This window comes from Papaver somniferum, chromosome 5 (assembly GCF_003573695.1).
Source record: "Papaver somniferum cultivar HN1 chromosome 5, ASM357369v1, whole genome shotgun sequence".
NCBI classification, from domain to species: domain Eukaryota; kingdom Viridiplantae; phylum Streptophyta; class Magnoliopsida; order Ranunculales; family Papaveraceae; genus Papaver; species Papaver somniferum.
The window spans coordinates 488,484-560,572 of NC_039362.1; the positions used below are offsets into that span (position 1 = coordinate 488,484).

The following is a 72,089-nucleotide window of genomic DNA, read 5'->3' on the forward strand; positions in this document are numbered from 1 at the left end:
AAAATTAACCACGATATAATTGTACAAAAAAATAAAAAAGGTGCTAATCAAACACCTCATGACTCCTCCAGATATTGCTCTTGTTCAAAGTCAACTCCTTGAACAACGGTTTAGTACTGCAGCATCTAAGTATCGTTTCAAACAAATTCCCCAAAAGGACAATCTTTCGCTACTAGGAATATCTCTCTAGAGGAAACACATATCCCATCTCAATTAATGGTAGGAGTCCCTAAACGATACTATAATCATGATGTTTAAGGAAGAAAGACCAGTTGTATTTTGATGATTGCTCTTTCGCTGTATTTTGAATTTTTGGCGTGTTTCAATAGATAAAGGTACTTCTATGGAGCAATAGATGCAGTATCCAGACCTTTTGACCTGAACCTCTTGTTCACCACTTGAAGAAGCCGCAGGAGGGCGAATGTAGAGCACGAGAAGTTATCTTTGCAAAGTCTTCGCATCTGATCTCGTGAAACCAGCGGGCTTCTGAAAATAGTCAGTCACTTGTAAAAACTTAGATTTTTGGATGTCAAACTTTTGAGTTTCCATAGATTCAATTGCAGGTCAGTGATTTGATATGAATTGAGATTCCATGCACAAATTTGATCTTGGGTTTGTTGGTTCCAAATTGCTTTTAAATTATCTTTTAGTCACACCTTCAATATAGGTGTTGTAAAAGAAATTTTCTAGTTACTCTTTAACAGAACTACAAATATTTCAAGCACTGGCATTTGCAATGAAAAATGAAGGCTAAATTTAGAGATCTTGAGGATACAATGCAGATAATGAGAATCAAATCATTGCAGTAAAACATGATACGAAGTTTCATCTCCAAGATACAACCATTTATCTATCTATTCCCCTTGATTCCATTTTTCAAAAACAGTGTGGATGAGGCTTCTCGAAGGTATGTTGTACTGAATCCGTAGTTGGTGTGGATAATGTGGTGGAAAATAATCGCTTTACTTCTGCCTGAAATTACACAGATTTAGTTCTTCTTCTTTATCCGCTTCATTGTAACAACAGATTTTACAACTCTGAGAGGAAAATTCATATTGCAAAGACAGTCTTCATGTTGATGATTGATGATACTATTAGAGAAGGGCAATAGTGTAATACTTATATGCGTTAAAGATCTACCCAAAACATTTAGGGTTAAATTTCGTACCTTTGGATCCATTGATCTAATGGCTCAATTTTTTTCTGCTAGGTAAAGTTTTATCCGAAAAAGATCTACAACGCCGCAGGGCAACTGACAAGGGTCATTGCTGCAACTCAGTACATTAGATTATCACTTATAGTTCTCAACGCATCACAGTAGTTCTTACATCTCTTAAATCTCGTATCTATCTGGGTAATACTGGTCAGAGGAAGTTATGGATGACACACCACTAGATGTATTTAATGATCTTTCAGGTCTTTTTTACATACTAATAATTTTACATCAAAAGAATAAGGTCCTGTTTGGTATAGTTTTCAAAAACAGTTTTCTGTTTTTAAAAACAGAGAAAACAAAAAACAGGAGAAAACGCGTTTGGTAGGGACATTTTCAGAAAATGTTTTTCTATCTGTTTTCTGTTTTTAAAAACAAAAAATTGAAAACAACAAATTATTGTTTTCTGTGTTTTTTCTTTTTTTCTTTTCTTTTTTTCTTTTCTTCTTTTCAGAACAAAGTAAGAGATGGGGGAATGACTGCAAGTGAGTCATGGCTAATGTCACTATCTCTTAGACGAATCTTTACATTTGATCCAATTTAGTTGGTTTTCCTTGTTTTCAAAAACAGTTTACCAAATAATTTTTAGAAAATGAAAACAAGGAAAAAAGGTATGTTTTTAAAACAGTGGAAAACTATTTTTGAAAACTGTTTTTCAAAACCGTACCAAACAGGCCCTAAGAATTTCTGACCCAAACAATGAGATGATAGTGCTGGTGGAGGGTTATTTTATTTCTCAGAGCTGAATCTAAAATGGGGCTTGTTTGATTTCTCCAATTTCATTTAAAAGTTTGATCTTTTTGATTTAGCATCATTTGATTTTAAATTTCTTGAAAATGAGAAATCATTTTTCTCTCATTAATTTACTAGTAGCTTTGATTGTGATTATTGTTTTGTTTTCATGTACATAACTTCAGGTGAAATTTAATTTGATAGTAGGTTTTGATTTTGTTGAAGAAGGATTTGATGCTGTCACAAAGTCCGTGGAACACAATGGAACTGCTGAAAAAACATCAAAGAGAAAAAGGAAGAGTCCGAATTAGACAGCGTCCGTCAGGTAATTGGGCTGCTGAGATTAGAGATCCGGGTAAAGGTTGTCGACTCTGGCTTGGTACCTTCGGTACTGCTGAAGAAGCTGCAAGGGCGTTTGACGTTGAGGCTCTTCGTATTCGTGGAACGAAAGCAAAGCTGAACTTCCCAGGTGAAGTTGTACCACAAAAGCCGACTGTGAAGTCGGCAAACACCAAAAAACAAGTTTTTGAAGCTTGCACTTGTTCTGCAAAGCCGCCGGTTCTTAATGGAGATTTTGATTCTGTGAATGATTTTGATTTTAATGGCGGTGACTTTAATATGGGGTTCATGGAAGAGAATGTGAGTTGCGTTCCATCTGTTAGAAACCCGGTCAAATGCAGCTCGTCGGGTCAGTGTTTTAATTTGGACCAAGGAAGCATTGTTCTGATTTCGGGTGGGCAGAATTTGAAAACCAAAGGACTCCTGAAATCTCATCGGTTCTTATGCCGTATACTTTTGCATCGGAATTCTCCGAAAATGCTAATCCGTTGACAACGGATTCCGGTAATGTGGTTTCGGATGAAAGCACTACCAAAAGTTTGTCTGAACAACTTTCCGCTTTTCAGAATCAGATGGAACTCACACAGATTCCTTACCCTGAGGGAAGTCAAAGTACTCTTGAAATCTCATCGGTTTTTATGCCCGATACTTTTGTATCGGATTTCACGGAAGATGCTAATCCGTTGACAACGGTTTCCAGTGTGGTTTCGGCTGAGAACACTGCAAAGAGTCTCCAGATTCCTGACCTCGAGGGAATCAACTGGGCGGATATATATACAGAAAACCTCTTCACCGGGGCAGAGTCGACTCAGGATTGTGGTCTTTCTCAGCTATGTGGTGACTGATGCGCGCGGGGGTTGTTGTTCGGGAGCTTTTGGAGAAAAAGAACTATATGCAAAAAGTATAAAGTAATTACACATTTTGGGTATCTCTTGGATTTTTGTGTTCGGAATTATGTGGATTTTGGGTATGTGATGTTATACCGAAAATCCTAGATACAATATTACAAATTTTTGGTTTAGATCTACAAACTTGCTACGTAAATCTGTAGGTATACTTGTATGAAAATCCTAACAGTATGACCAAATAGTATTAATTGCGAGTCTGTGACTTCAAACCTTAGCTTTCTGGTTTGAATTTTACCTTGGAGGATCCACATAAAGCAATCCTTAATAATTCATACTTCACTAGCCTTCACCCAGCTCGGCCATTAGATCCATCGTTACATCAATTTAGCAGCTTATTACATATACTGGCGTGGTGTACCTTACTTCAAGGCATGGTGTAACCAACCTTCTTGCTACTAACAACAAATGTTCATTGCGGAAAAGTACACCCTTTTCTTATTGCAGTTGTAATGGTCCCGACCAAAGCTTCTGCCAAGCAGCAGCACAAAAGCTTCGAAAGAAATCTGTGTGACTTCTACTAGAGCATTTACGGGTCAGAAATGGCACAAGGGACAGCGCGTTTACATAAGGCTTGTCCAACAAATTTGGGGTCGATCGTGCTCAATGTCTGAGGCAAACGGTGAAGTCTCAAGGGAGTTCGTAAGCATTTTCAACCACTATTAGATGCTCTCGCAGCATGTCCCTCACCCTGCCGCGAGCACCAAACACAAGCTGCCGCACAAGCTCCAACGGAAGCTACAGTATTAGGTACAGACGAGAACTTCAGTTTCTTAGTGTTTGTATATGCAAGTGGGGGCGACTACACTATAACTAAGACAAAGATCAGAGGAATTTTTCTTTAAAACTCGGACTTCAATATATGGATTTCATTTCTTCTATAAAGTGGCAGTGCTAAGCAAGAGAAGTGTGGATGGAGCAACAAGCTAGAAGTGGATATGCATTTGCTTTCAGGCAAGTGGTATTGCAAAATGTGTAAGAGCATAATTACACAAGAATACGAGCAGCCAGTCTAGTTCAGAAAACAGGTCACTTGAGAAGTTTTTAATAGCAGGATCATTGGTTTTTATCACACTGCTTCAAGCACCAATAACTTAAAAGGATGAGAAACTACTAACATAAACAAGTTCTTATATTCGAAATAACTTGTATATACTAGCGGGGGCGAATATCGTACCACAGACAACAACGATGTCAAATATAAAGCATTTCAGAGCCGCGATCAACATGATGTCCAGCCATCTTAATTTTTCCAACCAAAGGTTAATATCCTTACGAAGGCTGTTGCTTCACAAAATTAAAGGAGACTAAATATCATGCATACATGGCCAGTATTTTCACTACTGCCGTCATCACCAAAATTACATGTATGATTAGTTCGAGCGTCGTTGCTTCATGTACAAAAAGTATGGTTTAACGCCCCGAATATCATCAGATACTTAGGCCGAGAACTCTGCTGGAGAGTTCAAAAATGCAGTCTTACGCTAAAGAAAATTGCTGCAAATGGTGAATAAGCAAAAGTCAGAGTGCCCCTACCGATTTTTGAAGCCGGGACAAGTCAGTTCTCCCAAGAATCTGGAAGTACACCTTCAATTTCTTCCAAAGATAGTTTCAGCTGCAATTCACGGGATTTCGAGTTAGCTAACTCCTGGCGCGCTTCAGCCAACTCCTGGCGCGCTCCAGCCAACTCTCCAGTCAGCACCCTTATAGCAGCAGACAACTGACTATTTTTGCTCTCCAACCGTATGTTTTCCAGTCTCAAACCGGCATCAGCACCACCTTCCAAAGCACGTTGTCTTAGCACACCATTCAGTTGAGTCGCGAATTTCAAAAACTACAGGAGAAGAGTAAATAATATTATGTTTCTTATCCTCTTAGCTGCTCGATGTATACAAGAAATGATCCGCCATTTTAACAAAGCAAGGAAGCAACTTGAGCAAATAAGCATGTGGATATCTACTAATTAAGCTGGTGAAAATTCCCATCCGAGTTACCATTCGCTGGAACCTCTTTCACTGGAACTCAGTGTTAGGCTCAGCAGTAAACTAGTACTTTATATATTGATATATATAAGCAAATGTGATCGAGCTAGATAGTCTCTTTAAACTAGTCGAATACGAGGCATGTCATTTAACCAAGGGCACAGATAGTGAATTGATCGATTTACTTACTTGGTTGAAATGTTCTGTCATGGTTTGAAGCAAAATGTTGTGATCGGGCTCGGTTATCGACTGAACTGGAGATAGAGAGGCAACGGAAGGTCGACTAATGCCAGGGTCAGATTGCGGGATCGAAATTGGTCGGCGTACTCTAACATTTTCATCCTCTGAACAAGGGTTAGTCGAAGCTCTCCATCGAAGTTGGACAAAGGTTCAGATGGCAAGGATGGTTGGATAACTTTTTCTCCATTATCAAGAGTAGGTTCTCTGCAATCTGAAGCATACGATAGTGGGAATTCAGTCATCAAATTCAGAGTAATCAAACGCAGGGATATGAGATATTTATAGATGTACCTGGTGATAAAACAGCGTCATGAGCAGTTCTCGCATTATCTTTGCTAGGTGAGGAATCTAATAGACAATAATATTCAGAGATATTTAGTTACCATAATATTCTGGGAGAATACCAGATTTCCGGTAATACTCCAACTCTATTTATGTGAGTTTATGGAATAATAATATTGAGGATTCATTATCAAATCCGACATGGTATCACGAGTTCAGACTCGATCCATCGTCTTCTTCCTCTAAATCAACGATAATCATCCATGACAAGTGATAAAAAATCCTTGCATCTGGCTTTCACCGTTACTAACATCAAAACCTTGATCCTATTGTTCTAGATATCAAACAGGACGAATATTTTTCATGGATTTTCCTGTTTCAACTTCATCTTCAAGCTCACAACTTACTCTTCCTCATAGACGATTCCGCCACAAAACCGGATCTTGAAGCTGCCGTTGTGCTCCAACTTGATGCCCTATGTCGTCAATGGATGTTCTCCACCATGGCCAAAGATTTGATGCTTACTGTTCTCAAAACTGGGAAAACTGCGAAAGAGTTATGGAATCATCTTCAAAGTCTCTTTCAAGACAACAAAGGAAGCCGTGCCGCGAGCCTCGAAAGTAAGTTCGTCAATCTAAAGTTTTTTGATTGTAACAATGTTGATGATTATTGTGATAAGCTACAGGCACTTTCAAATCGATTAAGTGACCTCGAGTTTCCCATGGATGAAAAACGACTGGTTATTCAACTTGTCAATGGACTTCCGGGGGAATACAATATTGTTGCCTCCTTCATTCAACAATCGATGCCATCTTTCGACACTGCTCGATCTCAACTGCGTACTGAGGAGATTCGCCGTGAACACCAATCAACATCCAGCCCCCACACTGCGCTTGCAGCCTCTGCACGACGTCCTCCTCCTGCTGATCACCGTTTTCCGCCGTATTCTTCACGCTTTCCTGGCGAACAAAGTTTCTTTCCGGGAGATCGAGCAGCACCGCTCCTGCCAACCCCAGCAGGCCCAAGGAAACCCTACCCAACAGCTCCTCACTGGGATCCTCACTGGACGTCTCTACCAAGCCCATATTCCGCTGCACCAAGCCCATATCCCGCTGTCCCCTACTGGGCCTCTCAGCAAGCTGTCTTTGGATGTGGCCGTGGTCGTGGTCGCAGCACCTCGGCAGCCCGTTCACCACAAGCATACATCACTCCCACCACGGAATACCTTCACCCATCGGATATTGCCGAAGCATACAGCTCCATGAGCATTCGAACGCCTGATGATGATTTCTATATGGACACTGGCGCAACCTCACACATCACCTCAGATCCAGGTACCTTACATAATGTTTTTCATTCGAGCAATGTGTGTTCTATCTTAGTGGGAAATGGCAGTAACATTCCGGTAACTGCTAGTGGCTCTAGGTTCATAAATCTTCCATCTCACACCCTTCATCTCAAAGACACTCTTGTCGTTCCTTCCATCATCAAAAACTTAATCTCTGTTCGTAAATTTACCATTGATAATCATGTGTCTGTTGAATTTGACCCTTATGGTTTTTCTGCGAAGGATTTGAATTCGAGGAAGACTATTCTACGATGTGATAGTTCTGGGGGGCTCTATCCCATCACTACATCTACCGTGCAATCCTCCCTTTCGCCACTACCTCACCAATTTTCTCTTTCCGTCTGTTCACCTGACGTTTGGCATAGTCGCCTCGGCCACCCTGGAAAGGCTGTCTTAGATGCTTTACGCACAAAGTCTTTTATTCAATGTAATAAGGATCATTCCCCAATCTTTGTCATTCTTGTCAAATTAGCAAACATGTTCGTCATCCTTTTTATGACTCTCATTCTACCAGTGTTTCTCCTTTTGATATAATTCATAGTGATTTATGGACATCTCCGTTGAATATAGATACGGGGTTTTGTTATTATCTTCTCTTATTGGATGATTTCACTAATTATCTATGGGTTTTTCCACTAAAACTAAAATCCCAAGTCTTCACCAAATTTTTGGAATTCCGATCTTTTGTTCAAACTCAATTTGAACGAAAAATTAAATCATTCCAATGCGACATGGGTCGCGAATTTGACAATTCATCTTTTCACAATTTTGCTAGTCAAAACGGCTTAGTATTTCGTTTCTCTTGTCCTCATACATCCTCTCAAAATGGTAAAGCGGAACGCATGATTCGCCGAATCAATGATATCACTCGTACTCTAATGTCTCATGCCTCCGTTCCTCCAAAATATTGGGTTTATTCTCTTCTTATGGCCGTCTACCTACACAACATTATTCCCACTAAAAGTCTCCATTTCCAATCTCCGGTGTCCGTCTTATATAGACGCCAACCCACATATGATCATCTTCGCATCTTTGGTTGTCTTTTCTACCCTAATCTTTCTTCCACAACACCACACAAACTTGCTCCTCGCTCCACTAGGTGTGTTTTTCTTGGTTTCCCACCTAATCATCGTGGTTATCGTTGTCTTGACATTTCCACAAACAAATTCATCATTTCAAGACATGTCACGTTTGATGAAAACATCTTCCCTTTCTCAAGTTCCTCTCATCTAGGCTCTTCCCCTCCTCAAGACCCACATATCCATCCTCTTTACTCCTTCCTAGACTCCTCAAACTATCCACCTCCTGTAGCCTCCCCTCCTGTTACTACGTCCCCTCCTGTAGCCTCCCCTCTTGTTACACAAACTCTATACACTCCTCCTCACAAACGGCTCCCATATCCTCCTCAGCCCACAACTCTGTCCTCTCCACAGCCCACTCCTATCCATCCCACTACACTACACTCTCCACCAACCTCCCCTGCCCAGCCCACTTCCGTGCAGCCCATCACGGTCAACTCTCCACAGCCCAACACAGTCCCGTCCGACCTCTCCAGCCCACTCCATCCAACCTCCCCTTCCGGCCCACACCTTCCAGCACCTTCTCGCCCAACTACAAGGGATTCCCGTGGCATCTTCCGCCCCATCCAGAAACTGAATCTTCATGTCCAATCCAAATCTCCCATTTCCCCTCTTCCCCGATCTCATCTTTATGCACTTAGAGATCCAAACTGGAATGCTGCCATGATGAACGAATACAATGCTATGATTACGACCGGTACTTGGGAACTAGTTCCTCGCCCCAGTAACGCTCATATCATTAGGTCAATGTGGCTCTTCCGTCACAAGTTTCACGCTGATGGCACCTTGCAGCGTTACAAGGCTCGACTAGTGGCCAATGGAAAATCTCAACATGTTGGAGTTGATTATTTTGAAACGTTTAGTCCAGTTGTTAAACCCGCGACTATACGTACTGTGCTCAGTATCGCAACATCACGTGCTTGGGGTATTCGTCAGCTAGACGTCAAAAATGCCTTTCTTCACGGTGACCTGGCCGAAACAGTTTATATGCATCAACCACCGGGTTTTTTTTGATTCCGCTCATCCTGATTATGTTTGCCGCCTCCGTAGGTCTCTTTATGGACTTAATAAGGCTCCTTGTGCATGGTTTCAGTGATTTGCACAATTTATTATTGGTTGCGGTTTTCGTGGAAATGTTTGTGATCCCTCACTATTTGTTTATCATTCTGGTTCGGAAACTGCATACTTATTACTATATGTGGATGATATTGTCTTAACCGCTTCTACTGATGCCCTTTTAGGCCGTTTCATTGAGTTGATGAAACGTGAATTTGCTATGACTGATCTTGGCGCGTTACACCAATTTCTGGGTATTACTGTGACTCGCTCAGATTTAAGATTATTTCTGTCACAGTCTTCATATGCACAGGATTTAATCCTCCAGGACACCTCCTCCATAGTTGTGAATTTTTCAAAGTCCTTTTTACAGTTCACCAAATCTTGAATCTGGGAATCAGAAAGTGAAGACTCTTCATCTATGTTGTCGATACCTTGTATTTCTGATAACAGGAGTTTCAACTTTTACTTGTGTGCCCAAAAATGATCTTGTTCCATTATTTAAGTTTCTCCCTCAGGGCTTTTAGTTTGCACCATAAGATCGTACTAGCGCTACCTGCAAAACAAAAAGAATTCCACCAATTTTCCAATAATTCAATGAAACCATTCTCCAAGAACCACATGAATTTCAAATCTAAAGGGACTAGGACCCCAACTAGGGTATGAAATGTCTAAAAGAACGGGGATATGATCTGAGGTTGGACTGGATTTTTCTAATTAGGAAACAAGATTTATGGGACTCAAAAGATGGAGAAATTAAGAATCTATCCAGCCTGCTCATGATAGGATTAGACTGCCCATTAGACCAGGTATACCGAGCTCCTTTGAGTGGAAGATCAATAAGTTCATGTTGGGAGATGAACTCACAGAAGTTTTCCATGCTCTTTGTAATTTTATTATAGCCTTTCTTCTCATCGCACTTTGTAATCACATTAAAGTCACCTCCCAAACACCAAGGGAGATCCTCTACAAATATTATCCAGTTCATCCCTGTGGGCACACGAACCACGCGCGTGTTCGAACGCTCACAATCAATCTTTAACATCTAAGGAGATTATGATGATGGTACCCTGGTGCTGATTCATTGGCTCAAAACCTTCGGGTTTATCATGGCCTCATCCAACCACTCCAGGCATGGCGTTTGTGCAAGGGATATAAGTATTAAGGAAAACAAAACATATAAGCAAACACGTGCGGAGGTAAATGAATGTAAAGTGCTGAAATGTAAATAAGACCAAGGTTTACGTGGTTCAGCACTAAGGCCTACATCCACGGGATTTGTTGTTCTACTATGTTCTTCACGGTTACACGAATAGTTGAATGATTTTTGGGGTTTACATGTTTCTCTCCTCTCAGGGATTAACTTACCTTTGCTATTTCTCTCTCTCTCTCCTTCCCTTCCTGATGTTTTCGATCCCCTTCCTCTTGGTGGAGATTGGGTATTTATAAGGTTAGAACGTGGGACCCATCTCTGAAGACCGTTGGAACCTTATCTTCTTGTGTCCTTGCGTCCATCGCGCGGAGGTCTGCGTTTCCCCCTTGATCCCGCAGAGGCATCCTCGCTCGTTCCACAGGTTGGTCGACACGTACACTGCTCGGAGTGTTTAATGTGGGTAGTTGAGGGGTCTGCTCGTGTCAGACAAGTGTCTTCTGCCCCTGTCAGTCCGTGTCAGCTAACTTTCTCTCCACCGTTGATCTTGGCTTCTCTTTTGGGGATGAGATAAAGTAACTCCTCGGGTTTATTTGGTGTTTCGTGACCCATCATGTTTTGATGTTTTTGGCCTGCATGCTTTCCACGTACCTCTTTATATACACGTGTCTGATAGTGAGATATATGTGTACACAATTTGCCCCTTTTCTTCGGGCTTGAATGACTAATGGGTGCCTTGAAGAAAAACTATCGTCGCATATTCTTCTCACTCCTAATAACTTCTCCTAGATACTTGGGCACGTCTTTTATTCGTGCATTAACTGCTTATGTAACGGGCACGTTTTCCCATTCCTCCCTTAATTTCCTTCTCTTTCTTTCGGGTATTTTAAGGATAGAAAGAAAATTTAATTTCATTCTTCCTAAACACTCTCTCAGTTTTCATTCTTCCTTTAAATTTCTGTCTGTCTTCATTGAACCTGTGACCTTAAATTCTCTGTCAGTCTTCATTGCACTTGTGATCTTAAATTTTGTCAGTCTTCATTGCACCTGTGATCTTAAATTCTCTCCACCTTAGCATTAACCACGCCGCTTCTCCTGTTTGTTTCTCTCTACTGCTGTTTTTGCCGGTAAGTTTTCCTTTATTTCCACCGTTTTATGCTGTGTTGACTTGTGAATTTTCTGCTACTGTTGTTCCTTGTTTGTGATGAAGAACTTCTTCTGATGCTTGCATACTAGTTTGCCCCTGTTCTTCATCTTAAATTAAGGAAGCCATTACTTCGAGGGTGAAATATTGAGCATGTATACTACTTTTAGGGTTGCTACGTTATCGTGGTTGTATTGCTATGGATGTGTTTTTTGATGGTGTAACTTGTTCTTGATTTTATTCTTTCCGCAGCCATGTCTGACCGTCCGCGGCCTACTTATCAGACTCCTGATTCTGGGTTATCGAGATCTCCTCCGCGTCGAGAGTCTCAAGATGATGTTCGTCGGAGTCGAGTTTCTTCTGGAGCGAAAGCCTCGTCCTCTAGGGAAGATATTCCCCGATAATTCCGTCTGGTTCTCGAAGAGTCTTTGATCGCTCAGTGGCTCCTCGTGATGATACTAGGAGTACGCAGGCTCCGCCCCGCGCTGTTGCTTTTGACATTCCTCCTCTACGTTCGTTCGTGCCCGAGCATCATCTACGGTCTTCTCCAACTTTTAAAGGGAAGAATACGAAGAGCGTAGCTCCTAGGGTTGAATCTTCAAAGAATCCCCCCGTGAAGAGAAAAGCTTCGGAAGCGTTCGTTAGTTCATCCGGCCCCGCCGAGGAGGATGAGGCTGCTCCCTTGATACGCAGTGTCTCTGTTAGCAGGAAAAAAGTAACCTTCAAGCATATCGATCTTGAAATATTCAAGGAAAAGCATGAGCTTCAAGCCTTCGGGGTTCGTTTCTATGCCCCTGAGGATGATATTACGTATGAGCTTATCTCCAAGTACGAATTCGATGAGTTTCATTTGTTAACGACGGTTGGGGCATTCGAGGCTGGTCTGATGCTGCCGTTGTACAAATCCGGTGATTCCTTCTACTACGACGTGCTCGCTAGTCGTGAGGGTTCTTCCACCAATACTCATAGCCGTTCCGTATCCCAACTATCGGGGAATTATCTCCGCGCCCTGAAGGAATGCTATCTGCGGAGTAAGGGGGAAACGTCGATGACTTGTTACGTTCCCAATCCCATGGAGAAGGAATGGTATACTCCTGAGAATTTCAATAACTCCTTTGGGATTACGTCAATAGTAGGAATCGCAAGCCGTGGAGTGTCAGCCTTCGGAATCTCCCTGCTCCTCGAGGCGAGATTCGTCTGTTAAATGAGGTCAGCGATGCCAAGCTGAAGTATGTTCCTGGCACGGAGGCGTCCAGTCGTCGGAAACTCTTCCCCGCGCGAGAGAGGATCAAGCGCGATCATGATTACGAGTGGCACGCCACCGTTATCGAGATAGTTGGTCCGTGGGCTTACGGTTGGATTCCCGGTCCCCGCGGTTGGCGGCCTACCGAGAATAGTAAGCCGCGCGAATCTCCTCCTGTTCGCTATGGAGATTTCTGCCCCTGGCGTCTGAACTTTGCGGGCATGAATTTTCCTTATGCCCTGGACGTCATAGAGGGAGACGAGGAGGATGGTTCCGGTGCTATACTCCCACCGAAGAATATCTCAGCTGCTCAGGTACGCAGATTCTAGCTGCGCTTCTTTTTTAGAACTTCCATCAGACGGGAAAAATAATTCTTTTTGTGGTGTTGGTTTCAGGTATTGAAGAAGAAAAAGATTAGGCCGAAGCAGTCTTCTACTACGGTGATGGGCGAGGTTGAGGCCCAAGAAGAAGTTACTAGTCCAGTGAACGAAGAGTTTGCTGAGGACGAGATTACAGATGGGGAGGAACGTACTGGTACCCCCCTATCAATGTCGGAGAAGAGGTCTTCGCTGGTCACGCTGGTGATGAAGGAAGGAACAAAGTTGTGATGGCTGATGACGTTGTCATCGGGGATGTTTCCGTCCCTGCTGGTGATGTCGCGGATACCCTTCCCACTTCTCAAGAATTTTCTTTTGATCGGATGTATTCCACGGGGGAGTTCTTTGACGAAGCCCTCGATTTTCCCGAGGACTTCTCTTTACTTTCCCCCAATGATGATTGGGATGTTCTTGGTGGTGATGGTAATGGGGATGCTACTGTAGAAGATGTTGGTGCGGAGGAGCCTGCTGTGCATGTAGGCGCGGAGGAGCATGCTGAGGGGGTCGAGTCAGAGAAGGAAAATCTGTCGTTGACGCGCCCCCGATAGTCTTCCCCAGTCGCCGACGTCTGAGGGTGAGGACGCCATCATGGATTGGTTTAAGGAAAAGAATCTTCTGTTTGTCTCTCATCCCGCTCCTGTGGTCGCTGGGGAAAAGGAATCCACCGCGTATACCCGTCGCATGATGGAGATGTCTTCAAAGGCGCAGGTGTCTGAAGCCTGGGGAAAAAGGTTGACTGTTCCCGAAGCTACCCTCGTGCCGGAGCCTCCTACTTCCGTTGCCGATATGATGGCTATCGCCGACGGGTATCAATATGGCTTTCCGCAGCAGCGTGTGCTTGAGGTAAATTTTCGTACACACTTCTACGTGACGATCAGACGCTTCGGTGAAATAATGTTTGTCATCTTGATGTGTAGATGATGAGGAGCGAGCATTGTAACCACGTGCTGTATCAGTTCTTCAAAGCGAAATCTCTGAAGCTCGAGGCTAAGCTTCGTCATCGAGAAAAGGAATTATCTGCGGCTGAGGTGGAAATTGAAGAGCTGAAGAAAAGCCTTAAGGAGAAAGAAAAGCTGGGTGAAGCAGAGGCTGATCTTCGGTCAGAACTTGTTGCAGTGCGCGCGAGTTAGAGCAAACTCGTAGCCAAGTTTCCACTTTCACAGGTTTGGTTCTTTTCCCTCGCCGTATGTCGTCATTCTTTTATCTCTTAGTTGTTCTGTCTGAGTCTCCCCACCCTATCTCCAGTGGGTGGCGTCCCCGAGCTGATATGGCTTCGAAACGAAAGAGTTCGGCAAAAATCTCGTATTAGAGATTTGGTTGAGAAAATTAAGAGTGAAGCTAAGAAATGGGATGCTCGGGCTGAGGTATGGCGCGCGCGGCATGTTCAGATGGTCGACATGCAAAATCTGTACAACCATGATCGTGCTTTATTTAATGGCACACTGCTGTGGACCCGTGATAGTCTGCGGGAAGCCCGTGAGCGTACTTCCTTGTTGGAATCTAGGATTCAGCGGTTGGAAGAAGAATTACAGACGGCTCGATCCATTCCTCTTTCAGGGGTCCAGGATAATATGCTCTGTCTTGCCAGAGAAAGAGATGATGCTCGTGCTGAAGTCTACGCTCTCAGCAATGCTCTTTCCGCGTCTCGTTCCGACGTAGCTCGTCATGCTGAGTCTGAGAGGAATCTCGAAGTGTGCATGTACAGACTCAGCAAAGGGGTCTCAGAGATAAATAAAGAGGTCGACCACCTTCGTCATATGGACTCGATGAAGCAGGTAGAATTAGATGCCTGTCAATTTACTCTCACCAACCTTCAACTAGACTATAAGAAATTATCCGCGGAATATGATCATCTTGATGAAGCGCGAGATGCGGTTGTTAATGAGTATGAAGAGGCTTCGGCTTGTGTCGAAGGTATAATCCCATTTCATCGAGTGTGACCTTGTCTTTTTTCTACGCTAACTCCGTGGTGTTGTCTTTTTCAGAGCTCGAGGGACGCCTTCGCGTCACAAATGAAAAACTTGAAAAGGCTCAATCGTCCTTAGCGCAGCAGGAAGAACAGACCAATCACTTCAAGAATTTAGCAGCAACCCGCGAGGAGGCCGTTGGTGCTGCTTCTGGAGAAGTGAATCGGCTATCTTCGTTATTATCCCAAGCCCAACAGCGGACAACAGTTATTAAACACAAGGCTCGTTGTCAATTGGCTGAGGAGACGAACAAGATGCTGGAGAGGATAGAACTTGGCCTAAGGAATGAACATGGTCTCGTGAAGAACTATCCTCGTCGTCCCGTTCCTTCTGCCTTGCCCAGCTCCTCGGGCCCTTCTTCTGGTGGGAGCGTCCCATCAAGTCTTCGGAATAATCCTGCCGATGGGGCCGCCACTTAGGTAGAGATCGCAGCGTTTTGTAGGATCCGCGGCATCATTATACTTTTTGTAATCATGTAACAAGGATATTTTTTGCTGATGATCCTGTAAAAGGAATATTTTTTGATTGTGTATCCTTGACTTTGGCCTTTCACTTCTTGTAATCACCCTTTATGAAATGAATCCTCTTCTGATATACCTACAATGTTGTTTTTTTTTATTTTAAGTATTTGTGAAAAATCAAAACAAAAGTTTTTAAGTGTTTTTGAGTGCGATACTGAAGGAAGGTACCTTCGTGATCGTCTTGAGACCTGTCACCCCCTGGCGAATCCTGGGCCAGAGGATTCCCAGACGGTGGGGGCCGGGGAAACGTTCTAGGATATGGGATTAAAATATTTACGCACCCATTCCGTCGACCCGTTGCCTTAAGATTGGTTGGGTATCTCTTTCTGCTGGGTGCCTTCCCCCTGGTCCTACACTTATGGACACTGATGGGGGAGCCCTGAGAGATTGTAGATTAACTACTTTCCCCAATATTGTAGGTAGATTCCACTGACTTGATAATTTGAAAGCTTGTTTGATTGATAAGAGGTCTGCAATTCCTCTTCCAGAGATAGAAACATGTGGAGCGGTCAGGCTCCCTTCTTCTTCTGGTACACTCCAAGCAGATTCAAATCTGCGTTGCTTCTATGGGAAGTATGGTTTGAGCCATTTAGCATTCCAAGGATGCCGGAGGACCTCGCCTTTTAGATTACGAAGGTAGTAGGAACCGTTACCCGCAATGTCGTGGATCATAAAAGGTCCTCCCCATGTAGGTGCTAACTTTCCCCATTTCTTTTCTTGCTGATACCGTGGGATTGTTCTCAACACATACTGTCCCTCTACAAAATTCCGTAGCTTTACCTTTTTGTTGTATTCCATTGCTAGTCTTCGTTGATAATTTTCCATCTTTTGCAATGCTACTTCCCTTCTTCCTTCCAAGTCGTCCAACCTTTCTAACATCATATCTGTTGTGAGGTTTTTCTCCCAAGCTTCGGTCTTCGTGGTTGGCATGAGGATTTCCGTAGGTATGACTGCTTCAGCTCCATAAGTTAGAAGAAACGGGGATTCCCCGGTAGAGGATCTTCGTGTTGTCCTGTATGCCCATAAGACATTGTGCAGTTGTTCGCACCATCTTCCCTTATGCTCGTCTAATTGTTTTTTGAGTATAAGGGCGAGGGTCTTGTTGGTAGCTTCCGCTTGTCCGTTGCTTTGAGGGTATAAGGGGGTGGACTTGTTCTTTCTTATTTTGAAGGTGTCGAAGAGCATGTCTATATTTTTTCCCTGTAATTGCTTTCCGTTATCAGATACAATTTCCGCAGGTATACCAAATCTGCAAATGATGTTCTGGAATATGAAAGTGAACACATCCGCGTCTCTGATCCTGGCCAAGGCCTTAGCCTCCACCCATTTACTGAAGTAGTCCGTGGCTACTATCAAAAATCGTCTCTTCCTTGATCCTTCGATGAAAGGCCCGACGATGTCTACGCCCCATTTTGCAAATGGCCACGGGCTATCGATAGAGTTTAACCTTGTTGCCGGCGCGTGGATTTTTTTCGCGAAGCGCTGACATTCTTCACATCGTCGGGACATCCTCGCAACATCTTGTATCATGGTCGGCCAGTAATATCCTTGCGTTTTTGCCTTGTCATCCAGTGATCTCATGCCGCTATGATTCCCCGCGTCACCATAGTGGATATCATTTAGAATTCGATGCCCCTCTTTCCGGGACAAGCAGCGTAGTAATGGTCCAAGGAAGGATTTTCTATACAGGACCCCCTCCCGAAGATCATATCTTCCCACTTTGGAGAGCATCTTCCTAGCTAGTTTCCGATCCGCAGGTAAGCTTCCTTTTTCGAGAAAGGCCTGTATTGTCACCCTCCAGTCATCTTCGTTGCTGAAGTCTTCGTCTTGATTTGCTCTTGACAGGATGTCTTCTTCATCAAAGTCATTATGGATGTCTTCTCCTACCTGGTCTTCGATATCTTCTTCCATCACATCTTGATTGGTAGCGAAGGAGAATTGAGATGCAATCGAAGGCTCGTATACCCTCGCTATTTTAATACCTTCGGCATTTTTATCCCTCAGCATGGATGATATATATGCTAGGGCATCCGCGTGCCTGAGGTCTCTTCTGCATAAGTGCCGGAACTTAATGTTCGGGATTTGTGATGCCAATGTTTGGACCAAGGCCATGTAAGCTGAAAGAGTGTCATCGTACACATTATACTCGAGCCCAATTTGCTGTATGACAAGTGGTGTGAAAATGGGGAGCACACAAAACACTTGCAAGTATACAAGGCCAAGATTTATAGTATAGGGATGAGTAGGAGTTTGTCCACAGGGAGTGGAGTTTTGGTTTTAATAAGGGATTTTGTTTTTGGTTTAAAATTGGGCTTTGGAAAAGTTTTTGAACTAAACCTAGCATAAATTAGCACAACCCATAAAAGAAAATAAAAACAATAATAATAATTACAAGCCCATAAAAGAAAAATAAAAGAAAATAAAAGAAAAAGAAAATAAAAATAAAAATAAAAATAATTATTACAAGCCCAAATTAAAAATAAATTAATTATTACATACCCAAATTGAATATTTAATGAGGCCCAAGTGGGTTACTCATGGTTTTAGGCTTACTTGGTCAAGGAGGGAAGCCCAGCTGGCTTTTGTTCCCTTTTAGTTGCACAGCCCAGTTGGGCTTTATGATCGTCCTAAGAAGCTCTCGCTCAAGCCCAGCAACAACAGGTGGAACAGAGCCCAGCAGCAGCAGCAACGAAGCCCAGCTCACAGAAGACCACGAGCCCAGCAACAAAAGGAGGCAGAGCCCAGCAGCACTTGGCAAGCCCAGTTCAGTTGAAGTTGGTGAAGCCCAATTCAGAGAAGTATAAGCCCACCAGTAGAAGGCAGAGCCCAACAGCTTCAGTTGGCAGCCCAGCAGCTTCACTTGGCAGCAGGAGTTTCTTTGGTTCACCAGCAGCAGCAACAGCAGCAGCAGCAACAGCAGCAGCAGCAGCAACTCAGTGGCACCAGTTCAAGAACTTCAGCTTCACTGCAGTTCCAACAGCAACAGCAGCTTTGGCAGCAGCTTGGCAGCAGCAAAAAAAAAAAAATACTGCACAGCTCCAGCAGCAACAGGTGAGTGAACAAGATAGCAATTAGCTCAAACAACTCTGCAAGCACAGCAAGGCCACAACAGCTATAAAAACTTCAAAAAAATATGGCAGCCAGCTCCCCGGCAGCGGCACCAAAAACTTGGTATGAAAATGGGGAGCACACAAAACACTTGCAAGTATACAAGGCCAAGATTTATAGTATAGGGATGAGTAGGGGTTTGTCCACAGGGAGTGGGAGCATACAAGAAGTCTTCCTAGCTAAAGTTTACAGTGAGCTAAGGGCAGTAACTATGGTGACAGTGACAATGATCTAGAGTGGTAGTGAAGCAAAGGCAGCAGCCTAAGGCAAGGGTATTGAGCAATCAGTGACAGAAAAGGAGAAAGATGCAGAATTGTGTGAAGTTACTAAGGCAATTGAATCCACCTTGTGCCCTAATCAAGCAATGCAATCTAGGTTGAGTTGGAAATCCTATGCATACATCTAGAATGAGATGAAAATCAGCTTGCTCACTGATATGCCCCTAGCATTGACTGTCTTTTGACAGCACAATCAATCACAGGCATGCCAGAGCACTGAGTACTTCCCATTGCTCAATCAAACAGGCATTAAGAAAACTACCCTAACCATGCATCATCTAACAGTGCACTAGGCTTCATCAGGGCCTTAGTTGCAGTGAATTAGCTCATGCTAGACATGAGTATAACAACAGCATTCATCCAACAAACTAAATTAAAATGCAACATGCATACAGGTTACACACAATCAACTGTTGTTAAAATAGAAATTGGAAAAATGAAAATTGATTCAAAATATTGTTTACTGGCTAGCCCAGAGAGCTTTTCTACAACACCCATAACATCAATTTATAGTTTGTTACAACACCCTAAATTTCTACAAACCCTAAATTGAAAATCCCCAAATTTGCAAACCCTAATTTTTAAATTCCAAATTAAACTAACTGATTTCTGAATTTGTCTCCCCTGTGCTCGACCCATGCCCTGTTGATGTTCCCTCTGCTCCTCCTCAGCTCGAACTTCTCCCAATTGCGTCTACTGATGCCCTAGCTTTTCTCTTTCTTATCTGTAGCACCTAGGGTTGATGCTAAGAACAAGAAAGGGAAATACTAGGGAGCTGGATGATGGTGAAGGCTCTGATTTGGTCGAGAGAATGGAGATGGTGAAGCTCGAGGTGGTGATGGAAGAGATGGTGGTGGCAGTGGAGTTGCAGGCGGTATGGTGGTGGAGAAGAGGTTTTGGGGAAAGAAAATGATTTGGGAAGAAGAGGGTGTTTGGCTTGAGGTCGATGGGTTCGATGGCTAAGGTGTTGAGCGGGTTCATCAAACTTTGATGTCTAGCGAGGAGACGCGTTGGATGTGAAGATGGTTGGTAGATCTAACGGTGGTATGAGAGATGAATCACTTCGACCGTTGGATTGTGAAATACAACAAAGTTAACGGCGAAGATCGAGGTTAGGTGCTGTAGTGTTAAGCGGAAGTATCGAGATTTGATGAGCAGGCAAGAAGCGACCGTAGGATCTAAATGTGATCTAATCTGAAGGCTTGGAATTTAGGTACTATGGTGTTTTGCAGGGACTTCAGATTTTGATGAACGATGAAGAAGCGACCATTGGATGATGAGATGGATCCGATCTAACGGCTGAGAATGGAGGCGGGTATGGATATAGAAAATGGGTTTGGGTAAGGGTTTTGGGCATTGGGTATGCCAAGCCCATATCTTCTTTAAGAACAATTCTTCCTTGTTGAGCCCATTCCTAGCTTTTTGGACGTGCGCTCCATTCTTTGCGGCTTCCTTGCGTAATTTCTTCCGGCCTTTCACTACTCTTCAGCTCTTTTCCGCTCCGCAAGTTATCCAGACTTTATTTATTACCTAAAAATGCAAAATTAAGTAAGAAAAATATTTATTCTTGAAAACAATGAAAATACAGAATATGGGATAAAATGTAGAATTACTGCACAAAAGATGAGTTAAATGCCAAGAAAAAGGGATAAATATATACATTATTTGGCACTCATCAACAAGTTGCGAATCACTTGTCAGCCTTACATCGGTTACCCCCATCTCTATTATTATACGTAGGGGATGTACGACAGCTTCGTATTCAACAATGTTATTGGTATGCTCTTTGAATTCCAATCTAAGTGCCTGTATAATCCTTTCTCCAGTTGGGGTGATAATGACAATACCTATTCCTGCTCCTTCCTTATTTTTAGATCCGTCGACAAAGACTTCCCATTGTCTATGACTCGCAGGTTCGAGTATATCCATTGGATCCTTGATTTCTTCCTCGGCTTCTGGTATTCCCTTAATCTCTTCGTCATTGTCTAGGGGGAGGTCTGCTAAGAAATCTGCCAGCACTTGGGACTTCTGAGAATGTTGAATTTCATGAATGATGTTGAATTGGTCCAGATGGGTGTTCCATTTGGCTATTCGGCCCACTTTTCCCGTGCTTTTGAGGACTGCTTCCAATGGTGCTTTGCATGGTACCCTGATAAGGTGAGTTAGGAAGTAGGTTCTCAGTTTTTGGGTAGCCCATACCAGTACGAGGATGAGTTGTTCAATCTTAGTATAATTTCTTTCCGCGGAATTGAGTGTCTTGCTGACGTAATAGATAGGCTGTTCTACCTTTGTATTGGTCTTGACTAATACCGCGCTGACTGCGTCCTCCGTTGCTGCTATGTACAGTGCCAAAACTTCATCAGGGTCTGGTTTCTGCAGGATTGGGATTGAAGCTAGATGTTCTTTGATTTTTTGGAATGCTTCCTCGCATTCAGCGGTCCATTCGAACCTGCTCCCTTTTTTAAGAATATTGAAGAAATGTTTGCATTTGTCCGAGGACCGTGCAATAAATCTGCCCAACGCTGCTATGGACCCATTGAGCTTCTGCACTTCCTTCAGATTCTTTGGGGACGGCATCTCTACTATGGCTTGAATCTTAGCTGGGTCTACCTCGATGCCCCTTTTCGTCACCAGATACCCGAGGAACTTCCCCGAGGTGACACCGAAAGTACATTTTTCCGGATTCACTTTCATGTGATGCTGTCTCATTGCTTCGAAGATATTCCTCAGGTCCTGGTGGTGATTTTTATGCAGCTTGCTTTTGACGAGCATGTCGTCCACGTAGACTTCTAGGGTTCCTCCAATCCATGGCTTGAAGATAGCATCAACCATCCTCTGGTATGTTGCCCCTGCGTTTCGGAGCCCGAAAGGCATTCTGGTATAGCAATAAAGGCCATATGGGGTATAGAACGCTGTGTGTGGCTGATCTTCTTCTGCCAGGGCTACTTGGTTGTAACCAGAATATCCGTCCATGAATGACAGCTCTTCGTACCCTTCAACTGCTTCAACCAGTTGATCTATGCTCGGCAGGGGATAGCTGTCCTTTGGACATGCCTTGTTGAGATTAGTAAAGTCGATGCATATTCTAACCCCTCCATTTTTCTTAGGAACAATGACCATGTTGGAGATCCAGGTAGGGTATTTGACTTCCTTGATAAATCCTGCATCTAGTAGCTTCCGAAGTTCTGTTTCTACCGCCTCGTGATATTCTGGAGCCACTTTTCGTATTTTCTGCCTGAACGGGGGTGTGCCCGGTTTGATGCGTAGTTCATGTTGGATTACTTTTGGGTCAATCCCCGGCATATCTCCTAGCTTCCAGGCGAACACATCCGCGTATTCCTCAAGTAATTTGGTTAAGGAATGTTCCCTTCCTTCGTCCATTATGGTCCCGATTTTGATCATCTTCGGGTTTTCTTCCGTTCCTATGTTGATTTCCTTTACGGGCTCCACTGGTGTGAACACAGGCTTCGGGTTTCCGAGGACTGGGACGTTCTTTAATTGCTATTTAGCGTGTTTCTGTTCTTCGCTGGTTGTTGAAGTACTTGTTTCTGTGCTTAGGACATTATCATCTTTCGTCAAGCCCTTCCCTGTAGTTTCCTTGAGGAACAGGTTTATGGCCTTCTCTTTCGCGGTTTCTTGATTTTTTGCTCTTCGGATTTTTCGCTGCTCTTCTTGCTCGTTGTTGATATGATCCTGAGTGGCCTGGCACTCTCGCGTAGTGATCCGATCTCCCTTGATTTCCATTACTCCCTCAGGTGTTGGAAATCTGAGATATTGGTGGTATGTTGCCGCAACTCCTTTGAGCTTGTGCACCCATTGTCGTCCAATAATGGCGTTGTAGGGGGAAGGGGTGTCCACCACACTGAATCGGGTATCCAGTTTCATGGGCCCTGCATTGACCTGTAACACGATGTCTCCCAAGGGCTTCGTGGCTGCTCCATTGAATCCGTAGATGGTGTGATAAGAGGTCATCAACTGTTCATCCTGGAGCTTCATCCATTTGAATGCATCATAGAATAGGACATTTACAGAGCTTCCCCCGTCTATGAGGATCTTTTTGAGGTTACATCCAGCTACTGGTAATGTTAGGACCAAGGGATCGTTATGGTCTTCCATATCTTCTTCGATATCCTCGGCATCGAAGATGATAGGAGATTCCATCCATTCTTCGTGTTCGTCCACCGCTATCCCATCGACCTTATATAACTCGCAGCGGTCTTCGAATTGCTTCCGTAACCTTTTTCTAATCTGCGCTGTGAGTGAGGGTCCCGTGGCTTCGGAACACGAGATGGTGTTGATTGTTCGGTTTTCTTCCGGAAGTTGGACTAGTTTGGTTCGTTTGGATCTGTCCTCGGTAACCTCCTTTCGTATGTAATGTTTGAGTTCTCCCGCATCAATTAATTTTTGGATCATTATTTTAAGGTTCTTGCATTTTTCGGTCTGGTGTCCGTTGAAACAGTGATACTCACAGTAATCTTTAGACTTCTCGGATCTCGGGGGCTGCTTTCCCTTAGACCATGGCCACTCCAAGTTTTCCCTCCCTTTGATTTCTCGTAGGATACGAGCATAGCTAGCGTTGAGTTTCGTGTAAACCTGATCTTCGAATTTTCGGTCGCTTGTACTTCGTTCAACCCTCCGTTCCTTCCTATCTTCGTGAGGTCTCTCATCCGGGTAACCCCTTTTGGCCCCGTTGGTTTGTTCCGCTGAATTGGTGCGGTGAGACCTCTGCGGATATGCCCTCGGGTTTTCCCGTTGAATTTCTTCAAGTCGAGCGTGTTTCTCGATAATTATTCGGAGATCTCCTTCTGTCTGGGGCACGCTCCCGTGAATTTCAACAAATAGGGGACTCATTCGGTCTAAGCCCCATTTATAGCAGTTGATGCTTACCACTGGGTCCACGCTCCCTATGGCTTGGCAGATCTTATGCCATCTGTTTGTGTACTCCCTCGTGGTTTCCTTGTAGCCAATTCCTAGTGAAAAGAGCTTATCCATACCGGTGTTTACAGTCTTGTTGTACATGTATGTTCTTAAGAATTTCTCTGCGAGTTGGTCATATGAGTGGATGGAGTTTGGTGGCAGATTATCAAACCATGATAACGCCGATCCCTTCAAGCTTGACGGGAAGTATCTACAGAGTACGGAGTCGTTCTGACCCCATCTAGCTAAGACACGGTTGTAGTACCGAACATGTGCAGCAGGGTCGCTGGATCCATCATAGCATTCGAACGTCGGGACAGCGCATTTCAGTGGAATAGGGGTGTTGGCCAAGCGATGCGTTAGGGGCGTGGAGTTAGCTTCTCTCATGACCTCCTCTAACCTTCCCCCACCTTGTTTGTTTTTTAATTGCCTGATCTCTGCCATCATCTCATCTCGTAGTTCCTCCATTGCGCGTTGGTGCTCTAAACTCTTCAGCTCATCACCGTCTGACTCTCCATCGTCATAATCCGGGTCGGATACGCTACGTCTCCTTGTCACGCCTTCATTTGCCGCTAGGACGACTCTACAGTCTTGGTTTGGCTCTGGTGCTTTGGAGCTTGCTTCATCAAGTTGTTGGCTGGTCTTCATGCTTAGAGCAATCCGCTCCTTTAAATCTTGATTTTCTCTGGCCAACAGAGCTACAGCTTCTGCGTAAACCTGCTGGTTCTTCCTCAGTTCCTCTAGCTCAGCCATTAGTCGTTGTGATTGGTTGGACCCCTGATTGGGAGTCCCAGCGCGTGCCGCTACTGCCGTGGTGCCGCCCTCCTCCATGGTCTGTACTAAAGGTGGCAGGGGTTCAGCTTCGGTTGCTGGTGTTTCCAAATTGGAGTGAGCGCCCCTCTGCGGTGCCAGAGCCGCCGGTATGGTTTGATTCTGATTATTTGTTAGTGGCATTCCAAAGGTTAGTAGGTGAGCGGGTTGGAATGTTCTGGATTCATCCACCCTTTCTCTTGGTTGATTAAGTTGACTCATGGCGAAGGTATTGCTAGCCTCCGCAGCCTTCGGAACTACCGCAGCCTCCCCGTACTTTATCGTTGCTGCTCTGAGAGCCGCCGCTGCAACTGAATTAGCGTTCATGGGTGAAGTGATTTCTGCAGTATCTTGCCTTCGATTGGTCACTTTAGCTTTATCTCCTTTCTGCTTGCTTCGGGTGATGATCGGGGTTGTCCTGGGCGTTTCTTTTGACAAAGCTTTGGATTTTCCTGCTTCCTGCGTCTTTTCCATCACGTGCCCTTTTGTTGATGCTGAAATCTCGCGTAAACTTGCCTTCTTTACTCGCAACACGTTCTCTCTGCATAAGTTATTTCCAACAACAGAAACGGGAATATCCGCGTGAAGCGGGTTAGTTGGCGAAATACAATTTTTCAAGAGGGAATTAATACCCGCAGGCTATAAACTACGGGTTAGAGTTTTATTAAAAGCGATCCTTAGTATAAAAACTACGAAAATTGTAAATCCGATGGATTAGAACAATAACCCGCTTAGAACAATAACTCTTATCGAAGACCAAAGGTGGGTTTTTGAACATAATACAGTTGACGAATGATCTATACGGTCCGAGCTGATAAAATCAGAGTAATCATATGCCAAATTAAAATGAAATCACATGACAAGATAAATCTTTTACCGGGACGAAGTCCCTGTTTCTAGCGCCAAATTGTGGGCTCACGAACCACGCGCGTGTTCGAACGCTCACAATCAATCTTTAACATCTAAGGAGATTATGATGATGGTACCCTGGTGCTGATTCATTGGCTCAAAACCTTCGGGTTTATCATGGCCTCATCCAACCACTCCAGGCATGGCGTTTGTGCAAGGGATATAAGTATTAAGGAAAACAAAACATATAAGCAAACACGTGCGGAGGTAAATGAATGTAAAGTGCTGAAATGTAAATAAGACCATGGTTTACGTGGTTCAGCACTAAGGCCTACATCCACGGGATTTGTTGTTCTACTATGTTCTTCACGGTTACACGAATAGTTGAATGATTTTTGGGGTTTACATGTTTCTCTCCTCTCAGGGATTAACTTACCTTTGCTATTTCTCTCTCTCTCTCTCCTTTCCTTCCTGATGTTTTCGATCCCCCTTCCTCTTGGTGGAGATTGGGTATTTATAAGGTTAAAACGTGGGACCCATCTCTGAAGACCGTTGGAACCTTATCTTCTTGTGTCCTTGCGTCCATCGCGCGGAGGTCTGCGTTTCCCCCTTGATCCCGCAGAGGCATCCTCGCTCGTTCCACAGGTTGGTCGACACGTACACTGCTCGGAGTGTTTAATGTGGATAGTTGAGGGGTCTGCTCATGTCAGACAAGTGTCTTCTGCCCCTGTCAGCCCGTGTCAGCTAACTTTCTCTCCACCGTTGATCTTGGCTTCTCTTTTGGGGATGAGATAAAGTAACTCCTCGGACTTTATTTGGTGTTTAGTGACCCATCATGTTTTGATGTTTTTGGCCTGCATGCTTTCCACGTACCTCTTTATATACACGTGTCTGATAGTGAGATATATGTGTACACAATCCCAAAAATCAACTCTGTCATGAGGTTTATTAGGGACATAAACATTCGTCAAGATCCATTGGAAACCATCAAATTTGTTTGTGCAGCGAACTGACAATGTGTAGTCACCCACCAGGGAGTCTTTTACTTCAAGAAAATCCTTATTCCACAAGATTAACATACCAACAGAGCTGCCCAAAGATTGCTGATACGTCCATCCATAATTAGGGTTACCACAAATTTGAGAGATATCGTATGCAGAGCATCGCATCATCTTGGTTTCTTGGAGGATGATAATGGGAGCATTAACAAGATGTATCATCTTCTTAACAATGATTCTTCTATTACTGGAACACAAACCCCTGACATTCCATGTAAGAATTTGTAAATTCATTTATAACAAAAATTTGCCCTTTTTTTTTTCTTCTTGTCTTGACATTAGATTGACCAATTGCCATTGGGGAGATATCAAGACGCCTACATTCAGCAACAAGACGTTTGGGTACCACAGTTTGCTCTTCAGCGCATGAGTGAAAACAAGCATCATCTGAAATATCTAAGATTGCAGGCTCGAAACCAGGTGGGAGTGTTGGAGTTGATGAGGTTGAAGAGATGATAGATTCCTCCGTATTCAGGTGAAGTATCTGATAAACCACCAAGAGGTTTGTATTTAGTTCTCGGTTCATGTATGGAGGTTTGCTAGACTCCCTCTAAGGTGATAATATATTGAACTGCAAAATCTTTCTCCAATACTGGTGGATGACAAAAACTTTTATGAACTGGACCTTCTGCAGCGACTTTGCAAGTTAAAAATCTCCTTGAATGGTTTGGAATAGTTTCAAATGTGATACCCAGATAAAGCCCTAGATGGAACAGTCTTTGTACTTCTTTTGAAACCCAATCCGGAAGGATGAGTTTAGGGTTGAGCTTGAAATTACGAGAAGTATTGAACTGGAAGATTAAAATTTGGAATGTAGATGGGTTATGGCTCATGGGAGGGTTTGTAAGAATTGGTGGGTATACAAGGGTCGGTAGATATGCTGGGACGGGTGGTACTGTTGACAAGGATGGGTTTGCTAGGATACGATGGATTGGATATTTTAATGGAATTGGAATTCGGTCGCAGATGGTTTTGGGTACAAGTTCAATAATGGAATATAATTTAAACCTTTTTTTTTATAACCTGGTAGGTGGATTTAGGAGGCTGGAAGTTCTGGAGACTTACAGTGACTGGTGGAGGAGGCTGCGGGAAAGGCTCAAGAGCTGTATCATCAATACCGCATTTGAATGCAGTAGTAGGATCAATTTCCATGACAGTTGGATCCTCTGATAGAGTTAATTTTTCAACCTTTTGCCAAATAAGATTGTGTTGTGTAGGAACCTTTGAAATTTACTTTTTATACCTTCTTCTCCTTTTCTTCTTTGTACCGGATCCATGATGGGATGCTTTACGTGTAAAGGATTTTGAAATTTTCCTTGTTGATGAAGGCACAAAAGAAGCCGTAAAATCTGGCTGAATAAACTCTTTACGTTGCGAGTCAACTGAGCTGCTTGAATCAGAGCTGGAATTTCTAATCTCACTTTGAATGCTCACCTTTTCCGGCATGGGTCTTGACTTCATAGAATTTGAATTCAAAGTCGATGTTGCTTGAGAAACTTTTCTCCGATTTATTAGAGGTCTAATCCCGGCAATGGAGTTGATCCCATTTAAATTACGTACCCTAATGCGCATAGCTCGTAAATCCTCAATTTTCGAGGATGCAGGATCAATTAGGAGGACATCACCACATAATTTTCCAATATGACGCATAACTTCCGATGACCAGAACTGATAAGGAACTCCAAAAATTTCTAAGTTGAAATCAGTAGCTGTAATAGGTGATGATTTCCAGAAATGTTGATCCCATCTGAAAACTGAATAGATTACATTTTCAGAAGTGAAATTAAAATCAAAATCTGCCGACGATAAATTTTTATCTACATGAAAAAGACCTTGATGAGAGTTCATAGGGTAAATGGCACAAAGGGAGTAGAGCTTTAATTCACGGCTAAGTGCTGTAGCAACAACTGACCAGTCAGAGATTGGATTAGGTGATGAAATAACAAAGGCATCAAACCAATTTCCTAAAGGATTTGTTTTATTAAGATGACTGATGTGGATGTTAGAGCCACCATCCAGTTTAACCGAGACTGCAGCGGCGAAATTATCACAAATGAAGGGTGATGGGGATTGTGGCTGGACTTGACGAAGACGATATACTTTGGCTGTAACGATGGGTTTTGGATTTCTGGATGTAGGGGTAGGTTTAGCTTTCAATATCTTCATGTAGGATGGTTTATTGGGCTGATGAAATGCAGATTTGGTTGTAGGTTTTCCAATGGATGTAGAAAAGGAGATAATCTCTTATAATGATGTTGCCATGGCAAACCAACCCTCAAAACATTCACCTGCAGGGATGAAAAAATATATTGGATCAGCTTTAGGGTTAGGTTTGGATAGTGTGATATTTAGGTAGTAACCATGGTTATTTGATTGTTTGATTGCCATGAACCAATGTTGATTGTCATTGAACTTCCACACACGTCTGCCGACATCACCATTTTTTGCTATTTCGAAGAAGATTATTTGCAAACGCTTTGCAAGGGTTACGGGGAATGGACCATATGTTGATCCAGAAGAATAAAATTCATAGAGGGTGATAGAAGAGGAAGGAATGAATTTTTTGCAGGAAAATCTAAAAAACTTTCGATCTATTTGCACAAATCGGTGTTCGGAAGACATGATTAAGGCTGCTGGTAGGATCTAAGAAACTATGGGATCTAAAACTAATCAGAGATGAAAAAGATGGAACTTGAAGAATGGTTTTTAGGAGAGAGAAAAACATTGTTTTTGAATTTGGTTTTTCAAAAAAGTGCAAATCGCTGGCTCGCTATTTCGCCAATAGCAATTATGAAGAAAAAAGTTGGAAAGAAAAGAAAAGCTCGTGAGGAAATAGAATAAGAAAAAACTTTATTTTTTTTGTTTATTGATCGGTAAACAAAACCCTAAAAACAAACTTAGTGCTACTATTATTAATAAACTTCTATTGTTATTTTTTACTTTTCCGGATTTTAAACTTCAATTGTAGCCCAACATATTCATATTGAGAAATTTCAGTATGGCATGTAAAGATAACGATTTATATCGAAGCGACTAAGCCATTACCCCTTCAAGGCTTCTACAACCATAAACTCTTCATGTCAGTAGTCAGAAAAACCCCAACACAACACTTTACAAAGATCGGTTATGAACAACTCGCGAATCTCAAAACATCTCAAAGTATATAGTGTCACCCGACTTCATAAAAACTACTAAACAAAGCTTCATTCTGATAACAAAATGAAACTTCTTCATAGGTAGATTAGATGTGCATACGCCGCACATTCTCAAGCTTTCTCGCCAAAATACCTTCTCTTTTTCTTGTTTTTTCTTCTATATATTATTTTCAATGTAAATACCAACTTTCAGAATTATATGCTTAGGTCCGGAAAATCAACAGTGATCTCTTGCAACTAGTCATATGAGAAATTCACAGTGAATCAACTAAGAATAATTTTACAAACCAGGTTGTTAAGTAAGTTCCTGGAGAAAATGGTACCGGTATTTATTTGATAGAAGTGAATTCACGATTAGGTAATTTAGGCACGTTCCCTACATTTAATAATTTTTCAAAATAATTTTATTTTTCTGAAGCAGTTTTTTTAATGAAATGTTTAAGTATATGATCATATAATTTTGTAGCTTTGTAATATGTTCTAATTAATTCAATATATTCATGTCCAGGTATACAACCTTAATTAGTTATGTGATTTGGTTACTTACGGCAGTGTGCCATTGTTCTGGTATGTCTTTGTTAGAGAGGATTTTTCTTTTGTAAAAGATAAAATTCATTCAAAATGAAAGTGCCGAGAAAGCATTTGAAAGATACAACATGCTCCCTCTTTTCTACATTTACAGAGGATCTATATGGAAGTTTGACGCTAAGAATCAGCTTATTGTAATTAATGTTTGTACTTGTAATTCGTCTCATACTAGAACCCTAGTTTTGTCATTCCGTTTGCATCCATACCATGCAACAATAATGAACTACTTCCCTCAAGTCAAGCTCAAAGTATATCTAGGCAGTGAATATTAGTCGTACTAGTCTAAAGTTGGATAAAGCACCCAAAGGGAATTTTTTTTATTTTTGTTGCAGAAAATATAGGATTAAGATTTTTAGCGAAGGCAGTATATATGGCCCCGAGTTCTTGACACCCCAGGTCCACATATGGATATGGTATCAATTATTTCTGCCCTGATAAATTAAGTTGTTCTTGCAAGAAAGGTGATGGTGAAGTCACAAAATAGTGCATACTTGTCCTATTAAATTGAGTGTTAGTTGATATCATATTGAGTAGTTTGATTGGTATTTTAATGGTCAGAGTGTCAGTAGTTGCAAGCACTGATCTTAGTGGGCGAGTAGGCTAAGTAGTTGAGTATTGTTAGGAGTTTTAATAGGTCTTCTTTAGTTGTTACGTAATGTGAGCAAGTGGTGAGTTGTTTTAGGAGTGAGTCAAGCACTATGTGTTGTCATCGTGTAGTATATACAGAGTCGATTGTAATCGAAAGAATGTATTCCAAGTTTAATTAAAATGTAATCATTAAGGTTCTCTGAGTTTGTGTCCCTCTCTACTCTCCTCTATACCTGTTTTGCGACATGGTATCAGTGCTAGAGTAGAGAGAGGTAGAGAGGGTCTAGAAATTTTGAGAGATTGTTTTCAAAAAGAGTTGATATAAAATTGTTTTCCTCAGGGAATAATGTCGAATTTGGTTGAGAAAATAAAATCAGTTTTTTAATATGTTTCTTTCTGTGTTAACACTCTATCTCGATCATCATTTGTTAGATGGTATATGAGAGCTATGTTAGTGAAGGAGTGCTTTTATTTTGTTGCTCACAGAGTGTTTGATTTTATTACTCATATGTTACTCTCTGTGTTTACATCTTTATCTTTCTATCTCGTTCATCATTTATGATATTGTATACGAGAGTTAGGTTAGTGATAGAGAATGTTATCTTTTATCGTTCACAGAGTGTTTGATTTTATTATTCACTGAAATCTATTTGAGGTTGTTGATGATAACCTGTTTGGCAAGAAAGGGGAACCTTTGGTTCTCTTGTTTGAGTTTTATGTTTGGTTACTCATATAATGTTGCTATGTGTGGAGTCTTATCTTCAAGGAAAAGATCCGTGGGAGTTGGTTTTTGGTGCTAAGAGGTTCAGCTGGATATATACCTCACTGTAGAAGAAGTTTGTAAACTGCTAATGGAAGTGGTATTCTTCGAAGAAGCTGTTCTTAAAAGGGTAAGCTATCACTATATTAATCTTCTTCCAATTGGTCTTGATTTAAGGTCTGAAGTAATCAGATGTCAAAGAAATGACTTAAATATTTTGAGTCGGAATTTGAGGCTTGAATACATGGATGGCGTGTTTCATTCTTGGTGATGGATAATGATCCGTTTCATTTCTAGTTTGTAGTTGCTGCACTTATTAGTGGCGTTCAAGCAACTAGACAAAAGGATTTGATGGTTGTATTCGTTTATATTACACAGTGAGTATGTCTCATGACCTGGTTGCGTTTTGATGGAGGTATGGTTATCTTCAGATTATTATTGCTTGCAGATTTTGGTTTTTATTGATGTGAGGTTGTGTAATATGTTGTTCGAGGTTCTTGCTGGTATTCTTCTCCAGGTTGTAGGTTGTATTCTGTGGCTACTTATTTCAAGATGTGATGCCATGCAATCATGTATGGTTCAGTCAATTTTTTGACATGGATCATCAGTGGGTTATTTTGGTATTGAGTTACTGTCTTCAAGTCAATACTTGCACATACGTTGATACTTTTTTTTTAGCTCTGTGAGGCAGCGTTTTATTAGCTTGTTTCATTGGTTTCTTTTAAAAGCTCAAAATGTTGGAGCTCAGTTGAAGTTGTTTAAATTTCTTGCCAAAGAATTGTTCATTTTCGTTGGTTGCGATGTATTTTCATTTTTAGTCTTGGTGACTGTTTTGAAAATGAAGTCTTGGGTGATTTGCTAAGTGCTTATAACTGTTTGATATGTCTAAGAAGACATTGGTTTGCTGCAAGGCACAAAGTTTGGTTCCATTTCGTAAACCAATAACCAGTGAGAAGGATGCATTCCCAGTTGTGATGATTGGTCTGGTATTGTCGATGTTGGTACAGTGGTTTTGCATCGCGGTGTTTGCAAGTTTCCTACCCAAGCCGGTAAGACGTAGGTGTGTCTGTTGATGTATTTTCATACATGGCTTATCGTTGCGCATAATGTTCCTATTGATGTTAGTGTGTGATTATGGACATTTTAAATAGTCTGCAATGGATTTACGTTTCCCGTGGGGTGTTTGCTTGGTGAAGCTCAGTGATAAGGCCGTGATAATGGTTACAAAAATTTTTGGTCAATTTCGCATGACGATATGGAATGACCACAATACTGTCAATTGCGGGATTATATGCATCCTTGGTGGTGTTTCACAGTATGTTGGTGATTCAAATGTTCGTGCAGATGATGCGGCAAATGCCATACTCAAAGAGATGACTTAAAGCTCAGGTGATGGGATCATGAACGTTCGTGGAGACTTAATTCTCAGGATTCAGAAAGGACTCCAGTGTCGGGATTGCAATATCGTATATTTCAAAGACTTAAATGTCTGCTGGATGTCAAGGTAACTAATTAACCATGTTGGTAAAACATACCTAGGTATGCACTAAGGGGGAGTGTCACAAAATAGTGCATACTTGTCCTATTAAATTGAGTGTTAGTTGATATCATATTGAGTAGTTTGATTGGTATTTTAGTGGTCAGAGTGGCAGTAGTTGCAAGCATTGGTCTTAGTGGGCGAGTAGGCTAAGTAGTTGAGTATTGTTAGGAGTTTTAATAGGTCTTCTTTAGTTGTTACGTAATGTGAGCAAGTGGTGAGTTGTTCTAGGAGTGAGTCAAGCACTATGTGTTGTCATCGTGCAGTATATACAGAGTCGATTGTAATCGAAAGAATGTATTCCAAGTTTAATGAAAATGTAATCATTAAGGTTCTCTGAGTTTGTGTCCCTCTCTACTCTACTCTCCTCTATACCTGTTTTCCGACAGGTGATGGGTGATTGTGAGATCACATGCAATGGGATGTGGTGAAGTGGGACTTGAGTTACTTTAGGACTGAGCAGATGAGAGTTTTTCTTGGTGCATCTTTAGACTAGGAAGAGAGGATTTTGCGAAATGAAATCCAGAAGTGGTGCAGATTATCACCACTCAGCAGTAATGGATGGAAGATGGCACTGTGTATATCTATACTTAAAGTTATAGAACAGACTAAATGAATAACTCGAAAGGTCGATTCAACAAAATACTCTACAAATCAAGTGTATGTATTTGACCGCAAAATTGTTATATTTGATCATGTGATGGGAAGAATTTAAATAACGGAAAATGAATCATTTGTCCAAATATTTTTAAATCATGGTTTAAATGGACGAGTAAAAAATAGTTTGGTTGAAATGGACAAATTTTTTTTAGCAAGGATGAAACTGAATACATCCTGTATAAATTAAGAATAAGAAAAAATATTTGAAAATGAGCATGATGAAATAACACAAAATTGGTTAAAAAGTCCAAAATCAACAATTTCTGGGTGAAAAGGACAGTTAGATTTTGATATTGTTTAAATGGACAAAAATGTAAAAATAGGCAGGATGTAAACAGTTTCATCATGCCCATTTTCAAATATTTTTTCTTATTTTTAATTTACACAGGATGTATCCAGTTTCATCCTTGCTATTTTTAAAATTTAAGCTAGTATGAATCCGGTTTCATCCTTGCTAATTTTTTTTTGTCCATTTCACCCAAACTATTTTTTACTCGTCCATTTGAACCGTGATTTAAAAATATTTGGACAAATGACCCATTTTCCGTTTAAATAAACGTTGTAAAAATACGAACTAATATCCAAATCAGCACTATTTGAGTTGATTATTTGCCGGAATAAAAACGTTAATTATTTATTATCATGAGTTATCATAAGTTGATATTAGATGATTAGCTCGGAGAATGAACTAATTTTGAGCCGAGCCTCAACTACACTATATTCTCGGCGCAAAGCACTAGTAACTATATCTAGTTAGGATTAAATGGTGGATGAAAAACGGGCGACTTGTTTTGGGCAACAGGTACAGATTCCATTTGACTTAACTGTTCTGTAGTTTTTAGTGGAAATGTCAGTACAAAGCTGTGTTGTCTTCTTCAAACCTAGGTGACTACAAACTGTATTGTCTATCATCTCTATTCTCTGCGCAACCATTTCTTATCTCTCCTTGAGAAACCCAAGAAACCATTAATATATTTGATGATTTAATGATCCTACGTGATCAGTATGAAGAACCTCTCTCTCTTTTTAAGATCCAAGCAGAATGGGTCAGTATACACTAGATGCATCTTACCACTTTCTGATTGTCTCTAGAACAAAGAAAAGCTTAAGAAATGTGAACATTTAACCCTAAATCTCCTACATATTCATGCAGCCTCCCCGTCCAAACGCCTTATTAAATGAAAACTGCTCAAAGCTGTAATAAATTTTGAAGCACTAACCCATGCATATGTAAATGTGTAAGACTGTTAGAGTTTGCTGTAGTAAAGGTGAAGTGATGACTAATAAGAAATATTAGTATATATGTAAGATCTTAAATGCACTACTAAGTCCTGTGTCAGCATCAGTGTATATTTAACTATGTCTATGTGCAGCTAGGTAGCTAGCACTTCATCATCATCGGAAGTATCGTGAAACACTAACATACACATTTAAATCTCTCTTCCTTTGCTCTCATCTTTATTATTCTCTCAACTGTTTTCCACCGCTCATAACTCTTTTTTAACTCTATTTATGCTCATCCAAAACCACAGCGAATTCCTCACTCACACTAGAACGCACTAGTTGTTATCACCACCTCCACACAGAGAGAGAGAGAGAGAGAGAGAGAGAGAAATCGTGAGAGAGTTAATTGACTGAGAAATGGCCAAGTTAGGGTATATGATGTTATTAGTACTAGTGTGCTCTGTTTACACTACTTGTGCGCGTAATGTCCCTGTAGATTCATCATCAGTAGCTGTTCATCATCACAAAGCTACAACCAAGCCAGTTGCAGTAGGTGTGGATTATCAAAAGAATTTTGTCAAATACGGTGGTATAGGTGGCTACGCAGGCATTGGGGGATTCACTGGTGTTGGTGGTGCTCTAGGGGGTGTTGGTGCAGCTGGTGGAGTAGGTGCTGCTGGGGGTGTTGGTGGTATCGGTGGAATTGGTGGTGCAGCAGGCGGGCTTGGTGGACTCGGCGGTTTGGGAGGTGGTAGTGGTCTCGGCGGGGGCAGTGGTCTTGGTGGGGTAGGCGGTTTGGGAGGTGGAAGCGGTCTTGGTGGAATAGGGGGTTTAGGTGGCGGAAGTGGTCTTGGTGGTTTAGGTGGTGGAATTGGTCTTGGTGGTTCTGGCGGTGGTGCAGGTGCAGGTGGTGGTGCAGGATGTGCAGATGGTAGTGGTGTTCATCCTCTACCATAATTTGGTATTTTGGCTTATAACTAGCTAGAAGTATGTACTATTATTGTATACGTGTGTTCTTGTTTCGTTTCTTTTTTGGATGTTATTTCCTTCCTAGATACTAGCTATGCGTGCTCTGTTAATGATCGTTTTATGGTTTCACTTTGGTTTCTATGTTAGTAATTATCGTATAATAATTTGTTATATCTGTTACTTTCAGTACATTTTCATTTAATCGACTCTTTTCTAGGAATGAAAATGCTAGCTCTGCACAAAGTATTACCATTATGGCTGATCAATGAAAATAATATAACCTCCTCTACGCTCCAAGGGTTAGAAACTCGTGAAATAGTTAAGAATTATAAACAAAAGAAGAAAGAAACTTTAAGAGATTTAATGGAGAAGTTACCATTAGAAATTACAATAAAACATAATTTCTGGCTTACTACCGATAGTCTCAGAATTACTTTGCTGATCCCTGGAATGATTTTATTTTTTTGGTAGCTATATTATTATTGGGTAGCATGGCTGAGTTAAGAGGTACCAGTTTTACTTGGGACACGCCTATGAAGTGCAATCTACCAATTACATCTGCAAGATAAGACAACGTTATGTTATGTTATGATATTATCAAGGATAAAGTTTTGGATGAGTAAGAGTTGGTTTACGCTTTTACTTGTACAGAAGTGCTTTTTGTTTTTCCTTCCTCGTACCATCCCCATAGGCAAGAGAGTGAATCTTTTTATTGGAAAAGTGGATGCATCCACTTCAAGCTGTTGTATTTTGCCGTATTTATTCAGCCACATGAAATAGTGATAGGATATAATTTTGTATCCACCGGTAGGAGCCTGAAGGGCAAAACATTGAATGGAGTATACACGTCCATCCAAAGTTTTTCCTATGAACAAATCAATGTTATCTTTGTTCACATTCAGTTGCATCTGCGTTCCCAGTAATTAAAAGTATAAAAATAAAGCGTATTTATTTTATTGTGTCAAAAAAATTTTCTTCTAATTATGAGATGTCTATACTTACTTGCTCATCTATTATCGGCTCTTCCATGCTCCATACATCACCGGTTTTCTTGCACTCAGATATCCAGACTTTCAGTACTTGCACCCACAGCTGGTGCTATAGATTCAAACACACTTTTTATCTATACCAAAATGGTAAAAAAATAAATCAAAATCAAAAGAACAACTTCAGAAAGTTAACGCATTGATTATCAACAACATCCAAAGACGAACCTACGATGCCAAATCCCGATTAGGCAAGACGACTAGGGCGCGTAAGCGTCTAGCATTCCGAGTTGAAAGATACTTGCACTGAATTTGGTTCGTGCCAGAAGTATCGTGTCAGATATGAAAAATCTGTAAATATAGACTACAACTGTTATTTCTTACTTGTCATATTGTGTTTACCATTTAGAGGGATCAAGTAGCCACAGATCCATAAAGGAATAGAACTTGCAGTGTGATTTTGGTCTCACCAATTCCACAACTGGGAAAGGAATTGTAAATCTTGCAAACTCAAATATATATATTTAGTTTAATATTCCATTCAATTGTGAAATTTCTATACCTACACAGGTACATATAGTTTTCTTAACTCTAACAACGAATAGAACCGGAGGATTTTTTTTTTTTTGGGAAGAAACATAGATGTAGCTATTTCTAATGACAACCCTCTGTTGCGCCAAAGCCTGCGGAAGCGTTAGGTTTGCACTACTACGAGGTATCTCAATATCGCCAAGAACACAATCCCATACACAAGAAAAACAAGTATTTAACGAGGTTTTTAAAGTATTGTAACGGGTATAACTGTGACAACAAATGGAAGTAAAAGTAACACGTATCGTTATCTCAGAGTTGTTGCAAATAAGAGTAACAATTTAACTGTTATAGCAGTCGTAACTTAAGGACTACACATGTCGTAACTTAAGGACTGTACATGTCACCTGTTTATTTGTTGCAAATATTGCGTAAGAAGTATAATTGTTGTAATAACTGTTGCAAGAGTAACACGTGTCGTAATCATAAAATTAATCCAGTTGTGACTATTTCATATTGTAACAATTTTTAGATATCACTATAGCTGGGAATTGTCACAGATAAAACCGTTACAAAACGAGTTCACAGTTATTAACTACGACCTATTTACAACAGGTTATAACTGTTAAATCTTATCAGTAACAGGTATAGACTGTGACAAATCCTGAAAAGGGTGCAGTGTTTGCTAAGAAAGAAAGAGATGCCGGGAACTGCTTATGGTGTTTTGTTCTTCATATGTGTGCCTAATATGTATTCGATGGGCTCTTGCTTGGTTTAGTGTGTATATACACTAGTGGAAAACAAGATTTTTAAGTTTGTTTGGGCCTTGGGAAAACGTCTTCGGATGGGCTTCTCAATATAACGGGCTGTCAAAGATAGTCATTTTATATTAGGACTGCGGGAGCCAGATTTTGAAGGCTGTTTTAGGGCATACTAAACACCAATGCTAACTAGGGTGACCAGATAAGGGGTACCCTATATGGGTGGTCAATTACCTAGATGCCCCCTTAAATCTTTTAAATTACTAATCTATCCCTACCCTAATACATAACCTAAAATCAGTTTTTTTATCTCCACCTTACTAATCTATTCCAACTCTTTCCAACTCCTCTCCACCTTAACTCTTTCCTCTCCACCTTATGTTTTTTTTTTCATCGCCACAATTCATCGACCGATTCGTGAGAAGTTAATCGACGATTAAATTCAACTATATAATGGCTCGTTGTAAGCAAGTATCTCGTTCTAACCGATCAATTGAACAACCTATTGACGAACAAACTCAGAATCAACCGGAAGAACAAACTCAAAACCAACCACAAAATCAACCGGAAGAAGAGATTGAACAAGAACCAACTCCTTCAATGAGAATAAGAAGGTTAGTTCTACAAACACATCTCGTATTTGATGTTTTTGATGCTTTATTTGATTGGTATGATAGAATTTTTAGGTCAAAAACATGTGTGTGCGGCTGTTACAGGGTGTGGTTCGGCTTAAAAAAACCCTTAGATGTGCGCTGAACCGTTCTTGAAACTGAGTTCTGAAAGTGCATATGAACGGTTCGGCGCACATCTAAGTTTTTTTTTGAGCCGAACTTAATGACACATAGCCTTATATTTAGGATCGGCTTATTCGATGGTGTTAGTTTTGTGCCGAATATGTTTTGTGAATTTCAGAAATTTTGCATGTGCATAGGATCGGCTTGTATGGTTGTATTGTTTTGCGACGAATAGTGTTGTATAAATTTTATGAATTCTTCATGTGTAGGTTCGGCTTATTTTCATGATACCATTTTGCACCGAATACATCATTCAATTCAAAAGTCTAGATTCGGCTTATTCGATGGTATTAGGTTTGCGCCGAATATGTTGGTTCGGCTCGTAACCATTTTGTATTATGAGCCGAACCATCCTCTGTGTAAGAGAATGAAAATTTAAAGACCTGGTTCGGCTCGTAACTATTTTGTATCATGAGCCGAACCATTCTCTGTGTTGACAAGTTTTTGGCGTTTGAAATCCATATTTCATATTGTTTGTATCCCTTTGTTGTTCGAAGCATACTTATAATTTTCATACTGGTTTCAGGATTAATGCAGCTACTAGGATGAAGAGGATGGAGGTAACACCTTCTACTTCGAAAACTCCCGATCCTCGAGGAGGTGGTAAGAAAAGATTGGGAGCGTGAGGTAGAGGAGGCATTTTAGAAGAAGAAGCTGAACAAGTAAGAGATGGAAGAAAAGAAGAAGATGAACGTCAATAAGTTCACCAAGAAGAAACACAACCCCAGGAAAATCCAAAGAAAGACAGGAAGGGTAAGAAGGTGGCAGAACCCCAGAATGATGAGGCTGATGATGGTCGACGGGTCACTGGTTTCCACATTCCTGCCGAAGATGACATAATTAAACCTCGATCAGATGGTTTGCCTCATGGTCTTCCGGAAGACGGAGGAAATGTTTTGATTGGTTATGCCGAATCTTGAGCGAAGAGAATATACGAGACTCCTGATCACAACCGTGCAGTCCGAGTATTAAGACACCAGAGGGCAGCGGAATGGACTCTTCGAGAAGAGGTTCCTCAGGTGATTGCTTAGGTCCAAGCCAGTGCTTTATGGCCTATCATAAAGCATGGACACAAGGAATATGATAGTGTGTCGGCCTCTGCCTTCACGAGAGATTCTGTCCAGAAACCTACACATTTCAGTTACCTTTTGGAGAGATGACAATCACTCCTGATGAGGCTAGTAAGATTACAGGCCTTAAAGCAAGGGGTAGAAGTGTGAAGGCTAATTTTTATGACATGAGCTGGGATGAGCTCTACAATTTATAGTGGGAATTTCTTGGTTGGGATGCATACAAAACTGAGTTGGAGTTTTGTCGATCCGTTAAAGATGTCGATTCCGTTTTCGTAGAGGGTGGAAGAAACAAGAAGAACAAGAAGATCAAGTTGACTAACTTGAAAAGGGAATTTGAGAACACAAAGGAGAGAGTACGGGAAGGTTCCTTGGTAATGGATCCCGTCAAAGTGAGGCAAACCGGAACTGCCTACTTGCTCTACACTCTTGGTAGAGACATCTTTCCCGACCTTACGGGAAACAAGGTAAATGCGAACTATCTTCAATTGGTCAAAAATCTTGAAACTTGTAACAAGTATGCCTGGGGAACGGCTACGCTCGCATACCTGCTGGACCAACTTGCCACCGCGTCTAGGTTGACAAGTACAAACATCGGAGGAAACTTCACTTTGCTCCAGGTAACTTTTGGGAGTTCAGAGTATGGTTCGGCTTATACCCATAAAATCGTATAAGCCGAACTTAATATTTATATGGTTCGGCTTATAATACTTGATACATATAAGACGAACTTCTGATTTGTCATGTTCGGCTTATACCATTTTATGCATATAAGCCGAACCTTTCTCTGATTTTGCGAAATTTTTTCTTACTTTGATGTTTCCAAGTAAAAATTGTTTACCTTTTATTTTTTGAATGTGGTTCTTTGGATGTAGGTGTGGATATATGACCATTTCCCACTTTTGAACTTGTCCAAAGTATATAACAAGGATGTCGATTATGTTGATACGTTGCCAACTGAAGCACGGTACTTTTACTCGGACTCGAAGAAAAGGAACAAAAAAGAGCTGGTGGCAAGTTTGAGAGAGAGGTTAGACGTAATGGGTGTTGATGATGTTGTTTTTCAACCATATGAGAAGGAAGATGAAGAAGATGAAGTTGTTGAAGATGAGGATATGCCGGTAGGTATGTATCATGGGCCATTGTTCTAACATTGCACCATATATGAAACGTACAAAGAAAGTTGAATGCATCCGGAAATACCTTGTTAATAGCATACATCAACGATGAATCTTGATCGGAAACGAACACTTTAGGAAGAGAACACTCCGGGAAGATTAACTTCAATTGTTCTAACCCCCAAACATAACTTTCTTTCTTTTCGTCTTTCAAGAAACAAAAAGCCACGGTGAACGGTGCCTTTGTCGACGTATGCCCCACAATGTTCAACAACGGCATCTCATATTTGTTAGTCTTGTACGTGCAATCCAATATAAGAACTTGTGGGAAGCATAGAGCCAATTTGACGCATTCCGGGTGGGCAAGAAAAAGGTGTGTGACTTGACCAAACTCATCCAAATTCTTTTGGAAAGCATAGTTATGCTTCACCCCTAACCACATCACTTGTCGCATCACCATCCTACCTTGAAAATTGAGTCTTCTAATCTTATTTCTTGCATTGTAGATAGTTTGCATAGTCGACTTGTTATTCTTGTCGTCCGCCTTCAATTTACTAAGAATCCTAGACGGTGGCAAACGTGCTTGTGTCATTTTATCCACTTGTAGAATCTCGTCGGGTTTGAGTCGCGCTACTTTTGCATGTCCATGAAGATCACGTGGACGTGGGTGGTTATGACGACAATCCATTTCTTTATTCATAACCCAATATTCATCATCTTCGTTCAAAGACTTATTCTTGTTCTTGAGGTTGAAAATGATCTTGAAAGGGCACCTTATTTTCTTCGTCTTTGTCCTATTCTTTCTCCCGGTCTTCCCAGCATATATAAAACCAGTTTTAGCCTTGCTATCTCCAGCTCCACTTCTCTCACAAATCAATTCAAAACGATCCCCTCGGCTTTGTCGTCCTTTAACTAGTACGCAATTTATCTTCATCGCGTGTTCCTCAGCCCAAGCCACTGCTTCGGGTTTAGTTTTCCATCTCTACATTCATTCAAACACAAATAATTAGTAAGAAAAACTTCGGAATATTTCTACAACATTAAGGTAAACACCAAGTTCTTACATACCAAATCATTTTGGAAATGATCCTTGGTATCCTCGTGAATTATATCTACCGGAACTGGTTGATTTTCCATGGGTACAGGTCCGGCAAGCACGATCTACAAAGAATATCACAAGGTTAAATACTAGAAAAGGAACATAATAGCAATGTTAGGCTCATTCGACAATCATATTCTGTGCCGAACCTTAGCATTTGGAGGGTTCGGCTTATACGAAGTTCACAATATATGCCGAACCAAGAACAAAATTCTAAGCAAACAAATAAAAATTTAATGTTCGGCTCATTCGATAATAATATTATGTGCCGAACCTTAGCAGTTGGAGGGTTCGGCTTATACGAAGTTCTCAATATATGCGAACCAAGAACATTACTTTAACCCAAAAAGATAAAAACTTATGTTCGGCTTATAAGGTTTTGAATATATAAGCCGAACCTGTAATAATTTTTACTCCGGGCTGTTCGGATTACTATGAAACTGCCGAACTATAGGTTCGGCGCATGCTGTAAACAAATTCAGTGAGCCGAACCGTTCATCATTTGGGTTGAAAGTGGAAAATATAGGTTCAGCGCATGCTGTAACCACATTCAATGAGCCGAACCGTTCATCATTTGGTTGATTCGGCTGATAGATGTCAGCCGAACCTGATCCTGGTTCGCCGAACCATGAAGCAAAAATCTAAACTTTTGATAATTTGAAGCTATAGAAGCGAGATTAACCATAAGATAGAAGTGTACCTGTGTATTAGAAGTATTGGGTTCCTCATACATGTACTCGTCAACAGAATTTGGCTCATAAAAATCATCATTTTGAGTTTGTTCTTGAGTTTGAGCTTGAGTTTGTGTAAAATCATTCTCATAGTCTAACAAATAAGCCATTTGCGAATCATTGTTGTAGTTGATGTGTATTTTCCTAGGTTTTTTTGGTGAAGATTGTCCCTCCTCATCCATTGAATCGAAATACAAGCTTTTTTTCTCACTTTCCCCTTCACCTCCAAAAAAAACCCAAACTTTTTTTTTCTTCCTCCAAATTTTTCATCCACTAAAACATATATAACTAAATTATCTTAATCACTAATCATTAATCATTACTCACTAATCAGAATTATTATAACTAATCATTAATTAACACTAATCCTAAAAGGACAGATTTGGTATTACATAAAATATTTGGTTAAGGGGTTATTGAATTGATTATTTACATCCCTATTTTGTTTTCATCCCGTATGCCCTAAAAGATTCACGTATGCCCTAAAACAACTCTTCAGATTTTCCGGGGCAACTTTAACCCATGCATTGTTTTCTATCGAGTACCATTATCTTCTCACCCATTTTCTCGCTCCTCATTTACTTGCAAATCTGCTCATGAACTAAAAAAAATCTACAAACCCTTTACTGAAACCGTCAAAGAAAGAATTTGATTCTCTATCCGTTATCAGAGAAGAACAGAAATAAACCCTTGCATCTACTAAAACCCTGTAAACCAAATAAATTTATTCTCCTCACAGATCTTTTCGAAGTCGTCTTCTTCATCTTCAGAGGTGAATAATAAACGAAACCCCTAATTTATTTTTCCATTTTCTCATATTACTTGGTTTATGATTGTCACAACCATCTAATATCTTCAATTTTAATTTTACTTGGTTCTATAGTGAATAATTTATCTTCAACGGGTCGGGTGGTGATGTTGATATTATTGGAAGGGATCCTGGTGATTAAAGGTATACAGATGATTAATTCATATGATTTCAATTTTCCAATTAGGGTTTCTGTTAGGCTTTAGATATCCGTATCTGGGTTTTTTTTTAATTGATTTTAATTGTCATTCAGTTATGAATTTTCCGTCTCCTTTTCAGTTATGAATTTTATTTGAATGTGTACGGTAGGATTTTGGGTGAAATAACATGTTTTATGCAAAGATATATCTAAATGCTTTCTTTTTATTGATTTCCTAATGTATTATCCATGGACGGGACGAAGCCCTGCGCACACCAAATCAAAAATGCATTTCCATATGGAGGGGCGAAGCCCGCGCTCACCAGGTTAGAAGTAAAAAGAAAATGCCCGGTACGTAGAACGGGCAGTTAACAATTTTGTATATATAATTTGAGTCCAATTTAGAGCGCTGTGGTCGAAAGCTGAACAAAGCTTGAATTCTAATGCTTCTGGTCCCACTTGATAGAATATAGACCAACAGCAATCTTGGGTTTTGAGATCTTTTCGGTGTTTTAGGCAGCACACGGTATAGGGTGGGTGGTTAAAACCTACTACCCAAATCTATATCTAACTAAATTTTATTCGTACTAATCTTCTGCTAAATCTAAATCTTCCTTATTCTCTACTTTACGTTGACTAAATTTTATTCGTACTAATCCTCTGCCAAATCTATATCTTTCTATTCTCTTAGCCGTAGTAGATCATATTTCCAATGGTATGTACCACTGGAAAACGGGGAACTGCAGCAACTGTGAATTCTACCCATCGTTAACAAAGGTGGAGGCACGCCATAATCATTATTTACGGAAATCCATGATTAGACATGGTAAGACCATTTACCCCGTGTAAATTTTATGGTAAGACCGTTTCAAAACTGATCAGCCAATATATAGTTCCAATACCACAAGAACTCTAGATGGTGTTGTATTTCTTTTAAGTTTACCCGAGGACCAATGTACTTTCATTTTAGGATACATTTTTTATCCCATAAGCCTTTAAATCACAATGCTGGAATGTGTTTATGTTGAACTATCAAAAAAGTGCTAATAAGTGTATGTAATAACAGCTAAAAAGTATTATTATTGTGATCAGTGAATGAAAAGGATCTTGCTTGGGAGAAAAGGAAGATTTGGAAGGAAAAACTTAAGTTACAACGTCGATTGCTATTTGATGAGGATATATCGTTGGAATCATGTTCTGACAACAGTTCGGATGAGGATGAACTTCCACGATTTATAGATGTGGAAGTTGAACATTCTATATGTAAGATAATCATACTTTTCTTTTAACCAGAAAATCTAATTAAGTTCAATTCCTTTTTGTAGCCGCTTAAAATGGACTACTAAAAAACGATTTTGTGGTGTGTGTCATTTTTGCAGGATTGGGTATTAAGAAATATGATTTTGGTGCACCAGATCGTACATGCAAGTACTGTGGTGTTATAGTTTGACACCAAGAGAGGTCTAAAGGAAGCGTTGTTGACCCCGAGTTTAGCATATGTTGTTCCAAAGGAAATGCCAAGCTTCCTCTTCTTAGAGATGCCCCGGAATATCTAAAGAAGTTGTTAGACTTTAATGGTGGTTCGTTGTCAAGGAAGTTTAGGAACAGTATAAGGACGTACAACTCTATGCTTGCATTTACCTCAACTGGAGCAAGATTTGACGACAATTATAGCAGTAAAGGTAAGGGACCCTGTACGTATAGAATTCAGGGATAGAGATATCACAGAATTGGCTTCATAGTGCCTCCCAGCAACAAGGATCCAGGATACAACCAGATCTATGTATGTGATACAGAATTGGCACATGAAACATTGCGTCGGAAAACATATTTTTTAAACAGACACAACTGGATGACTTGGGAGTAGATGGTGCACATAAAAAAAATGCAGACATGGTCCAGATGAAAAATAATAATAAGAAGAGTGACAATGAATTGTACTTGGGCGTCATCACAGGTTTAATCACTATGATGGATCAAAATAATCCGTATGCAAAGACATTCAGGATGGCCAAGCATAGGATGCAATCCCAACCCGCCATCGAATTGCGGTTAAGAATCATTAGTAGACGGCAAAAAGATGCGAGGCAGTATACCTTACCAACATGTTCCGAAGTGGCAGCTTCAATAATCCATACTCCTACAGATGATAATGCGTACATGTATACCATAGTTGAACATAAGAAAAATGGTTATACTAGAATTAATGAGATACACCCATGCTATATGTGTATGCAGTTTCTTCTTTTATTCCCCTATGGTGAGGATGGTTATAATCATCCTTTATTAATAATCAATAAATACTCAACAAACTATCTAAAAACTTTTGATGATATTTTATTGATTATTAATACTTTGGAGATCATTGGATTAATGTATAACCAATGAAACAATGCTTTGTTAAGGAAAATCTATTTGATTAGTTAATTAAAATTTATGAATCATGTCAGTTTGACTATTAAAGATAATTAATATATAATAGATATATGCCTGAATATTTTATAATATGCGTAAAACTCACATTAAATGAAGGGTTTAAATATTAGAATTTTCTGAGTTACAGAAGTATTTTTAAAACAATTGTTTGTCACTGTACGAAATTAAATAATTTTCTGACAGATACAACTGTATAGAAGTTTTACTACTTTGAAACTACTCTATTTTATGTTTTTGGTTTTGGTGTGTTCTTTAAACTTGAAGATATTTATTTTTTATTTTTAAATTGCTAAATTAAACCTGATTTGGAGTTCTGAGTGATTTTATATGATTTTTATAAAATGAACTATCTATGTTTTTCTTTTCTGAAGTTTTGGTCAACTACGCGTTTGACTGTGGTCAAAAGGTGTTTAAGATAAACTAAAAATTATAGAAAATTATCGGATGGAACTATACTCAGTAAGGATTCATAATGTATAATAATAATAATTTTTGGGTTTGATTTGAATTTAGTAAAATTCTTGGAGCGAACTGATGTCTGTTTTTATTTTATGATTCTTCCTTAAACATGTGACTCTTTTGGATTAAATTTGGAACCTTTAACAGTGAAATGAATTTTTATGGTAAACTATAGTTCTTTAAGATTCATGTGGGTTAAAAATCACGTCAAGTTAACGGTTAGATTTTTCTAAATATTCTGCTGCGATAAAACTATTAATTTGAACATAAATGATTTTGCCCAAATAAATTGTTTATTGAGCTTGGGCTTAGTAACCGGGCTTCGGCTATGGTATTGAAGTAGCATTTCGGGTTTTCGGGAATGAGATCCGGGCAGGATCCGAGCCCGAAAATCAGGGTGTTACACAATACATGTTTTCCCAAATATTAAAAGTGACCAAATCACCGTAACAAACAAACATGTATATAGACAAACTCCTTATTCAAACAATGTATAATATGGTTATACAATTCCGAACTCGCAAATCCACACCTAATCGTATGTATGGATGTCGACAATTCCAAACTCGCAAACTGCCGACCAATATATCAATTGGTTAATCACAAAAAAAATTGTCAATTTCATAATGATATGCACATTTTCACGGAGTATTGATGATGAAAATTTCTTACCTGAATAATGATGATTTTCATGGAGTAAGGCTTGGGCTACAGATAATTCATGCTCAAATATTTCTACCCCGAGCAATTTGTTTGTTTATCATTGTTGTGAAATTGCATTTTCATAGACTTCCACTGTCGTCATCTTCTTCTTTCATTTTTTCGCATTTGAACGAATACAAAAATTACGGTTTAATTTAAACATCAATTTCAGTGTTTCACTCATTATTCCTCCGCAAAAACAAACTTAAGCCCGTGCAAAGCACGGGCGAGACACTAGTCTTATTTGTTCATGTAGCTTCTGCTAATACGCCCTAAGTGCAGGCGTATAAACAATAAAACGCCTGAGGCGCAAAAGTGTGAGCGATATTTTTTCCCTAGGCGCCTAGGAAGCCTTATGCGCGCTTAATACAACATACTAACAGTATAGAGCGCCATAATAAGCCATAATGTTGCACGCATGGGCTACTTGTGCATGCTATAATCCGAAGTTGCCCCACTGAACTCGTTATACATTTCATTTTACGAATAATTATATCTTTCACGAAATTAAGGTAATGCCCGTTTGCGAGAATGCACGCTAATGGCGAGTTATTTATCCTGGTTGTTTACAACTTTTATCCTGTTTGTACGTAGAGTTGGGAGAAAACGGTGGACTGTTATAGCCCAGGGCAAGGATTGATGCCTGCAAGTTTTAAAGTTAGAAGTTTGCGTGGTGATGGAGGTAATGGATCATGTGATCAGGAAGTTTCGGATCCCGATTTTGGTGAATCAGCCATTGACCGTGTAGCTCTTATTGATTCTGGTACACATGCACGCTGCGCACCTCTTTGCTAATGTTTTGTTTTTCTGATATTAAGATTTCTGTCGGAATAATGAAATTGTTTCGCATGTGTGCAATGGCTTCCTAAATAGGGTTGTGGTGGATTATGCTGTTAAGAACTTACGGAAAGATTACCGGTGACTATTCACTGCAAGAAAGGGTGGATATCCAAACAGGCATATAACTGATCTTACATTTGTGTTTAGCTGGATGGATTTGACATGTTCCCTTCTTTATTAGTCACCGATGGCTCTTGCATGATTGATCGCCGGATGGGTATTCATGGCCAAACTCTTGAAATCCAAGTATGGTCTCAGTCAGAATATTGTGTAACTATGAAGGTTAACCGACATGGAGTTTTATTAGGAAATACGATATATTGGGAAAGTATCATAGTATGAACTACGATAGGAAACTGCGATATTTATAGAAAGTGTCGTTATATTTAAGGGCTCAAGACTGTGTCTTGAGACCCAAGTATTTCCGGTTTTGTGTCTGCGATATTTTAGGTATGTATTTGTCTTGAGACCCAAGTATACAGTCTCAAGTGGGCATCGAAGTTTTGTATAAGTACTTGCGTCACCTATGAATGAAAGTAAGAAAAGATTTACCTAAGGTTTAGCATGGCATCACGAGCCAGTTGAAAACCCTAAAAAAAAAAAAAACAGGAAGAAAAGAAAATCGTTAAGAATGGTTGGTGACATAGAATCATCAAACAAAGGAAAGAATATAGAATATGATACGCAGAAGAAGAATCCAGTATATCACCTAGGATCAAGTGACGGTCCAGGTATTATCATCACACCGGTTGTTCTAAAAGGACATAACTATGATAATGGGCTAGAGCCATAAGAAGATCATTGATATCTAAGAGGAAGTTTGGTTTCATTGATAGAACAATCAAAGAACCTGAAGACAGTGACCAGTTGGAAGAGTGGGTTGCAATTCAGTCGATGCTTGTTTCCTGGATCAGCAACACGTTGGAGGCGTCACTCAGATCGAGTTTGGGAGACTATGATAATGCCAACTTGTTGTGGATGCACTTGAAGAGACGATTTTGTGTTGTAAGTGGAACACGGACATGTCAGCTGAAGACATCTTTAAGCGAGTGTAAACAAAAGTGAACAGAAAGTGTAGCTGGCTATTTCGGAAGATTGAACAAGATATGGGATGAGATGATCACGTATATAAATGTACCTACGTGCAAGTGTGGCAAGTGCGAGTGTGATATTGCAACTCAGGTTAGTACTTTGAGAGAAGAAGATTTACTACATTATTTTTTAATTGGACTAGACGCTGTCTATGGTTCCTTGCGTGAACAATTGTTGGCAAGAGATCCACTTCCTTCAATAGATGTAGCGTATCATACAATGGTAAATTCGGAACGTCTCAGAATAGGAGATGTAGCCGTCACAACAGAAGTTCATGACAATGTGATGGCGTTCAAGGTACAATATGATCAACGTACTTTCAACAATACATATGATCCTAACAAATATTGCAAGCACTGTAGCAGAGAAGGACACTCGGATGAAGGTTGTCTTCAGCTTATTGGATATGCTGAATGGTGGGGAGATAGACCTAGAAGTGGAAGAGGATATGGACGAGGAGGAAGGAACGGTGGTAGAGGTCGTGGTGGATTTGCGAATGGCAGAGGGGGTAGAGGACAAGGAACTGGCAACCAGGTTCGTGCACACAATCTAAATATATCAGAGATAAAGCAGTCGAGTGGTGGAAATTCCTCAGACGGCTCAGATTTGATGGGAGTAACCGCAACACAACTCAAACAGGTGCTTGAGTTTTTAAATGCAAGAAAAACTACGTCTCAGATTCAAGGTAAGAAAACTAAAACGACTTGGATTGTAGACATAGGAGCTACAAATCATGTCACGTGTAAAAGAGATGACATGATTGATGTGAAAGATATTGTGATGTGTACTGTTGGACTCCCAGATGGGAAATATGCACACTCTGAGAAAATAGGGACTATTATTCTGCCGGGCGGTTTGAGACTTGATAATGTGCTTTATGTGCCACAAATAACCTGTAACCTAATTTCATTCACACAACTTATTGATGAGTTAGTATGTACTGTACAATGTACTAACAGCTTATGTCTTATACATGACCGGTTGACGAGGAAGGTGATTGGAGTGGGTGAACGACAAGGTGGACTATATATTTTCTGTGGTGTGCCTCAAGTTGAAGTTATGGCGGTCAGTGGAAATTCATACGAGCTGTGGCATCGACGAATGTGACATCCGTCAGAGAAAGTATTACAAAGGTTGCCAGGTGTGAGTAGATTAAAGAAGAATAATGAAGTTTGTGACATTTGTCCAAGAGCGAAACAACATAGGAGTAGTTTTGCTAGTAGTCTCAGTAAATCCAGTTGTATTTTTTAGTTGGTTCATATAGATTTATGGGGTCCTTATAGGGCTACATCGTCTTGTGGAGCACAGTATTTTTTGACAATAGTAGATGATTTTTCAAGAGGTGTGTGGATTCATTTGCTTCAAAATAAAACTGCAGTTGAACAAACGTTTCTTGATTTTATTGCTCTTGTGAAACGACAATTTAATAAAAATATCAAAATTGTGAGAAGTGATAATGGTACCGAGTTTAATTCATTGCGTGGATATTTTAAGACTAATGGGATAGTTTTTGAAACATCGTGTGTTGGTACTCCGCAACAAAATGGAAGAGTGGAGCGAAAACATCAACATATATTGAATGTGGCAAGGGCCTTGAGGTTTCAACCCAACTTGCCAATACGGTTTTGGGGAGAATGTGCATTGACGGATGCATATTTGATTAATCGTACGCCTACACCTATTCTGAAGAATAAAACTCCATATGAAATATTGTTTGGAAAGCAACCTCCATATAATCAGTTGAAGGTGTTTGGATGCCTGTGCTATGTGCATGATCAAAGTAATAAAGGGGATAAATTTGCAAGTAGAGGAAGGAGGTGTGGTTTTCTTGGGTATCCGTTTGGTAAAAAGGCGTGGCAAGTATATGACTTGGACACAAGAAAATTTCTGGTGTCAAGAGATGTTCAGTTTTGTGAGAATCGATTCCCATATAAGAATGATACGTATGGTGATGCAACTACGACACAACAGTCCAGAGTTAGATTTTCGACTGACCAGTTTCAGTCTCGTGAAACAGATTTGCTTTCCGCTGACACCGAGACTGACGAGTCTGGTTCTTCCATTGAGACTGAGGTGGCTGATGTACCGGCAGAGACTGATCAGTTGAGTCCAGAATTCGATTGGAGTGATGCTGAAGATGTAATTGCGACTGAAGGAGAAGGTGCAGCAGTCCCAGGCGTAACTGCGACTGCAAGAGAAGGTGTAGCAGTCCAAACTGCAACATAAGGAGAAGGTGTAGCAGTTCAAGATGTAACTGCGACAGAAGTAGAAGGTGTAGCAGTTCAAGAGCGATCTGCAGAGCATGTGATTTCAGGCAATGACATCACAGTAGAAGGTGATATGGGTAAAGGAAAGCGTCCGAAGATTCCATCTAGTAGGCTTAAGGGGTTTGTGACGCACACCATTCGAGAAAATAGTCCATCTCATCTTCATTCATCACAATCATCCTCCTCAGGTACGCCTTATCCTTTGACATATTATGTTAGTTGTGATAGATTTTCTGCAGTGCATAAGAAATATCTTGTATCTATAACGGCATGTTCTGCACCTCGCAACTTTAAAGAAGCTATGAAACATCCAGGATGGCAGAAAGCCATGGAAGAAGAAATACGAGCACTGGAAGAACAAAATACATGGGAATTGCAAAAATTGCCGGAGGGCAAGAGGGCACTAGGAAGTAAATGGATATATACAGAGAAGTATGATGAAAATGGGAAGTTGGTACGTTTGAAAGCTAGATTGGTGATCTTTGGAAATCATCAAGTAGAAGGCTTAGATTACAAAGAAACATTTGCACCTGTAGCAAAAATGACAACGGTGCGTACTTTTCTAGCTGTTGCAGCCGTTAGAAATTGAGAAGTGCATCAGATGGATGTACACAATGCGTTTCTACATGGAGACTTGGAGGAAGAGGTGTATATGAAAATACCACCAGGATTTGTAAAAGGTAATCCTAATATGGTGTGTAAAATGAAGAAATCTTTGTATGGTTTGAAACAGGCTCCTCGTTGTTGGTTTTCAAAACTATCAACAGCTTTGAAGAATTATGGTTTTCGACAGTCTTATTCGGACTATTCCCTTTTCACTATGATCAAGGGAAAAATGCAACTTAATTTTTTGGTGTATGTAGATGATTTGATTGTTGCAGGAAATAATCTAGTTGAGCTTAATAAATTTAAAACATATTTGGGGCAGTGTTTCAAGATGAAAGATTTGGGAAAATTGAAATATTTTCTTGGCTTGGAGATAGCTCGCAGTAAGCAAGGTATTTATGTCTGTCAACGGAAATATGCATTGGATATTATTATGGAGACGGGGTTATTAGGAGAAAAACTAGCAGAGTTTCCGATGGAAACTAATAATCGTCTAGCTTTGGCAACATGGACATTGCTGGGTGATGCGGAAAAGTATCATCGACTGATAGGCAGATTGATTTATATGTCCGTGACTAAACCGGATCTAGCTTATTATGTGCATACGTTATCTCATTTTATGCAACATCCGAGATAAGAACATTGAGAAGCTGCACTTCGTGTGGTTAGATATTTGAAGAAGAATCATGGGCAAGGAATTCTGTTGCACTCTGATAGTAGTCTAAGTTTAAAAGGCTGGTGTGATTCAGATTGGGCAAGCTGTCCTTTGACTAGACGATCATTGACAGGGTGGTTTGTACTTCTTGGAGATTCGCCAGTGTCTCGGAAGACCAAGAAGCAACATACAGTTTCTCGTAGTTCAGCTGAAGCAGAATACAGGTCTATGGCTGCAGCTACTTGTGAATTGAAGTGGTTGAAGCAATTACTAGGTGATTTAGGAGTTCGTCATACACAGGGAATGAGTCTCAGTTGTGATAGTCAGTCGGCATTGTATATTGCTCAGAATCCTGTTTTTCACGAAAGAACCAAACATATAGAGGTGGATTGTCATCTCATCAGGGATGCGATAGTACAGAAAATTATTTCACCATCATATACTCCTACAGAGGTGCAATTGGCGAATATCTTCACAAAATCACTAGGGCGAGTTCAATTTCATGGTCTTTTGTCCAAGATGGGCATTTGTGTCTTGAGACCCAAGTATTTCCGGTTTTGTGTCTGCGATATTTTAGGTATGTAGTTGTCTTGAGACCCAAGTATACGGTCTCAAGTGGGCGTCGAAGTTTTGTATAAGTACTTGCGTCACCTATGAATGAAAGTAAGAAAAGATTTACCTAAAGTTTTAACAAGTTTTTATTTGTTTCTTGTTTTTTCTTCATTGTAGGCCTTATTCTACACAGCTTTACGGAGCGCAAAAGAATTGCTTGCCAAGGATGAGGGATCAAAAAATCTTGGACAGGCCATCAACAATAGACTTAGCGCATTGTCGTTTCACATCAGAGAATACTACTGGGTTGATATGAAAAAGATAAACGAGATATACCGTTATAAAACCGAGGAGTACTCTCAAGATGCAACCAAAAATTTCAACCGTGAAAGGACAAATAATCCCACATCGCTATCCCCTTAATTAACTTAAATATAATATGGAAGTGCCGCTCCACTCATTGCCAATTGATTTTAAGTTGGATGCCCGTAGACTTTAACATGGTATAAGAGCTAAGCCCCAGTGTCGATACTGGTCGAGGTGTTACCCCTGATTTAGTCACTCACTTGTGTACACCTGTTACCGATGGACTGGTAACTCGTATGTAGGTCCACGTGTGAGGCCAAGTGAATGGCCTTACACGTGATGGACAGGTAACTCGTACTAGGTCCACGTGTGAGGCCTAGTGACTGGCCTTACACATGAGGAGGCGTGTGATCCAAAATAGTCCGACATCATTATAATCTGCTTAATTAACTTAAATATAATATGGAAGGGCCGCTCCACTCATTTCCAATTGGTTTTGAGTTGGATGCACGTATTCTAACATCAACATATATCCTGAGCAAATTCCTAAATGGCTGGTTTATTGGGTTCCAGATAAAGGGGGTTATCTCATTGGAAACCTACAGTCTGCTCGCATAGATTTTGGGTTTTTCATGTTCGGCAGTCTTATGGCAATAATCCCGTCTTTGGGTACTCCAAAGCAGAACCAAGGACTATTGAATCTAATTGAAGCTAAATGGAATAACCTTGTGGGAAATAAGCCTATTTACCCTGCGATGAAGAATGAAGAATGGTGTATAATCAGCGTCAGTGACCCGAAGAATACATATGCATTTTCTTTTAAAACATCTATCTTCATGAATTTGTGACATACTAAAATTGGCATTACAAGCTCATAGTTTAGTTTTATATTCTTGCAGGGCTTGGTCGTATCATAATGGTGGATCTTGGCCAACTCTTCTATGGCAGGTTAGGATATTCAGTAGAAGTCACGCAATGATACACTCCCTCCGGTTTTGAAAAAGAGGTACTTTCACTTTTTCATTTTAGCCTAAGGATAGGTTAAATTGAAAAAGTGAAAGTATCTCTTTTTTAAAAACGTAGATAGTAGTAATTTCTTTATCTATGAATTCATCATTAACCGTTCATTTTTTTTTAGTTCACGTTTGCATGCATCAAGATGGGAAGAACAGATTTAGCGGAAAAGGCAGTCTCGGTAGCTGAGAAGAGGCTCTCTTTAGATCAGTGGCCTGAGTATTATGACTCAAGGCATGGAATATTTATACGGAAGCAAGCAAGGCTCTACCAGACATGGACAATAGCTGGGTTCCTAGCTTCTAAAATGCTCTTGAAGAAACCAGATTTGGTACCTTACTTGATTTGGGAGGAAGATCCGGAGTTGTTAGAGACCTGTGTTTGTGTGCTAAGCAAAAGCAGCCGCAACAAATGCTTCCGTACAGCCGCCAGATCACAGGTTCTCATGTAAATTATTAGCGTTACTACGAGTTTGAAGGATTTTGTATAGGTACGCCTTCAAAATGTATAGTAACAAGTAAGTCGAAATAAGAGAATAAGCCTGCGTAGAAGAGAATTTTCCCGCTCTACTTGTCGATATGATAGGTTCATTCATGTTGGTATGTGCATATACTTAAACATACTGTTGTAATCGTAAGTGTTTGTTCTTAAAGACATGAAACTATTTTTTCTTGTTTGATTGTTGAGTTTGAAATCCAACCAAGTTTTCCGAGCGAACTATAGAGAATCTGTCATTGTCAGGAGTTGTATAACTCAGAGAATTTTCTTTTGTGTTGAGTTCCAGTTTAGCCATCATGTGCGTGTGACTTGGTTATTTTTCCATACCATTCAGAAAAAATGTAGTTGGCAGCAACTAGCTTACATAGTAAATCAATAAAAATACTCCCTAAGTTTCCGTTTAATAAACTGTAAAAGTGATAATAACACTTTTGCAGAATAAGCATTTTTACTCACAATTTCAAAACGATAACAAGACATGGATTTGGTGGCAATTAAACTTTAGATGGGATTTTGTTTAACATTATTCAAAATGTAAAAATAATAATTAAAGATAACTCTAGTGTTAACTAGTAGCAGACTAGCAGTAAGTTTTTCTCATTCTGTGATTTTCTCAGGATCTTTTATTTACTTTCAAACTCTTTTCCCCATAAACGATTTCAACGAAACAAGGCTATTCACGTGTGGAGTTGCTCGATTGGTGGTATGTAAGGAAGGCGTAGAATCACATATAAATCTTTTCAAAGTATCATCTAGATTTCTCAAAGTACTAGGTTCAGCAGGGTCCTAAAAAGAGAACAACATAATTCCATAAAAACATATGTCGGCGCCCCAATACCATAAGCCCTACATGATTAGTGTCATAGTCAACAGAAGGTAGTAGGAGGCATTCAAACATATCATATTACAAATCAAAAGCTACTACACTCTTAGGTTTTAAAGTGTACATGTATTGCTCTATCCAGTAAAGCACTGCACCTACATAAACACCTGATACCAGTTGACCTTCATGTAGGGAAAACGGTATTTATCATAATCTTTGTATCTCCACGCTTTCTGTCTCCCTGGAGGAGTACTACCCTGGAGGAGGCTATACATCTGAACACCCCTGTAACTACTATCACACAGAATAACAACCTTGTACCCCATACTAGAAGGATCGTAAACGAATCCAATCGCAGGATTCGAGCCCCATTTAGAAGATGGAAATTGAGTGTGCTCTCCATTGACATGATTGCAAATATAGATGTTTATTTGAACGTAAAAGTCTCGATGTATTAAACCAGCATAACAAACTAAACTGTTACACGAACAAACAATGAAACTTTTGAAGACGGATGATCGTAATGATGGCATGTCTGAACTTTGGTCTAACGTAAGTGTTATGATACAATGAAGTTGTTCATCGACATGACTCATACTAGCCTTGTCATTTTTTTTCCCTGAAAAGTAGAATTCTACTTCAATTTTAGTTGCCCTGTGCTGTGAAACCCCGTAAAGTAAACCCATTTTGGGTTTTGGTATCAAAGATTTATCTCCGATAGGTATGATTAAAAGAAGTCACAAACATCTTCGTCTCATCGTTTGTGATTCACAATATCTTATTTCGCTTCCATACGATTAAGATTATTGTGAGATGACTGATAATACGTGGTTGTTCTTAGGGAATATAACCCCGATTTATCAATTGGTTCTTGTGCACCTTGATTTATCATAAGACGGAATAAAACTCATAGGTATTTCTGTAGGAGACAGATTTATCTGTCTCAGTATACCTTTTTTTATGAGACATATTTGTTTATCAAGTCTTTGACTTTGGATCGTAGCAACTCTTAGTTGTGGGTGAGATCAGCTAAGGGAATCAAGTGCGTAGAATCCTGATGGGGTTCAGAGATGTATGGAGCGCAACTGTACCTTGATCAGTGAGATATTGGTTAGATCTCAACTACATTCCAGTCCGAAGTTAACTTGTAGTGGGCTAGTGTCCGTAGCGGCTTAATATAGTGTGGTGTTCAAAGATGCATTAGGTCCCGAGGTTTTTTTGCATTTGCGGTTTCGTCGTTAACAAAATTCTGGTGTCTTTATTATTTCTTTTCCGCATTATATTTTCTATATAATTGAAATATCAAAGGTTGTGCGTAAGTTCAATCAATTCTTGAATTCGTCCTTTGGGTTGTTGATTGATACTTGGATATTGATTTTTGATGTCGTCCAAGTTGTTTCTTATATTAATCATGCTCACGGATTTCTATCTGTTCGATTTCTTGATTACATTAAGAAACAGAGATATAACTCTTTGATATACTTTTCTAAAGATTGGGTCTGACTGTCTTGTTGATTTTCTTGAAAGTATATCTGAGTTTGTCCATATAGATTGTTAAACAAAATATTGGGTGAGGTTGTTAAACCTCCGCTTTTTCACTTATGAGACATTTCTGCCGCCATTCTTAAATCTGAAGAAGATGATTAGAGAAAATGGAATATTGGGTTTGAGTTTACAGTCGCAAACTGCTACTCTTCTTTGGATTTATGTGGTTTTTTGTGTTTCCCACACAAACAATTGTGGAACCCAAAAATACCATGGAACACTAAAAGTTTCTTTTCTTGCTTGGACTCTTATCTACTCAGGTGCACCTACTTTAGATTTCTTACTAAAAGCTAGTAAAGTAAATATAAATTAGTTCTTAATATCACTTGTCAAAAAAGAAGTTTCGCGACCGCCAGATTTGGTCATATATACGAGTTAAACGACCTGTTATGACAGTTTCTGATAGGGTCGCTGATAAAGCGTCTTTTTTTTTTGTACGACCCTAATTCGTGGGACTTAGAATAAGGACTGTCTTTAAGTGTAACGAGTTACAAACCCTATGCCATGGGTCGAAGATTTAAATTATAATATAAAAGAAAAAATTCAGATTTGTTGAGATTTGATGAAATGCTTGAATTGCTGAATCTGAAATAATCTGACTGAATATCAAAATGAGATTCAAATTAAGGTCAAATTAGACTCAAACTAAAGTCTATTCAAACTCAAATTCAAGTCAAATGAAACTCAAATTAAATTTAAATAGAATCCAAACTTAAATTCAAAACTTAAATTCAAGCGGCCATTTGATTAAAAACCAATATTCATTGTACAATTTAGAATTGAACACATCAGTTAGACACTTTGCTTCAAAATCAGGGAGAAAATATCCTTATTTGCACCAACACACCTAGAAGCCATGTTGCATTTTCCTAGAAGTCCTGAACCCTGAAGACTCTCAGTATGCAACCAATCCTGTGCAAACACAAATACTGAACTTATCAACTCAACTCAGTAGTGTCAATCGCCTTCTTTTCTCAGCCTTGTAATTCAACATCAATTTCTTTCCTCTGCCGAATGAAATGTCAAAAGAAGTAGTTAGCTTACACTAAATAAGTAACTTAGAATACATAATACTGTTTAGACCTCAAAATATTTTTATTAGTAGTAATATGAAACAGAGAATGCAGCTGCAAGCACCATTCCAATAACGATTTTATAATCAATAACAGAAGATCCCTTTGATTTCAATAAATCACATTACATGTAGAGTTGCAACTGCACAACTTTGCAATAACGGAATCAAACTAATAATACCTCCATAAATGAAGTCATCATCTCTTGTTAAAGTCTTTCCAATGGAGATAACTCATGCATGGGAATATGGTATCATACCTGTACACAAATGTTCAGTAAGTCAATTACATATTTGAACACAATAAGTATGAAAAGAAATAGATTCCCGCTGGCATATTTCCTATTTTGATCGGTACCTAAATCGAAGTTTCGAAAATACCTTCTTGCAGTCCTTATTCAAAGTCCTGCGAGATATTACGAGAATTAATTCAGGTAATGTTAACTTGTTTAGGTACTTTGCAATTACTAGCTTGTTCATGTAGCTAAAAACTAAATCCGAATAAAGTTTCAATTAACCAATAAAGTTACTCCGCAGATAATAAGATTCTAAACCATGTATGGTATAACAACCAGCAATTATACATTCTCACCACATATAATTACATGTCAACTTCCACATATCTGGATACAAATTGATGATGAGAATGGAACCAATCCATGTCATTTAGAACAGTAATCTAATAATCATCTTTTCCTACATTGTTCGGAAACAAGGAAAATTTGGCATTATTTCCTGGATAGTTTTGGAGCAAATTGGGTCTTAGCAAAAGATGTTAAAACTAATTTGTGGGAGCACAAACATCGTCAAAAAGATTTTGGGATTGCGCCCCTTTGCCATCCGGTGGACTAGGAACGAAATGTCATACTCTATAGAAATGCAGATCAGTTAATAATTTCAGTCAAATCCACTTTGTTCAATTAGTCGGTGCATAAAAAGCTATCTAGTGATTACTCTTTAAGCACTTTAATCTGTAATTGGGCAAATGTGAGGGGCAATTAGCTCTCTTTTTTTTGTATCTCTTAACCTCTCATCTTTTCGTTGAGAGTTAATTTGTAATTGAATTTGCCTTTTTCCGCCAAAAAGAAGGGAAAAAAAAAAGTTCTAACTAGGCTTCTAAGGTAAAAATAATTTACAACGTAGCTTTCAAGATAAAAATATTAGTGTGGAATTTAATCTGATAGGGTAACTAGGTAATTTTGAAAAGACTGCCACATGTCATGGTGAAAATAAAAGAGCCGCCAAAACTAGTGGCATCCAAAACCATGGGCGCTTATAAACAACGGCAAAACCATAAGTCGGTGACCTTAAGTGGTTTTCATTCTCCTTATAAAAGTAAAAAAAATCCTCACAACCCCAAGTCCCTCTTTCTCTCTTTCATTTCGACTGATTTTGCCAAAAATGCCTCCAAAAACACTGTTGGTTATAGACAATAGGATTTCAATAAATTATCTTTGGAATAAGATCGAGAATTATGCATCATTGGAAGACTATACCTTCAACTGGGAGATGCTTGTTGAAAACATACCAACGATTAATTCTGAGAGAACTTTAAGAAATACTTGTATCACAGAAATCACTCAGAACCTTAGGGTGTTCATGGGTGATAGTATTCTGAATGCTGATATACTGAGAGCACTTCGCACTGTGTAAGTAAACTACACTTTTTGAAAACAAAATCTTCTCTGGTAAACAATGCATTAGTTTATTTCCTCCTTTTCTTATAGTTTTTATTATTTTTTTAATTGCAGGCCTACAAATCTTCGGTGTCTGAGGTTAAAGAATGTTAATCTCCCCGGAAAGATGGTACATCAAAAGAATGCTTTATTGCTTGAGGTAGCAAAGGAGTTAACTCGTTTAGAAGAACTGGAGCTTGCCTTTAGTGAAACGTCGCCACAAATCCTTTCTCAATTTGGTTTGAGTAACGCTTGATGCAGGGCGGAAGCGTTGAATAGAATTAAATCCAAAACAACGTGTTTCCGAGATACCACTCTCAAGGAAAATACTACTTTTTTATTAATCAAAATCTTCTCCTCTAATATCAAAACATGGAGCTCTTTATATAGATAACTCCTTATCAATTAATAACCAAATATTTTATTTAATTATTAAAAATACTTATTACCTTATCTAATGGATATTTTCTAAACTAATAAAATACTAAAATAAATACTATTAGATACTTCTAAAAGTTACCTAAATAATAAAAGAGAAAATATCTTAATTAATTAAATATTATTTGCTAAATAATAATAATAAATCAAAGAAAAATAACAATAAACGAGTATATTCACTTTCCCTAAATACTCCACCATTCTCCCCTTCTCAAAAAAAATTCGCCCTCGAATTTTGCCAGTATTTGTAGTTGGGTAAATAATTCTTCGATGAAAATTCTTATAGTCCTTCAACTTAAATAATATTGACATAATTACTATTGAACCGGAAAATACCTGCGCATCGAAATAGTTAAGTTGATGTCGTTGATCCACCTGATTACATACTGCTTCAGGAGAATATGGACCAACATAACAAGAATATAACATGATCTCATCATCAGGGTAATCATCATAGATTGGTGGTAGATTCCAATCCAGGACAACATTATTTTTCTCAACCACAGAAAAAGAAAAAATGCCATCAAACCTTGGGATTTCAAGCTTTAATCCGGACTCCAACGAATCTCGTGGATCATGTGCAACTCCTTGAAATCCTTCTTCCTTGTCGCCAAGGAAGTTTTTTTGTTCATCACCGGTCACTTCCTCCACTCGCTGTAGGCTAGGACCATGATGGGGCTCTTGCTGATGATGCATTTCAGCCAATTGGAGGGTGAGCGCCTTAACCTTCCGTTCTAGATCATCTATTACCGCTTGCTCTTTCTCATCGCTGAGAGCGGCTCTTCGAACAACATCATAATTTCTTCCTCGAAACATGATGCAGGAGCGTTGCCTGTCTCTGAACCAACTGATGCAGGGCGGAAGCGTTGAATAGAATTAAATCCAAAACAACGTGTTTCCGAGATACCACTCTCAAGGGAAATACTACTTTTTTATTAATCAAAATCTTCTCCTCTAATATCAAAACATGGAGCTCTTTATATAGATAACTCCTTATCAATTAATAACCAAATATTTTATTTAATTATTAAAAATACTTACTACCTTATCTAATGGATATTTTCTAAACTAATAAAATACTAAAATAAATACTATTAGATACTTCTAAAAGTTACCTAAATAATAAAAGAGAAAATATCTTAATTAATTAAATATTATTTGTTAAATAATAATAATAAATCAAAGAAAAATAACAATAAACGAGTATATTCACTTTCCCTAAATACTCCACCAACGCTGGACTAAGGTCTCTCATCATTGCTGGGTCTTTTTCTCACATGGCAGATGAAGAAGTAGCCAACGCAGAAGCGATTGCTATAGCCTCAACAATGCCAGGACTGAGACAACTCTTTATGTATGGAAACTGGATGTCTGCAGCGGGTTTCCAGTTGATCCTTGGTAGCTGCCCAGGCTTAGTGAGGATTCACTTGGGATTCGGTGCAAACTGTTTATTAACCGGTGATATTAGGGCATCCATGGAACAGAGGCAGATTCTGTGTTACAGAAAAGATGGAACGATCGCTGGAGAATGTCATCATTGGGGCGGTTGACCTTATGCCGCAGACTGCTGTCCCTGTCCCTGAGGGTGAGGATCCGGACCAACCTGCGCATGTAGAAGTTGAATTGATTTGAACTTATCCCCTCTGTTGGTTCGTGGCTACTTTCAGGTCTTTCCCACTAGTTTCAATCAATCAAGAAAAAGGTCTTTACCACTAGTGCTCGACTTTTCCCCAGGTTCTCTGATTTGCTAGGTTGTTTTAAAAATGTTTTCCAGTTTATGCTTCTGTTCTACCTTTGTAGTTTGTGTTCCACTTTTGATTCCACGTCTTTTGTAGTTTTATGCTTCCCTAATTCTCCTAAAGACTCTAGTCTTTGGATTTTCCGCATGTACTTCACTTATATGGAATGGAGAAAAAAATTTAGTATTTTGATGCGTTCTGCTGTCTTCCGAGTGCAGCTTTGTGTACAAACTACCTTGATTTGACAAGAACAATGGCTGAGTTAATTAGTTGCTGCAAAATCAATAATGGCCTAGTTACTTATTTCTCATTTGGCGTATGTAATTATATGCTAATTTTTGTTTGTTGAGTGCCAAACTAAGTTAGCCCAAGATCAAACCTATGCACTTAATGAGGGCTTAAATTTATATTTGAGGTGTTAAAGATGAGCCATGTCTGTTACCACATATTGCAACATTGAGAAAATGTAACTTTCCTCAGATTTTGTGTTCTCATTAGCCATTCCCATATTTCAAATTCAGTTTATCAAACGCTGAGACAAATTGGATCATTAGTAACAAATTTCGTGGCATGAGCAAATAGGGTATCGATGGATGGTTGCGCATATAATTTAGGTTACAATGTTGAATTCTTGATCTAACTAGCTAGTGTTTCAATGTTGCACAAATTTCAAGGTTTCTTAAATTTTTGGTGAATAACAGCTGAATTGTATATCTTTTGTTAAGCTGGTTGATAATTGGAGAATAGTATGTTGCACCAAGCTAACTTCGGTTTCTCCAATTATTTGGCTAATAATTGGAGATCAGCTGTGTTCTTCGGGACTCACCTTACCCGCTATTGTGTTACCTTCTGTCGACACAGTGGCTAGAGAAGGCACGTTGGATCTATTAAATCTCTCTCCCTCTCTGCTACCCTCTCTGGAAGGTACCCAATCCAGCCGTATCATCTACTTGCCTAAGAATGGAGAAAAAAGAAGTTAGATTTTGAGTTGGAATTGCGACTTCTCTTGAATGGTGCTTCACTATTATAGCTTGGTAATCTTAAGCTTTCCGTCAATGGATTTCGGATATTGTAACAAGACTCTAGCTCTTCGTTTCAAAGATCATCGTCGTCGGACCATGGATTTTCGTCTGGTGTTGCATCGGTTTTGAACCTTCGTAACAAAACTTTGCACCACCGTCATTGGGTTATTGTAAACGACCAGGTCTTTTCGGGTTATTGTAAACGAGCAGGTCTTTTCGTATAAGAAGTATGTGAACTGCTGGAGGAAAAAGTAACTGAAGAAGCACACTTCCCGTAAGAAGAAATAAGAAATATCGGTCCGTGAAGAAGGCTCTTCAACCTTCCATCTCATAAGTATTCTTAATATAAGAAGTACGAAGCATGACCAATAAGGAGTATAAAGTATATATACCCAATTCGAAGTATGTATGTAATCATAACCCATTAGAAGTGGAACAATGAGAAATACCGCTCTCCACTGCTGATAAGAGGTACTGCCCATCATCCTCGTCGGTCCTTGGATCGTTGTCCTCAAAGATCATCGTTGTTGATCGTCCTAGCAAGACTTGGGCTCATTTTCTTCGGAGAGCACCGTCATGGAATTTGGGTCATCGTCTCGTCATCTTCGTCGTCGTCAGCAAGGCTGAGCCGCACCACGCTACGGTTTGTGAAACTCAGGATTTATAGTTGCACCATAATTCGTATTTTTCTCTATTGCACGTGGAATTTCCTGGGAGAGTTAGTGTCACAAACTCATAGTAATATATTACGTAGTTCATTACCTATCAAAAAAATAAATTACGTAGTTCTGATCACTTGCTTTTCTCCAGGTAAAGTGTCTTGAAGACCTCTGAATGGAATAAGAATTGGCAGTGCATGGGTGTTTATCAGGAAAAAAACAACTATCCTTGAATCACGAAGAAGAATCGCGTGTGTAAGTCCACGAGGAGGATTTTGCCAAGGATAACCCTAGCCCAGTCCGAGTTGCTTCTGTCGAGGGTGAGAATCCCCTAATTGGTGCTGGTCGTAAGTTGGTTGAACCCGTTAGTGTTCATGCTCCTACACCTACGTTATCTTATAAGATACCTTCGTTCTCTGCTCCTATCCAGGCTTTGCCCACTGTTTCTGCTACTGCTGGAGATGCCGTTGTTGTTTCGAAGAGTTTGCCTTCTTCTCCTGCCACCTCCCTTCAATATAGCGGTTCATTTGCTAAGGTTGTTGCCCAATCGGCGAGGGTTGGTAGCTCAGATTCTCAGCAGAAGAAGAAGGTTGTGATTTCACTAGCTAGCTTCTCCTTTGATGCTGCTCCTGCTTCACTAGGGAACGCTCAGTATGTTTCTACTGCCCCTGCTAGTAAAGTTGTTGGAACTCCTCCTTCGTCACCAGATTGGACCGTACTGGGTAATATTCCTTCTGCTGGTAATATGGATTTGGCGGCTCCCAGGATGTTCCTTATGTTCCTATCTCTTCCACCATGCCATCCCTTCGTCGTGGTGAGGGCTCAGCTGTCGTGCCCCTTGCTCGTGTTCAAACAAACGAGGGTGCAGTTGCTGAGTCTAGCCGAGGCCTCTTGACGGAGAGCTTGAGCTTAGGTAGCTCTGATGATGTTATTCTTGATGCCATCATGCGGGATTCCAAAGGTCCCTTTGCTGTTGGAGTTGACCATCACCATCTGGGAAGTTCTTTTGAGATATCTTTACAGCTAGATGTCTTGCCTGCTCAGTACCGTGCCGCTAAAGACTTGTTCTTTGACCCTAATTGTCTTCGCTCTATTCAAATCTTTGGTGAGATCCGCCATGGTAACATTCAAGAGATGGAAGCCTTTATGGACATCTACGCCAGCTTTCTCCCTCGTCTTTCAGCATTCTCAGTAAGTGATTCTTACTTTGTCGCATTTCTTCTTAATTTACTCTCTTGCCAGCTCTTATACCGCCTTGTTTGCAGCTTTGCAAGCAAATCGATGTTGGTTATACCTTGTTTAAGGTTTATAGGGCTAAGTGCACTCATCTGAGTGCCCTGATAGAGCGTGCTCGTCAAGATTATTCCCTTGTTACCGCTCAGCAGCCTTCTTCTAGTGATGCTGCTTCAATTGCTAAGATATCTTCGTTGGAAGGTGACCTGAGGAAGACGCAGAGGTCTCTGGAAGCTTTCTTATTGGCTCTTGAGAGAGATAATAATACCACTAAGTTTTCCGAGGAGGGTTGTAAAGCTGATGATGCTGCCTTAGACACTGAGTCCTCCAAAGCCATATGTTAGTTTTTTCTTCTCCTCAGCATGTTTCTTTACTTTATGGTTGCGTGGTTTTGAGACAACCTTCGTCTGCCATCCAGTAGTCCTAGTGAACTTAGACATCTCCAAGATCAAGTGGCTAAGATAACCTCCGACGTCTGGTATTACCAAAAGAAGTCTGATAGGTTGATGAATGTAACCGTTCATAATGAGGCCCAGCTTTCCCTTAAGTCTGCGCATAATGCCGATTTAGTGAAACAAATGGCTTCCTTCCGTAAGGAGTGTGACGAAGCCCTCAGATGGAAGGAGGGTCTCATTTTAAAGCAAAAGGAGGATATTGCCTTAGTTGAGAAACGTCTTTATGCCCAAGAAAATATCCGTAAGAAATATCACGCTGATTTTGAAGAGGCTTGCGCTTCTTTAGCCAAGGTTACTGCCGAGCGTAATGTATTAACCGCCGATATCTGCTCCCTTAAGAACAAACTTGTTGATGCCGGCTCCGTGTCTTCTTTCATGTCTTATGAATTCTTAATAAAAGGGTTTGAAGAGTTAGAGAATGTGTACCAAGCTTTATCCTCTGAGAATGCTTCGCTCCGTATAGATGTTGACGATCTTCGGACGGAAAGGGATACCCTTGTAGACGATATTTACACGGCTGAGGTGGACCTTGCTGAGGCTCATCATAGTTTAGAAGAGTCCCATAGCCATGCCGGAGGTAGATTAGGATGACTATTTTCTACGTAGCATTCCTCGTATCTTCAGTTGTTTTGCATTATTTCTAATATTCTTTATATCTGTAAGTCTCCAAGAGCGGTTGGTGGGTGCAAACGCTAAGATAAGCAACCTTGAAGGTCAGATATCCCAGTTGGAAATATCCCGTCAGTTTGATGCTGCTACTAAGTTTAAGCCTGAGGCTCTTCAGCAAGCTAATGATCAACTCAGTGCTCAGCTTAGGGAGCTTCGTCAGAAATCGGCTGCGGATTTGTCGGCTCAGGCTTCTGAGGTGAAGGCGCGGCTTAAGCGTTCTGTTTTTGATTATATCAACAATGCTTTTGCGGATGTTGAGCTCCAAGCTGAGGGTGTCGTCTTTCCTCGTCTTCCTTGTCCTTGATTGTGTTATGCTGACTTTGTTTTCAACTGAACTCCTTAGTTGTATTATGCCCCCAGCGGAGGGGCATTTGTTGTCTCCTTTATTTGAAACAATGCTCTGTTATTTGTAACTGTTTAACCTTTGCCACCTGCAATCCTGAGGTGTGTTAGGTCTTATTTTGGTAAATCTTTTATGGTACCTTTGAATTTATATATATATATATGTAGACGAATTCTGTCTAATTTATTCGTATATTCGAGTCATTACAAGGTGCTAAGGTATTTCTTTTTAACCTTTCGTGGAACACTCATCCTCCTACGTTAGTATCCTTTGGACAGAAGGTACCGTGGTGGCGAGGGTTCCTACATGGGAAATAATTTTCCTGTAACCCTACGCGTTCAGCCTGATCGCCGCTTACTTCGACAAGGTATCTCTCTTTATGGGATATATTTCTTATTATCTGCCTTTTGGAGGGATTCGTTTACCCTTAGGATCCGAGATTGACATATGCGCAGTTATGCCGTGCCTTGCCTCATCGTCAATTCTGACGGAGGGTGTCTATTCTAACCCATTTTGTTTTTTAATCAATATACACTTTCTCTTAGCAAAAAGTTTCTTGCATTGATTTGATAGGTTTGTAACACCTTTGATCAGGGATAGAACATGGTGGTCTACTGCCCCTTCCCTTCTTCTCCTGAGTGATAACCATTCTCTTACGGGAAATACTTCTTTAGGTACAATGCGTTCCAGGGATGTTGCAATATATCCCCTTTGAGATTCCTTAGGTAGTATGAACCTTTCCCGGCAATGTCGTGTATGATGTAGGGTCCTTCCCATGCTGGAGCTAGATTTCCCCATTCTTTATTCCTTTGGTATGGTGGTATTTGTTGTAACACGTATTCCTCAACCACAAAGTTTATAGGGATTGCCCGTTTGTTGCTGGCCTTCGTTGATAGTTCACCATTCTTTGTAAATCTACTTCTCGCCTTTTTTCGAGGTCGTCGAGCTTTTCTAGCATAAGATATGTTGTCAGGTTCTTTTCCCATGCGTCTGTCTTTGTTGTTGGAAGTATTACCTCCGTTGGGATGACTGCTTCGGCCCCATAGGTTAGTAAGAACGGAGATTCTCTCGTGGCTGCCCTTCTTGTAGTGCGGTAGTCCCATAGGACATTATGTAGTTGTTCGCACCATCTCTTCTTGTATGCTCCCGGATTCTTATTTAAATTCATCGTTATTGTCTTGCTAGTGGCCTCCGCTTGTAATGCTCTTAGGGTATATCAGAGTAGACTTGTTTTTCTGAATGTTGAAGGCGTTAAAGAGCATATCTATGTTCTTTCCCTCCAATTTTTTGCCATTGTCAGAAACTATGGCTGCTAGTATTTCGAACCTGCAGATGATTTGCTTGAACAAGAATTTGAAGACATCCGTGTCTCTAATTCTTTCCAAAGCCCTTGCTTATACCCATTTGGTGAATTAATCCATAACTACAATAAGATATCTTCTTTTTGATGATATCTCTATTAAGGGTCCAACTATATCAACACCCCATTTGGCGAATGGCCACATACTGATGACCGAGTTAAGCTTCGTTGTTGGTGCCTTGATTTTTCTGGCGTAGCATTGGCATCTTTCACAACACCTTGCTACGTTCTTCGCATCTTCGTCCATGCTCAGCCAATAGTACCCTTGCATTGACCTCCTTCCGCTATGGTTGCCAGCTTCTCCGCTGTGTATGTCATGCAATATCCTTCTTCCTTCGGTTTGTGAGAGGCATCGCATCAAAGGTCCAAGAAATGACCTTCTATACAATATCCCGTCTCGCAGGCTATACATTGTTGCATTCAATGTGAGTTTGCCTGCCTCCTTGACGTCTGCTGGTAAGGTAGCTTTGTCAAGGTAGTGGTGAATTGGAGTTCTCCAATCATCCTCAAATTCGTCTCCATTGCTTTCATCTGACATGGGTTGATCTTTGTCAGATTCCTCGGCTTCGTTGTCTGGTTCTTCCATTCTTTCATCTTCTTTTTCTTTTTCTGCTTCCCTCATAGCCCTGGTTTGTACAGCTAAGGTTCCTTTGATAGCGGACGTTATTCCGTCTATCGAAGGTTCATAAATTCTTCCAATTTGGATTGAGGTAGTATTTTTATCTTTCAGCATTGATGATATAAATGCTAAGGCATCCGCGTGTCTATTTTCTTTCCGACAGACGTGCCTAAACACGACGTTGTTGATCTTCGCTGCATGCTCCTGTGATAGCATCACGTATGAAGATAATATCGGATCCAGAGTTTGGTACTTGAGTTCTATTTGTCTAATGACCAACTGCGAGTCACTAATCAAACAGACATCTGACAAGCCCATCTCCTATGCGAAGCATAGTCCATGTATGACTGCCTCGTACTCCGTGATGTTGTTGGTTATTTTTCGAATTCTAACTTGAATGCATAGACGAGTTGGTCTCCAGTAAGGATCGTTATCACGATCCATATTCCTTCTCCTTCTCCGTTGGAGGAGCCATCTACGAATATTTCCTACCTCCATGCGCTCTGTGGTTACAAAAGGTCTTCTGGTTCTGGATTTTCTTCCTCCATTCCCTGGATGTCGTCTATCTCCGCTTCGTCGTTCAAAGGTAGGTCCTCCAAGATTTTCGATTTCTCTGACTTTCTGGTTTCGAAGATTATATGGAACTGTTTGATCATGGCATTCCATTTTGCCACTCTTCTGATCTTCTCCATCCTGTCAAGGTTCTGACTTATCTGAGCTTTTGTGAAAACTCTGATGGTGTGCGCGTCGAAGTATATCCTTAGATTTTTCTTTGTTACTACTAAGGAGTATATGAGTTGCTCCACCTTGGTGTAGTTACGCTCCGCTGAACTGAGTGTCTTGCTAACGTAGTATATGGGCTTTTCTCCTTGCCCTTGGTCTTTTACCAATATTGCGCTTACAGCGTAGCTTGTTGCTTCTAGGTACAGGGTGAGTATCTCACCTGTCTCCGGCTTCTGCAGGATGGGTACTGATGCTAAGTATTCCTTGATCTTGTGAAGAGCTTTCTCACACTCTTCGGTCCATGTAAACCTGCTTCCTTTCCTTAGCATGTCGAAGAATACTTTACACTTATCTGACGACCTGGATATGAATCTTCCCATGGAAGCTAAAATTCCATTTAGATTTTGTACTCCTTTTAGAGTTTGCGAGGATGGCATCTCCATTATTGCTCTGACTCTTTCAGGATCTACTTCGATTCCTCGTTTGGTGACCAACTAGCCTAAGAATTTTTTTGAGGTAACTCCGAACGTGCATTTGTCCGGGTTTACCTTCATGTGAAATTTTCTCATAGCTTCAAATATCTCCCTTAGTTATGAGAGATGGTTTTTTGCTTCTTTTCTTTTGACAAGCATGTCGTCTACGTAGACCTCCAGTATCTTGCATATCCATGGCTTAAAGATTTTGTCTACTAATCGTTGGTATTTTCCCCCCACGTTCTTTAGTCCAAAAGGAATCCTTGTATAGCAATGCAAGCCTCGTGGGGTAAAAAACGCAGTATGATCCTGATCTTCTTCTGCAAGGTCTATTTGATTGTAGCCTGAGTATCCATCCATGAAAGATAGTCTTTGACGAACATCTGTTGCATTGACCAGTTGGTCAATATTTGGAAGTGGATAACTGTCTTTGGGGCACGCTTTTTTAATATTGCTGAAATCGATGCAAATGCGTACGCCTCCGTTCTTTTTCGGAACGATGACCATGTTGGATATCCATGTGGGATATTTGACTTTTCGTATAAATCCTGCTTTAAGTAACTTTTGCAATTCCTTTTCTACCCCTTCATGGTAGATGTCCGCCACCTTACGTATGCGTTGCTTGAATAGTGGTATCTCCGGTTTGAGCCGAAGATGGTGTGAGACCAAGTTCGGATCAATTCCTGGCATCTCTTCTGTTGACCATGCGAAGACATCTGCGTATTCCTTTAGTAACCTTTGTAGCTGCACTTCCTCTTCTTTTTCAAGTAACGTTCCGATGCTTAACATCTTTGGTTCTGCCTCCGTTCCGATGTTGATTTTCTTTGTTGGTTCAATTGGTGAGCAGACTTGGGGAGTGCTTTTATGTAATTGTCATTTGGTGGAGACGTCTGCACCCTTAGTGGCGGAGGTGCTTGTTTCTGGTGCTGAGAAATCTTTTGTACGGAGGTGTCCTTGTGTGCTGAGGGTGCTACGTTCTGCACTTACTTAGTATTTGATTTGCGCCTCTTTCTTTCATGCTATTGAGCGGAAGCTCTTTCTTCGTTGAGTCTGATTTTGGCTAAATTGCATAGCCTCGTGTCTTGCTGTTCACCTTTGATTTTCATTTCACCAATAGGTGTAGGAAAACGTAGGTACTGGTGATACGTCGAAGCTGTTCCTCGTAATCTGTAGAACCATAGTATGCCCATGATGACATTGTACGGTGAAAGTGCTTCTACCACGCAGAAGTGTGTGCTGTTTACTAAAGGTCCTACGTGTACCTGCATGAAAATTTATCCCTTTGGTCTGGATACTGCTCCGTTAAACCCATGTATTGTGCAGGTGAAGAAATCCATCTGCTCTGTTGTCAATCCCATACGTAGGTATGGTTCGTAAAATAATACATTCAACGAACTGCCTCCGTCGACTAGGACCTTTGTAATTCCATCCGTGTATTGGGAGGGTGATTACTAGGAGATCGTTGTGCATTTACCCTTCTTGGTTGACGTCTTTTGTTGAGAAGGTTAATGGCGTGGCCATCCATTCCTCCCAAGTTCCAGTGGATGGTCCACTTAGCTTGAATACTTCGTGGTATTCAATCTTCTTTCTGTTTCGAGCTAACTCGAGGATATCTTCTAGCATTTCTTATTGACCTCCGTTGGAGAAGGTGATCATGTTGATGTATTTTCCGTCCTGAGGTAGTTCAACCCTTTTCT

At 40.2% G+C, this 72,089-nt stretch overlaps 1 protein-coding gene, 2 long non-coding RNA genes and 2 pseudogenes across 3 annotated transcripts; all 5 read left to right on the forward strand.

The window, feature by feature from the left end:
- The first annotated feature begins 879 nt into the window (after positions 1–879).
- On the forward strand, positions 880–3,129 carry LOC113277150 (annotated as a pseudogene).
- A 32,325-nt stretch (positions 3,130–35,454) lies between these two features.
- On the forward strand, positions 35,455–36,175 carry LOC113277186 (glycine-rich protein 5-like). The gene has a single exon (XM_026526343.1). The coding sequence runs from the start codon at positions 35,528–35,530 to the stop codon at positions 36,065–36,067; it is 540 nt and encodes a 179-aa protein (XP_026382128.1). The 5' UTR covers positions 35,455–35,527; the 3' UTR covers positions 36,068–36,175.
- Positions 36,176–39,820: 3,645 nt separating this feature from the next.
- Positions 39,821–55,496, forward strand: LOC113277151 (annotated as a pseudogene).
- LOC113277188 lies at positions 43,797–44,629 on the forward strand. The gene is made up of 3 exons (XR_003324772.1): positions 43,797–43,941; positions 44,053–44,121; positions 44,381–44,629. It is a non-coding gene; the product is annotated as an uncharacterized LOC113277188 (long non-coding RNA).
- On the forward strand, positions 44,825–46,366 carry LOC113277187. The gene is made up of 3 exons (XR_003324771.1): positions 44,825–44,942; positions 45,209–45,379; positions 45,496–46,366. It is a non-coding gene; the product is annotated as an uncharacterized LOC113277187 (long non-coding RNA).
- Positions 55,497–72,089: the final 16,593 nt, after the last annotated feature.

Coding starts and splice junctions, on each gene's coding strand:
- LOC113277186 (XM_026526343.1), top strand. CDS start 35,528: ATGGCCAAGTTAGGGTATATGATGTTATTAGTACTAGTGTGCTCTGTT.